The sequence below is a fragment of the Henckelia pumila genome, chromosome 3, assembly GCF_033568475.1.
Source record: "Henckelia pumila isolate YLH828 chromosome 3, ASM3356847v2, whole genome shotgun sequence".
Classification (NCBI taxonomy): Eukaryota; Viridiplantae; Streptophyta; class Magnoliopsida; order Lamiales; family Gesneriaceae; genus Henckelia; species Henckelia pumila.
Window position 1 is genome coordinate 149,977,802 of NC_133122.1, and position 72,089 is coordinate 150,049,890.

At 33.6% G+C, this 72,089-nt stretch overlaps 4 protein-coding genes across 9 annotated transcripts; all 4 read left to right on the plus strand.

Moving 5' to 3' along the window:
• The first annotated feature begins 22,333 nt into the window (after positions 1–22,333).
• On the plus strand, positions 22,334–27,743 carry LOC140890491 (protein ADP-ribosyltransferase PARP3-like). Of its 6 annotated transcripts, none has more exons than XM_073298334.1 (9): positions 22,334–22,675; positions 22,758–22,834; positions 22,908–23,068; positions 25,081–25,138; positions 25,284–25,413; positions 25,532–25,586; positions 27,199–27,293; positions 27,366–27,437; positions 27,580–27,743. In XM_073298334.1, the coding sequence occupies exons 1-8, from the start codon at positions 22,644–22,646 to the stop codon at positions 27,391–27,393; spliced, it is 636 nt and encodes a 211-aa protein (XP_073154435.1). In that variant the 5' UTR covers positions 22,334–22,643; the 3' UTR covers positions 27,394–27,437; positions 27,580–27,743. The 6 variants fall into 6 exon arrangements, with proteins under 6 accessions (XP_073154435.1, XP_073154431.1, XP_073154434.1 ...); XM_073298330.1 differs by lacking the exons at positions 27,366–27,437; positions 27,580–27,743 and adding exons at positions 23,188–23,397; positions 23,543–23,761; positions 23,856–23,999; positions 24,082–24,273 and having other exon boundaries at positions 24,358–25,586; positions 27,199–27,288; XM_073298333.1 differs by lacking the exons at positions 27,199–27,293; positions 27,366–27,437; positions 27,580–27,743 and adding exons at positions 23,188–23,397; positions 23,499–23,601; positions 23,679–23,761; positions 23,856–23,999; positions 24,082–24,273 and having other exon boundaries at positions 24,358–25,674.
• A 4,630-nt stretch (positions 27,744–32,373) lies between these two features.
• Positions 32,374–37,690, plus strand: LOC140889731 (uncharacterized). The gene is made up of 4 exons (XM_073297453.1): positions 32,374–32,420; positions 32,498–32,746; positions 32,976–33,064; positions 37,672–37,690. Exons 1-3 carry the CDS (start codon positions 32,374–32,376, stop codon positions 32,998–33,000), a joined length of 321 nt encoding a protein of 106 aa, XP_073153554.1. The 3' UTR covers positions 33,001–33,064; positions 37,672–37,690.
• LOC140889732 (uncharacterized) lies at positions 34,174–36,342 on the plus strand. The gene is made up of 3 exons (XM_073297454.1): positions 34,174–35,191; positions 35,311–35,502; positions 35,828–36,342. Exons 1-3 carry the CDS (start codon positions 34,174–34,176, stop codon positions 36,340–36,342), a joined length of 1,725 nt encoding a protein of 574 aa, XP_073153555.1.
• Positions 37,691–48,114: 10,424 nt separating the features above from the next.
• Positions 48,115–51,318, plus strand: LOC140892918 (probable mediator of RNA polymerase II transcription subunit 26b). The gene is made up of 9 exons (XM_073301960.1): positions 48,115–48,813; positions 49,080–49,148; positions 49,230–49,312; positions 49,781–49,836; positions 49,912–50,036; positions 50,146–50,173; positions 50,297–50,688; positions 50,779–50,869; positions 51,187–51,318. Exons 1-9 carry the CDS (start codon positions 48,355–48,357, stop codon positions 51,303–51,305), a joined length of 1,422 nt encoding a protein of 473 aa, XP_073158061.1. The 5' UTR covers positions 48,115–48,354; the 3' UTR covers positions 51,306–51,318.
• The last annotated feature ends 20,771 nt before the right edge of the window (positions 51,319–72,089 follow it).

The window sequence follows — 72,089 nt, forward strand, 5'->3', positions numbered from 1 at the left end:
TATATATTAACAATACATTATCAATAACTCATGTTATCAATATGGATATTGATTTTTATGCAATTATTAACTCGTGTTTTCATTATTTGGTTGATTAATATTGAGCAAGTATGACATGTTTGGTACAATGCATTTTTCTTATTTTCTTTCTTATGTATGTATGCTCTGAAACGATATGATTTATTATGTATTTGCTAATAAGTGAGATATGTTAATCCAATTAAATAAAATAGGAAAAATTGCATATATCACCCTTGTGAAATCTCGTGTTAGCTAATAACCCCCTGTGAAATTTTTTTAAGCTAATAACCCCCTATGATTCTAGATTTGTAGCATACACACCCCTTCTGGCTAAAAAATGACGAAAATGCCCTCGACTTTTATGAACTATTTAATTTATCATTTATTTTATGTAGGGGTATTTTCGTCATTTTTTAGCTGAAAATGGTGTGTATGCTACAAATCTAGAATCACAGGGGGTTATTAGCTTAAAAAATTTTCACAGGGGTTATTAGCTAACACGGAATTTCACAAGGGTGATATATGCAATTTTCCCAATAAAATATTTATTTTGTAATGTTCTAATTTATGTGTTAATTAATTATTTTACGAGTATTGATTTATGTAATAATAATAATAATAATAATAATAATAATAATAATAATAATAATAATAATAATAATAATAATAATAATAATAATAAGAACAACAACAACAACAACAACAACAACAACAACAAATAATGCCTTTTAAACCTTAATTTAAATTATTAATAAATATTTTTTCCTATATATGTTGAATTTTTTTTTTATCTCTTTCACGATTTTTTCTCATTTATCATGTATTATTTTTCTATATGAAAAAGTCAATATTATTATCATCTTAATTAATAGCAATTTATATGGTGGGTCTGGCCAAACGCGAAGACCCACAGTGACCTGCTTGTGAACATGTTTGGGCGAGTCTAAACTCGTCTCTCCGGGGTGGGTTTAATACAAGGCTAAGTTTAGACTCGGTCCATTATCATCCCTTTTTGAAGTGTTGTCGTTTTTTAAATAAAATATATTTTATAATAATTGATAATATATATACTATTTGAAAGAAAAACTATCACATGATTAGTTATGGAATCAATATAATCTTTAACATTGCAACTAATAAAAAAATTTGTAATATTTTCGAACAATATAACCCTCGTGTTTTAATATTTTTATCATTTATGGTCATAATTATTTTATATCTACATTAAAAAATTAGAATAAGACATTATCAATAACTCATGTAAACTTATAAATATAAAATTTAATGTAGTTTACCTTGTCACAATATTGATATTAAAACCTATGCAATTATTACAGCTACTGTTTTCTATTGTTTTCTTGATTAATATTGAGCAATTATGGTTTGTTTAGTATCATGAATTCGTCTTATTTTCTAACTCATGTATGTATGCTTTCAAGCAATATTATTTATTTTGTATTTGTTAATAAGTGAGATAAGTTAATTAAATTAAATATTTATTTTGTAATTTTTTATCTTTTGTGTTGATCATTTATTTTGTAAATATTGATTTATGAAAAACAAATATAATATAGATAATGTATTCTAAGTCTTAATTTAAATTATTGCGCAATTATTTTTTCCTTTTATATTTTGAATTTTTCTCTCTCATTTTATTTTCCATTTGCCATCCGTTTTTTATTTCTCTATGAAAAAATAAATTATTAACTCGATTTTTCATCATTTGGTTGGTTAATATTTAACAAGTATGACATGTTTGATACCGTGCATTTGTTTTATTTTCTTTATTATGTATGTATACTCTGAATCGATATAATTTATTATGTATTTGCTAATAAGTGAGATACGTCTTATTTTCTAACTCATGTATGTATGCTTTCAAGCAATATTATTTATTTTGTATTTGTTAATAAGTGAGATAAGTTAATTAAATTAAATATTTATTTTTTAATTTCTTATATTTTGTGTTGATTATTTATTTGGTAAAAGTGAATTATGAAAAACAAATATAATATAGATAATGCATTCTAAGTCTTAATTTAAATTATTGCGCAATTATTTTTTTCTTTTATATTTTGAATTTTTCTCTCTCATTTTATTTTTCATTTGCCATCCGTTTTTCATTTCTCTATGAAAGAATCAATTATTAACTCGATTTTCTATCATTTGGTTGGTTAATATTGAGCAAGTATGACATGTTTGATATCGTGCATTTGTTTTATTTTTTTTTATTATGCATGTATCCTCTGAATCGATATGATTTATTATGTATTTGCTAATAAGTGAGATATGTTAATCAAATTAAATAAAATATTCATTTTGTAATGTTCTAATTTATGTGTTGATTACTTGTTTTACGAATATTGATTTATCTAATAATAATAATAAGGGAAAATTGCATATATCACCCTTGTGAAATTCCGTGTTAGCTAATAACCCCCTGTGAAAATTTTTTAAGCTAATAACCCCCTGTGATTCTAGATTTGTAGCATACACACCATTTTCAGCTAAAAAATGACGAAAATACCCCTACATAAAATAAATGATAAATTAAATAGTTCATAAAAGTCGAGGTCATTTTCGTCATTTTTTAGCCAGAAGGGGTGTGTATGCTACAAATCTAGAATCATAGGGGGTTATTAGCTTAAAAAATTTTCACAGGGGGTTATTAGCTAACATGGGATTTCACAAGGGTGATATATGCAATTTCCCCCTAATAATAATAATAACATATATAATGCATTCTAAACTTTAATTTAAATTATAAATAAATATTTTTTCCTTTATATGTTGATTTTTTTTTGTCTATTTCACGATTTTTTTCCATTTATTATGCTTTATTTTTTCTCTATGAAAAAATCAATATTCTTATCTTCTTTATTAATAGCAATTTTTAGTGGGTCTGGCCAAATACGAAGACCCACCCGGATATGTTTGTGAACACGTATGGGCGTGTCTAAACTCGTCTCTTCGGGGCGGGTTTAATACTAGGCTAAATTTAGATCCGATCCATTATCATCCCTTTATTGAAGTGTTGTCGTTATTTAAATAATGTATATTTTATAATAATTGGTAATATATATACTATTTGAAAGAAAAACTATTACATGTTTAGTTATGGAATCAACATAATTTTTAACATTGCAACTAATAAAAAAATTTGTAATATTTTCGAATAATGTAACCCCCGAGTTTCAATATTTTTATCATTTATGTTTATCATTATTTTATATCAACATTAGCAGTTTAGAATAAGACATTTTTAATAACTCATGTAAGCTTATAAATATAGTATTTAATGTAGTTTTACCTTTTCGCAATATTGATATTGAAACCCATGCAATTATTACAGCTAGTGTTTTCTATTGTTTTCTTGATTAATATTGAACAATTATGGTTTGTTTCGTATCCTGAATTCGTTTTATTTTCTAACTAATGTATGTATGCTTTCAAGCAATATTATTTATTATGTTTTTGTTAATAAGTGAGATAACTTGATTAAATTAAATATTTATTTTGTAATTTCTTATCTTATGTGTTGATTATTTATTTTGTGACTATTAATTTATGGAAAACAAATGTAATATAGATAATGCATTCTAAACCTTAATTTAAATTATTGCGCAATTATTTTTTCTTTTTATATTTTAATTTTTTCTCTCTCACTTATTTCAATTTTTTTGAAACTGAATCCTTATCTAATATGCACATAATTTGTCAATTTTGACATTATCATAATAATCGATTATACATATAATAGAAATATTGATTTACGTTTATGCCTTAACTAAAATGCTGTATTTACTTTTATAACCCTAAATATTTTTATATGATTTTACTTATAGAAGGACAAAGTTGTTATTTCACAATTGTAAAACTTTGACCTTTTATTCACACTATTAAATAAGTATAGATATAGATATAGATTTATTTTGTAATTTATTATCTTATGTGTTGATTATTTATTTTGTGACTATTAATTTATGAAAAACAAATGTAATATAGATAATGCATTCTTAACCTTAATTTAAATTATTGCGCAATTATTTTTTCTTTTTATATTTTTATTTTTTCTCTCTCACTTATTTCTATTTTTTTGAAAACTGAATCCTTATCTAATATGCACACAATTTTTCAATTTTGACATTATCATAATAATCGATTATACATATAATAGAAATATTGATTTAAGTTTATGCCCTAACTAAAATATTGTTTTTACTTTTATAACCCTAAATATTTTTATATGGTTTTACTTATAGAAGGACAAAGTTGTTATTTCACAATTGTAAAACTTTGACATTTTATTCACACTTTTAAATAATATATATATATATATATATATATATATATATATATATAGATTTATTTTGTAATTTCTTATCTTATGTGTTGATTATTTATTTTGTGACTATTAATTTATTGAAAACAAATGTAATATAGATAATGCATTCTAAACCTTAATTTAAATTATTGCACAATTATTTTTTCTTTTTATATTTTGATTTTTTCTCTCTCACTTATTTCAATTTTTTTGAAAACTGAATCCTTATCTAATATGCACACAATTTGTCAATTTTGACATTATCATAATAATCGATTATACATATAATAAAAATATTTATTTACGTTTATTCCCTAACTAAAATGTTGTTTTTACTTTTATAACCCTAAATATTTTTATATGGTTTTACTTATAGAAGGACAAAGTTGTTATTTCACAATTGTAAAACTTTGACCTTTTATTCACACTTTTAAATAAGTATAGATATAGATATAGATATATATGATTGTATTTATATAGTTTTTTATTGTATTGAATAATGAATAATTTAATCCTATAAATGATATGTTAATATTGAAATAATAATTATTAATAGTTATATATATATATATTTTTATTGTATTGAATAATGAATACCTTAACTCTATAAATGATATTTTAAGATTTAAATAATTTTATTCTATTATCATATGTTTAGTATTAAATATAATTATAAATTTCCTTATGTCGTTAGTTGAATATAATTAAAGAGATTTTTTGGAGATCAAACTCTAATGTTTTAGTGATAACAAGTCAAAAAAAAAACCAAGTAATAAAATAATTTAAGGACAAATCAATTCGGACTCATCAAGATCAAAGTTTAAAGCTGCCAGATCAAATGTCTGATTTTTGGATGAATCAAGTATTCGATCCACGTTTATTTGCGAAAAATTTACTTCAACGGATCAAATACAACAGACTTCCACTAGAACAATCCAGATCGATCAAGACAGATCAAGTAGCCATCAACCAGATCAAAGTCTCACTCTGAAGTAACCGTTTCTGAGGTTGTTGAAGTAAAAGACAAAAGCATTTAATGAGATTTTGAATGTTGATTGGCTTCCCTCAAAGTCAAGATTTGTGAGCCAATTTATGAGATTTGTTGGCGGCTCAATCTCAAAATTGTTGGCGGCTCACTGATTACTTTTGAAGACTATAAATACTCAAGGGATTCAAAGATTCTAACAAGAGACCAAGAGTGAAAATCGCAAGCTATCGAAATCTAAGTTCATCCTCAAAGCCAAAAAGCCTTCACTCAATATCCTAACTCAGAAACCCAGATTATCAGATCAAAGTTTTGAGATCCTAATTTAGAAAGTATTACAAAAATCTATTGAGCTCAAAGAAATACATTCAAGAACGATCCAGATCAAAGACATTTACAGCTATCCAGATCAAAACATCAAAGCACACTCTGTAGATTTGTTTTTGTAACTCAAAGCAGATTGATTGCTTTTCTTAGAGAGAGAGTATTGCTAGGAGTTCTTTTCAAAGGATTGATCGGATTGGATTTGTACAAAGAGTTGTATAAATCAAAGTCTTCTAGTGGAATCCTTTTGGAAAGAGAAGAAGAGGTCACGTAGGAGAATTCATCTTCGAACATCAATAAAAAAACTTTGTCCCTTTTACATACCGCATTTACATTACTTTATCTGCCTTAGCTTTCTAATTAGTCAAATCTGCAAGGAAAATTTCTTCTGCTTAATAATTTCATATCTTTCGAGCGGATCAAAGTTTTAAGCAACAAAACTTATGTCTGATTTTCACAAATCAGATCGAAGAATTTCTAAAAGTTTTTAAATAGTGTATTCACCCCCTCTTCACATATTTTCGTTCCTAACAAGTGGTATCAGAGAGGTTCTTGCTTATCACCTGAATCGTCTCTTAACTATGGCATCCTTAGCTATGGCATCTTTTAGTAAAATTCCTATGTTCTCAAAAGAAGATTATGATGACTGAAAAATTCGTATGCAGGCACACCTATCAGCACTGGATGATGACACGTGGTTCGTAGTAACAGATGAACCAATGAAGATTATGAAAATCAACACTTCCATTGCCATAACTGATGGTGCTCCACAAATGATAGAAAAGCCTCGAGCTGAATGGATCTCTGAAGACAAGCGGAAAGCCAATCTAGACAATGTAGCCAGAGACATACTATACAAGACTCAAGAACATGTTTAGCAAGATCAAAAGCTGCACTACTGCCAAAGAAATATGGGAAAAGCTCACTCAACTATGTGAAGGAAATGATCAAACAAAGGAAAATAAACTCATGGTGGCCATTCAAAAGTTTGGCAACATAAAGATAAAACCAGGAGAAACAATGAATGAATTTTATGAAAGATTCAGCAGCATTATGATCGAGCTGAATGCACTTGAAAAAAGTTACAGCAACCGTGAAGTAGCACTCAAAGTCATGAGAGCTCTACCACACAAATGGGATGTGAAGACAGTAGCTATGGGAGAATCCAAAGATCTCAATAAGATCGAATTACATGATCTATTTGCAGATCTCAAAGCCTATGAATTCAAGCTGGGAGTTCGAACTGAGGAAGATACATCAACATCACTAGTTACCAAAGCCCTCACTGCAGCAGATGAAATCCCAAAAACCAAAACCGCAGAACAAATCAGTAGTGATGCAATGTCACTATTTGTTAAGAAGTTTGGAAGATTCATGAGGAAAAATCACATCAATTTCCAAAGAGTAAAAACAAGCTTCAAACCAAAAGAACCAGTTGAAGAAAATCGAGCTTGCTAAAACTATGGAAAAGAAGGATACTTCATAGCTGACTGTACCAAACCAAAGAAGGATGAGAAAAGAACATCATACAAAAATATTTCCAGAGAAGAAAGAAAGAGATTCAGAAGGAAGAAAGAACAAAAGACTCTATTAGCAGATGAAAGCAATAGCAAGTGGGCTGAATCAGACTCCACCTCATCTAACTCAGAAACATCTTCAAGTGAAAGTGAAGATGATGATGTCAAATGTCTTATGGCTAATGACTCTGATATTTCAGATGAAGGAGAGGTACTTGACTTTACTTTTGATGAATTTAGTAAGAAAGATTTTATTAATGCATTAAATGAGATGGTTAATGAATATCGTATACTATGTCACAAGTTTGATAAAGTAAGAACAAACGGAAACAGTTCAATAGATAAGTCAGATCAAAGTAACTCAAATGATTACACTGGATCAGACAGTCTAAAGGCTCATATAAGTTTGTTAATGACTGAGAACAATGATATGAGAAGTAAGCTTCAAGAAACTTTATCTGAAAATTAGAGATTAACAGATCTAGTAAACTCTTGGAATAAAGCATCGATATCCTTAGATAAACTTACTGGAATGCAAAAGCAAGCTGGAGATAAATCTATCTTAGGCTACATCATAAATGAATGAAGTTCATCTATTTCAACCACTCAATCTTGTCTGGAAAATAACAACTCTAAATATATGACGTAGGGACACAACCCGAATCCACTACCTAATCAGATTTTAGAGCATAATTAAGCATGAATTAAATAAATTGATGCGGAAAACTTAAAATACAAGCAGACCGGCGGAATACAACCGATTAAACAAATTCGATTATACAACACAATCGAATAAACTTAAATAAAACCTACAGCTAATCTTGCTGTCTTCAAGGGTCACTGGCCTCTCCAAGCTCCTGGTGCTCAACCATGCACCTACACCTGCCCCGTTGAATGGGGTGTCCAGATACACAGAAAAGATTGGACGTGAGCTCTAAGCTCAATATGCAAATATGGATAAACAAACAAATATGATGCATGCAAATGCTAGGGTATCCATATCTGGGATAACTGTATACAAACTGCTCAGACTGGCGCCTAGGATATGAGCTCGACACAACGGGGAATCAAACCTCTGTGCGCGACCAATCACTCCTAACTGGACGCGGATCTAGTGTCCCCCGATGTAAGTACTAGCCTGGCCCGTCGGTCTGTCATGGCCACTAACATCAAACGTCCAAATAGGGCTGAGAGACCCTACTGGATCATCTCAAAAGATGTACAGGTAAAAGATGATATGCACATGCCACATAACCATAATAACATGCAAACACATAAATGCAACATATAAGCATGTCTATCCGCTGGAAATCTCAGTCAGTACTTACGTACCTTTCTACAGGCAGTTCCTAGCAGTCCAACTTTAGGTTCCAAGCCTATCATCAACTCTACAATACAAATACTCATGCATCATTCAATAGGCTCTAAAAGCCTTAACTAAGCTTTTGCATACTCCTAAATATTTTTAGGAAGCAAAATCTATACCTGCGTCCGTCGTCAGCCCTTTGCTTCCGCTTACCTCAAAACTAGGCCACAGCTCCGCTACGATTCCTGGATCGCTATGACACTTCCGGATTCCCCATAGGACGCCTAGAATTTCCTAGATCTGAGTTAGAAGGCTAAGGAATCAAGAGGAGAAAGGGGCTCAATGTGCTTGCAAATGAAATCTCGGTCCCCTATTTATAGACGAAGTTCGGAGCCTCCGAACATGACTTCGGAGCTTCCGATCCGGTTTGGATCCTCCATTCCTGACTTCGGAGCCTTCGATCCCGACTTCGGATCCTCTGAAGTCCCATCAGTGATGTCACCAATGACGTATTATTCTCGGATAGCTGGCCATGCAGTTCGGAGCCTTCGATCTCAGGTTTGGATCCTCCGATCCAGTTCGGAGCCTCCTAACCTGGTTCGGATCCTCCGAACCCGCCGAACCCTCTGAACCTTCCCGGCTATTTTTAAGTGTCCTGGATCCATTTCTGGACTCCGTTAACCCATTTGGAATTTCTTTAATCATTTTTTGCTTAATCTAACATGATCTCATGATTAATTATTCATTAATCATCAGTTCTGGATACGGGTCAATACATTCTCCCCCCCCCCCCCTTAAAAGATTTCGTCCTCGAAATCTAGGGTAAACCTCGAGAACGTAACATAGACCACTTGTCTAATCCACCAGTAGTTCATGTTCCGGTTCTAATCATCTGGTCGAATAACCTTCGACAACCCCAAACATCGCTCAACCTGCAGGGTTTGTTTAATCATTGAACCACCTCAAAACTTATACTCTTTTTAGAATCCGCGCCGATTCTAAAATCGTACGCCTTAACAATCACTCTATAATCACTTCCTTCTTATCCGCAATACGGCTAGAATTGCGTAACACTACTGACTATCGTCAGTTATCCATTGCTATCTGCAAACAACATGGAACATTTGATCCAATTACCGACTGCTTCAGCAACACTGATTACAAACCTTAGCGATGACACTCCTGCTAAGGTTGTAACTAATCATCAGTAGTATCTAGACACGCACGAACTCCATCGTTGCCCGATGAGAACACAAGATACAACATATTGTATCTCACTGGTCTAATGCTAACATCGCATCCCTCGATGTTATTGCAAAACGCTAAACAATCGATCTAGATTCAACTCTCGGTCAAATTATAGAGATCTCTTTCAAAGAACTCGTCCGAGTTACTCCTTATCACTAAGGATGAAATACTTATTCTCAAAACAGAATCTTATGCGAAGAGAAATGACAACTATCGGCCACTAGCTCGCAAAATAATCGCATCGCTGCACACCACTCTAACCATCTGAAATCCTCAGACTGATTGCGATCAACCTTGATCCGAATCTCGCTATCGTAGATAGCATCTACTCGATCACACTAGTCATCCTTCCAAGGATACAACCAAATCCTGACAATTTCTTAGCATCATAGTACGTACCTTCAGTACTTACTCTACCCGATGCCAACAAATGTTCCCAAAGAACACCAACTAAGTAAAAAAATGACAAACTCTTTGTCTACTAACCCCAATTGTGACAAAATCCTTGTACACAATTTTTTTGTCTTAATGCACTATTCGAGATCGTCGCCTCGAAATACACTACCATCCTGCTGAAGCTCTCATTGAAATCCAAAAGCACTTGTCGAATCGCCTCTCAAGAACAACTCTTGAGAATTCTGCTGGAAGCACCCAAGAAAAATACTCCGACTAACAGTCCCCCAAAAATTGTCCACTGACAATCCTGGAACAATCACTAAATGCCATTTACGCAAATTGGGTCAATCATTGCTAACACAAGCAATGCTCAGACCAAAAATCCGTCACTGGTAACCTCAGCGACACTACCAATGAACTATTATCACAAGAGTCAACCTATGACCACTTTCATGATCCGCAGACCCTATAATCCTGATTCCCGCATTCCTGGAGATCCTTGAAGAATTCCATAAATTCACTTGAATCGTCATATCAAAGCATACCATACTTATAGTACTATCCCCAGTACTTCCTGGTTTGCTACATCCGAACTCAGCACCGGTTGGAATAATCTAATTTATCAAGTCGATCTACTATGGCTCTAGATCTGCATGACAGTATCAACCCTAATCAGACAATCACTGATCAATGAAAAACTCTCATGGCTCGATCAATATCGATGATCCCACCGCCACACGCCCGCTAATCCCAAATACTTGGAATCAAAAGAATCACACCTGATTCAATTATCTATCTTTGACAGAGTCAAAAAACAGCTACGAGTAGTTACTAGTGCCAAGCCTGCACCAGTCTAGACATACTATTCACTGTGTATGTTCATTCAAGATGATCATTAGGACTTGTCAAACCCAAGACGCAATACAAATCCGAAAGATTCCAACTATCGCTGAACATGCTCCTGATACTTATATATCTAGCTAAGATTGCAACAAATCAAGACTGAGGTGACCTGCCATGATGTCCCACCTGGAATCACCACCAAGTGTACACTGACATAAGTCACGCTTCCCTCACGCCTCAAATAGTCCTGTATAATCCTTAGCATCTGATATAATCCACCACTGAGGAAAACTCTCATCGCTGGCAAATACTCTCCTCCGAGTCAATGTCCAGACAGTCTACAACTTCATCTCCTGGATCGTCCTATCACAAGAGGATCCAATCATCTACTAGATCCACCAGTCTAGAAGTATTTCATAGGTCAAAACCCATCCTCTCAAAGTACCCACTTGTCAAGGAAATCCCTCCAAGACTGGTTCTCGCAGCAGAAAACTCAACCTAAAATCTCTGACAAAATAATACGATATCTAAACCTACCGATATCAAGCTTGATATCCAAACCACGGTCATGCCCTGTTGTTACTGCTACCAAATCCCTAGACTGAGTAGCCTGCCCACCGCCGATCCTGAAGCACGAAGGCTCCCAGGCAACCTCTGAAGTACAAAGACTCTCAGAGTAACACTAGCATAGGGTCGCGCCCCATCACGTCTAGTCATGGTCATAATCCACAACTCTCGGCATATACTCGACCTGGTATCCAGATGAAATCCCATCATCACGAAGTCTCAACCTACAATGGTCAGACTACTGTTCTAAGGAACCCACCTAGAACAAATCCCAATGTTCTAAACCGAACAATATTCCCATGCCTCTAGATGAATCACCTCATCACTGGCACTAACTTAGTCTACTGCCTAATTAGGTCAATCCTAGGAAAATTCCTAGACTAACCACAAGTCAAACAGTTACAGTTGGCTTACTTAAAACCCATGAATTACCAAAGTTGAACACTAATCAACTAACATCATTCCAAAACTAAGCAAAATCATGCAATCATCCGAAAATTGCTGAAATAATTAATACATGTATCATTGCTTTAAGTTATGTACAGTTTCTTTATTACAATCCCATGTAATACATACAATATTCGAAATACAATGAAAATGTACAACAATAACTTGAATGATACAACCTGAGTCTGATGATTCATTACAACTGAAATACTGTTTACAATTACAAAATACAGTATTTAAAATCATCGTACTAGTCTTCGTTCCTTGAGCATGAAGATTCTAATAGACACACGCATCAATGCTAGCGTACTCCCGACCAAATCTCTCTACCCGTCCTCCTGAAAAGACATCCGGAGAAATGATTCGTGCTCGCTAACCATCTATGATGTGCATCAGTGCCTATCAGTTGACCTCTTGTGCTCACGATCTACCGTCAGCTTTCTTCTTGTATTCATATCATTCTTTTGAATATGAAGTTTCCCGTTTGTCTACCGAAAGCATCGATACATGCATATCGGCAAAACCATGTTCTGCATGAGTTTAAAGACCTTACGCTCGAAACCTTTCATGCCTTAGGCACTCGAGCCATTCCCTTGTGAAGGTCTATATGAAAATCTCTCCAACTACGATTTAAGAATCTTCAGAATAGTGTCATCATGGTAAGGATGGTACAGATGAAAGCATCTAGTATGTCCCAACCAATCCTCTGCCACTGCCTCTGGCATCCGGTACTCGATTCAAAGCTAGGATCCACATGAGTATAAGTCTTGAAATCTCAGACACGATCCATCGCTCCTGTCCGTACTTGCTGGAATCCCATAAACCAATTCTTCAGAATTCCTGCCGATGATGATAGTCTTCGGGCAACCTGATTGCCACGTCATCATCTCTTCCATGGTATCATCAATCCTACAAGGATAACCCAAAAGTCTTATTAATATATCCCAAGTCTCTTGCATGCAGTTCTGATACCATAAATGTAGCGACCCGACCCGGATCCACTACCTAATCAGAGTTTAGAGAATAATTAAGCATGCATTAAATAAATTTCTGCGGAAGACTTAAAATACAAGCAGACCGGTGGAATACAACCGGTTAAACAAATTAGATTATACAACCCAATCGAATAAACTTAAATAAAACCTACAGCTAATCTTGCTATCTTCAAGGGTCACTGGCCTCTCCAAGCTCCTGGTGCTCAACCCTGCACCTACACCTGCCCGTCGAATGGGGTGTCCAGATACACAGAAAAGACTGGACGTGAGCTCTAAGCTCAATACGCAAATACGGACAAACATACAAATATGATGCATGCAAATTCTAGGGTATCCATATCTGGGATAACTGTATACAAACTGCTCAGACTAACGCTTAGGATATGAGCTCATCACAACGGGGAATCAAACCTCTCTGCGCGACCACTCACTCCTAACTGAACGCAGATCTAGTGTCCCCGGATGTAAGTGCCAGCCTGACCCGTCGGTCTGTCATGGCTACTAACATCAAACGTCCAAACAGGGCTGAGCGACCCTACTGGCTCATCTCAAAAGATGTACAAGTACAAGATGATATGCACATGCCACATAACCATAATAACATGCAAACACATAAATGCAACATATAAGCATGTATATCTGTTGGAAATATCAGTCAGTACTTACGTACCTTTCTACAGGCAGTTCCTAGCAGTCCAACTCTAGGTTCTAAGCCTATCATCAACTCTACAATGCAAATACTCATGCATCATTAAATATGCTCTAAATGGCTTAACTAAGCTATTGCATGCTTCCAAATATTTTTAGGAAGCAAAAGCTATACATGCGTCTTTCGTCAGCCCTTTGCTGCCGCTTGCCTCAAAACTAGGCCACAACTCCGCTACGATGCCTGGATCGCTATGACACTCTCGGATTCCCCATATGACGCCTAGAATTTATTAGATCTGAGTTATAAGGCTAAGGAATCGAGAGGAGAAAGGGACTCGGTGTGCTTGAAAATGAAATCTCGGTCCCCTATTTATAGACGAAGTTCGGAGCCTCTGAACTCGACTTCGGAGCCTCCGATCCAGTTCGGATCCTCTGTTCCTGACTTCGAAGCCTCCGATCCTGACTTCGGATCCTCCAAAGTCCCATCAGTGACGTCACCAATGACATATTATTATCGGAAAGCTGGCCATGCAGTTCGGAGCCTCCGATCTCAGGTTCGGATCCTTCGATCCAGTTCGGAGCCTTCTAACATGGTTCGGATCCTCCGAACCCGCCAAACCCTCGGAACCTTCCCGACCATTTTTGAGTGTCCTGGATTTATTTTTGGACTCCCTTAACCCATTTGGAATTTCTTTAACCATGTTTTGATTAATCTAACATGATCTCATGATTAATTATTCATTAATCATCAGTTCTGGATACGGGTCACTACATATGAAGTTTGTGAGATCCAGCACGATATATGAACCAAAGATCCCTATGACATATTCAATACCTCAACAGAGTAAACTCTTACACAGAGGGCTGGGATATGTTGAGCCAGATAGATATAAGTCACGATGGACTAAACCTAGATCAAATTGGTCTGGACATGGTCTTGAAATACAAAGAACTTCATCAACTCAACATAAACCACATTCTAATGACTCTTATAGAAAGTATTGGAAGTCAAATAGGAATAATCGATCTGATCACTACAATTGAAACACACAGCACAATGCACAAAGGACATCAGATAGACCTACTATCCCCAAAGGACAACATCATGGAAAGTCTGTAAGGATAATCCATGTATGGATTCCAAAGGGATTAATCCAGCGTGGACCCACGTAGAAATGGAGACCAAAGTTATTTTACTTTATTTTTGCAGGTAAACAAAAGTGAACTTATTAAACAAGCAGTCTGGTACTTGGACAGTGGATTCTCAAGGCATATGACAGGAGACAGAAGAATGTTATCTGAATACATTCCAGGACCAGGACCTAAAATTACTTTCGAAGATAACTCTAAAGGTACAACCATGGGTAAGGGTAAGCTTATCCATGGAAATATTCACGTTAAAGATGTTTTACTTGTAGAAAATTTGATATATAATCTGATTAGTATTAGTCAATTGTGTGACCATGAATATTGTGTAGAATTTCAAAAGCACACCTGCACAGTAAAATATCAATCTGGACTAATCATTATGACAGGAGAAAGAAGTGGAAATACTTACAAAGTAAACTGGTCGGATCAACCACTCAACTCAATCTGTCTGGTAGCATCAAAGATGAACCAAAATTGGTTATGGCACAAGAGATTCAATCACTTGAACTTCAAATATTTAGCAAATCTGAGTAAACATGAATTGGTTACAGGTCTACCTAAAATCGAGTTTTCAAAAGATAAAGTTTGTACGGCCTGCCAACTAGGTAGTCATATCAAATTTTAAAAATAAAGGTTGTAACTCTTCTTCCAAAAGCTTAGAACTATTGCACATGGATCTCTTTGGTCCTATACCAGTAATGAGCTTAGGGGGAATGAAGTACACCTTGGTTATTGTTGATGTTTCTCAAGATTTACTTGGGTGATATTTTTAAAATCCAAAAATCAAACTGCCACCCAATTGATTAAAATTATTTTAAGACTTCAAAATGAGAAATCTCAAACGATTGATAAAATTAGAAGTGACAGAGGAACCTAGTTTACAAATCAAACTCTGTCTACTTATCTGGAAAATCATGGAATCAAGCATGAGTATTCTGCAGCTAGAACGCCATAACAAAAATGGTGTTGCAGAAAGGAGGAATAGAACTCTAAAATAAGCTGCTAGAACAATGATTGCTGATTAAGGTATTTCACAAAAGTTTTGGGCAGAAGCTGTAAAAACAACTTGTTATACTCAGAACATATCAATGATTAATAAGAAAGTCGGAAAAATACCTTATGAGATCTGGTATGGTAAAGTTCCAGTGATATAATAATTTAAGGTATTTGGTTGTAGATGCTTCATCCACAACAATGGTAAGACTCATCTGACTGCACTTGATTTCAGATCAGATTCTGGTTTGTTTCTTGGATACTCATATGTTAGTAAAGCTTATAGAGTATTCATTACTAAATCTCTAACAGTTGAAGAATTAGTTCACATTGTTTTTAATGAAACATCTGTCACTAATGAATCTCCAAGTTTAAATGATCTTAGTAACAGAATAAAAGACTCGAAGCTTGATATAGATGATGAAGAAGAGATCCAGATCAGACGGAATAGAGAAATTCAATGTGAACCAGATCAAGTTGAAGAACAGAGACCAGAATAACCACCAATTGATAATGATGTTCCAACAAACACAGATCATATTGAACATAACGATGATCAAGATCAACAAAGAAACACAGATCAACTTGGTCCAAATTACAGATGGTCCAAGACTCATCCACCGAACTTTGTACTAGATGGATGTTAAAAGTGCATTTCTCAATGGTCTTCTTCAAGAAGAAGTGTTTGTTGAACAACCCCCAGGATTCGAAAGTCAAACTTATCCAGATCATGTATTCAAGATGGATAAAGCTCTTTATGGGTTGAAACAAGCTCCACGAGCTTGGCATGATATACTTTCACTTTTTCTTAATGATCATGGTTTTACTATTGGTTCTGTAGATAAAACTCTTTTTAAATTTGTCAAAGGTGATAATACTTTATTAGTTCAAATATATGTTGATGATATCATATTTGGGCCATGTAACCCCAAATTATGCAAGAAGTTTTTTAAGATGATGCATGATAAATTCGTAATGAGTATGCTGGGAGAATTTTCATTCTTCCTGGGATTACTAGTCAGACATATAAAAAGGAATATTCATAAATCAGATCAAATACACAAAAGAACTTCTGAAGAAATTTGGAATGGAGAATTGTTTTGCTGCTAGTACTCCAATGAGTGCTTCAATAAAACTGGACAAATATGAAGCTGGACCTTCGGTAGATCAAAATCTATTCAGGGGACTTATAGGATCCTTACTTTATCTGACAGCAAGAAGACCAGATATTATGTTCTCAATCGGTCTCTTTGCAAGATTTCAATCTGATCCGAAACAATCTCACTTCATTGCTGCCAAAAGGATTCTAAAGTATCTAAAGGGAACTTAGAATGTCGGATTGTGGTATCCAAAGGACTCAAGTTTTAATCTGATTGGTTACTCAGATGAATATTATGCAGGTTGCAGAATTGATCGTAAAAGCACAAGTGGGACTTGTCAATTTCTTGGAGATAGGCTTATTTCTTGGTTCAGTAAGAAACAAACATCTATTGCTACATCTACAGCTGAATCAGAATACTAAGACACCAGGAAGTTGTTGTGCACAATTGCTCTGGATTCAACAACAACTCGGAGATTATGGTGTTGATTCATCTGAATCACCAATTTTCTATGACAATACAAGTGCAATTGCCATCACATACAATCCAGTTCTACATTCCAGAACAAAGCATATTGACATACGTCACCATTTCACCCGAGATCATGTTCAAAAGAAAGACGTTCGTCTGGAACTTATCTCAACTGATCTGCAAGTTGCTGATATTTTCACCAAGCCATTACCCGACGCTATGTTTTCTTATTTTTGAAATGTTCTTCGTTTAATTGATATTGATTAATTATGCACATGTTTAAGGGGAATATTTACTCAATACTATAATGATTATATGTTTGAACAAGAACGGATAAGAAGCAGAAATCCATTGCATTTCATTTATTGATCTGCATTATAAGCTACACGGGCAAGATCTATTCTACTACGCATTTCAATACTCCAATTGATCATCCAAACACTTAGGGAGCCCGGACCATTGCAGACGTCATCTTCAAAGCATATGTTATGCATCTCATCTCGCTCTGTGAGAAGAATGAGAAGTCGAACTCCTGAAGACTTCAGGACGCCTCATGTATTTTGAGTACCAAGAATGAGCTTGCACTTCCATATCCTTGCATAATTACGATGACACATCTCATGAGACAACGGAGGACGGTTGGAACGATGAGGACGGCGGAGAGAATCCAAGAAATGCCAAATTCTCATCCCTCGTTCAAACACTCTCCTCCTATACTGATCCTTTCGGATCTCATACTCTTGCTCGACAGATGAAATATTGTGATTGCCATTCATGTTTGCCATAATTTTTTTGTTACTAACCTTTTTCACTTAGCCTTATTTTATAGGTGCATTTCAAAGAGATGAAAGGCCATGCGATGCCTCAGCCTCACAAACGTCCAATCAATGTTTACTTATTTATTGAAGCTATATTAAATTCGATCTGCATATCTCTTGGATTGCATCAAATCCTGCTTGAGATCCTCAAAACTTTTCAGCCTTTATTTTGACTTAATTTCCTATTCTATGCAAGAAGTGGAATAGTAACGTAATTATTTTACAGACAGCATGTCCAATCACCAATATTTTCCTTTATTTTCTGCGTATATGCATTATATATCAAATCTTGCTATGAATATATCAAAATCTCATCATTATTTTCTGACTACGCATTAAATTTAAATTTATGATTGTTCAACCTCTAGGATAATATTTCATCTGATTCGTTGAAACTTTCATCTGATTTAAATCTTATCTGATTTATGTGACCTTATTTGATCTTAGCATAAAATTTAAATTTATGATTGTTCAACCTCTAGGATAATCTTTCATCTGATTCGTTGAAACTTTCATCTGATTTAAATTTTATCTGATTTGTGTAACCTTATTTGATCTTAATTTTTAGATAAGTCTTATTTCTTTTGCATAAAAATTACGTGTTCACATTAATTAGTTTCATCTGCACACTACATATGAACACAGAAACAAAGGATAAGGAAAATATTTCGTTTCATAAACTTGGATTGCATACATGCTTCTACTACACTTTTTGCATACATACTTAATCAATCTTATACAGTTCATCCGCAGACCTTTTCTTTGGAGCCCACACCCTCTTTCTCACATCCGCTTCGATACACCACCTGTTCAACCACTCCAGCAATGACAGATCAAAATGTCTGCCCTTGTACTCACCTGCATTGATCAGATGAGTGAGGACTCGCTCCTCCTTCCTATACATGAGAAAGGACAAACACTTGTAAGAGAAAATGTCCTCAACCTTTCTCGAACCCAATAACTCCAGATACTTATTCTTTCTATCTTCCAGTTCCCAAACATCTTCTTGTTTGCGTGGAAGGAACGGAGTCTGGTGATACATCCTGATTTCTTCGACTTTGAACCAAAGCCTCATTACCCATTTTAGGATGAACTCCTAAAGCTCCTCCTTAAATTCTTCAACGGATAGATCAGAACTCGTGGCAAACTTATCTGGAACTCTATTTTGCAAATGAAAAGTTACTTGGACTTTTCATACGAGTGTCCTATTTGTAGAGGATATCTTTGTCGTTTTATGTTCCAGAAATCGCATTTAAATATTATTATTTTTGCAGCGTGTTTAGACTTAATAATTATCAGCCGCATCTTTTTTAATTTGAAAGGCTGTTTACGTCAGATAGCCACGTATTTGGGCAAAACCTTTTAAAACTTATATGAAACATTGTTTCTTTGACACTTAACATTTCTGAGCCCTAAACATCTCTTCCAAAAGAACAAATTACTCGCAACCTTCCTTCTATTTTGCAGGAACAGATGATGCCAATCACCCAAAATGTTCTTCTCATTGATTTCCACACCGTGTTCGATCTTACAGATCAAGGAATGGTGAACATGTTCAAAACGATTAAAGCTTATGGGCTACGGAGATTTCTCAAAGGAGGGAAATCGCTTTACAAGCAGGCACTACCCAAATTCTTTCAGACCACAAAGTTTGAAGATGGTGTTATCTCTGCAACTCTGGGTGGAGAATCAGTACGAATTACATCTGCCATATTCACTTCTTCATTTGATCTGCCAAGACAGGGAATCACTGATTTCTCGAAGATATCTGCTGCAACGAAGAAACAAATGAAGAGCATGTACTCTTTGATAGACAAACCAATCAGAATACCTTGCAAAAAGAAAAAAATTAAAGATGAAATTCAGAATCTTGCACGACATTGTGGCCAAATCACTTCTGGCCAAAGCAGGTTCCTTCGATGCAATTACATCTAAAAAATTTGATGTTATGGTTGCCATTTCTGCTGGTATTACTGTCAATTGGTCTACTATTCTGTTCGATATTCTATCTGCTATGATATTTGCTCTAACAGTTCAATCCCAAGGATTTGCCATTCAGATCGGAGAGATTTTGAATGACTTGAACGTCCATCTGGGATCTTCTTCTAATCTTCATCCGCACAATACTCTGAACGAAAGGGCCATCGAGGTGTACAAGGGAAAGCAAATGATAGTATTCAAACATGGTACGCCTAATCCAGATGAAATCGAAGACTTGACACTACCAGGAATCCAAGCCTCTGGCAATTGAAGCTGCTAAATCTACAAAGCCAGCAGCACCAAGAAGAAAGACTTCAGCAAAAAGGAAAACTTGGATATATTCATCTGAATCAGAAACCTCCGAGTCAGATCAAGTGACCTTGGCGGAAATCATTGAGCCTCATCCATAGAAGAGAAGGAAAACGATTAGACCTCCTCCTAGGATCCCACAGGCTATTCAATCTGCACCAGTTCCAGCTATCCCCATATCAATGGTGGAAAGTGTTGTTCCTCCGCTGACTCATATGAACATCACCACTCTTCAGTCTGGATTCTTCAAAAAGCCTGGTGATGTATCGGATCCATCCTCCAATGCTTAAAGGATAATTGATCTGACTGCTGATTACATCATCAAAAATGCAGAAGAAAAGATAAAGATTTTTGACAGGTGGGTATTTCATCAAACCGAGGATCACTTTTCAAAGATCAAGACTTTAGCCAAGTTGGAAAGCATTGCAACTCTTGAGAATAGAATCCTTGAGTGGGCTGAGACTCAAGTTATCTCTCGAGCACTGGAAAGAAGAGAGTTTGTAAATCTCAGGCTAAAGGAAAGAATTTTTCGAGCTCATCCGAGGTTACAGAGGACAAGGCTCAATCCCGCAAGTTTGGATATTTTTGATCAAACTGTCGCACTTAATCAACTAGAGAATGACGCTCATATTATGACTATTACTGCTCAAATGATTATACAAGATTTTCCTCTGGAAACTTAGACCAAAGTACAGTCTTCTTCAACTGCTACTTGCTTTGCTGCAAGTGATCTAAACTTCTCGGATGAACTCAGTTTGTCTGCTGATCCAATCACACCAACTGTCTCACCGGTTAGAGCTGCTTCTCCTCCAAAGGAAGCTCCGATTATTGATGTTGCACTTTCCAACCAGCCTGATGTAGAATTCCTATCTGAGGAACCACTGATCACATCCCAATGAAGATCAATCAAGTGATCAAATCTTAGATGCACAATAGACTGAACTCTCTGCATCTCAAGAACCCTTGGTGGCTGAAGTTGAAATTGAAGAACCACTAGTTGCACAAGATGTTCTTGATGATCAACTGGTTGAGCATCTTATTTCATCTGAAAATCAAGCCATGGATGAACTACCGTTCAACATTCATGCTCTTGATGACTCTTTTGTTGAAGAAGTTTGAATTGAGTCACTAGAACAAATGCTGGCCTCCAACATTGATCTGAACACAACAATTGTTCCATTCGTTCCAGTGGCAAAACAAAGTCAAGTATTATCTGCAGGATCAGTGGAAACAGTTTTGTCTGAACATTTGGTAATAGATCTGCCTCCTATTTTTAAAATAGTTAGGACTGATATAGTTCACAGTATATTCAGGCCCATTACTGTCATGTTCACGGATAAGTTGACTCTTCCATCTGCGACTTTATCGGAAATATATGTTTCAGATCAAATTGATTCATTTGAAATTATGGAAGATGCTGTTTTTAAACCTACTGCCGTCACAGCTCAACTACTTCAACCTTGTGATTCTTCTCATTCTGACGATGCTGCTCCTTCTACTTCCAATCCGATCGAGGTCAGACCAGATAAATTCTTATCTAAATCTCTCAATCAACTGTTCTCACTACAACAAAAATGCACAAACACAACACTTAAAAGACAACGCTTTTAGTGAAAAGGGTTGTCTTTTTTTAAAAGACAACGCTTTTAGTGAAAAGCATTGTCGTTATATATATTTTATTCATCAAAGACAATGCTTTTTTAAAAACGCGTTGTCTATTAGCGTTTTTTTTAGGTCAAAGACAACGCTTTTAAAAGTGTTGTCTATGAGCGCTTTTTTTCCTATCTACAACAACACTTTTTAAAAAAATGTTGTAAAAAAAATATTATTTTTATTTAAAATAAAACTTAAAATAAATATTATTACACCTCCTTAACACCAAAATCCCCAAACCCCTTCTCGATCACCTTCTCCGATCCCTTTTGCCTTTTTCTCTCTTTCAAATCAAAATCTGCTTTCCCATGTCGATTTTTGCTGGTCTTGCTCGATTCATCAACGATTTTTCAAGTGAGCTCTGAGAAGCCCATCTTAAGATAAGAAAATCATTCACGAGTCTCTCGTGCTCTCACGATTCCACCAAGACCCAACCCTAGCCACCCATTTCTTGTCGTCGATTCGCTGCCATGGGCATCGGAAATTTGTTATTGGAGCTAGAATTCGGTTAGAGCTCATCCTAAGCCTGTGCCCAAGGTGGCGCATATCATGAAAATTCTGTGTGGCCAGGAGATTTATACGTGGGTAGTCCATGGATTAATTAAATTTACTTGTATTTTTTTCTAGGTTGTGGGTAGGCAAAATACTATGTTTTGTTTGTAGGTATGCTTTGATGGAGACAGGGCTAGATGTTCCGGATATACCGTTCGGTATGTTGACGGATCACCATTTGAAAAGATGTAAGTTATTTGCCCAGTCTTGATCTTTATTAAGTGTTTCAACTACACTCTCTCATGAATGGGAATAATGCAGGTGAAGATGCCCTATTGGAATTTGTGAAGAAGCTCAAGCGGCAGAAAGAAACAGGGATGAAGGGCGAAGCGATGTGGTCTGATTTTAGCCAAAGAATGTTTACTCTTATGCTTTCGACAAGACCGTTTATTTTCCGAGATTCTAATGATCTTGCTGATCACGTGAGTGTTCCAAAAACTCTGAAATACTGGAAATTAAACACTGTATCCAAATACTTTGAAATTATGTTGTGAGCGTTGCTATGGATTCATTGAATGCTAATTTTGAAAGAGACGTGCAGGTTGTGTCTGCATTTGAGACTTTAAGAGATATAAACTCGGCTTCACGGATCATAGGAGATATTTCCGGTTCAACTCTTGATGACCCTGTGTTTGAAGTATATAAGAAATTGAGATGTTCCATATCTCCACTAGAGAAAGAAGCCCATGATTACAAGATGATAGCAAAATATCTGGAGAAAACTTATGAACCGGTCAAAGTCGGCGAAATTGTAAGACTGATTAGTCTCGTCCTTTGTCGTCTGTTTATCTTATAACATCGAGTCCAAATTGTTTGCATATTTGACACTGTTTCTTCTGACATTTCCCCTAGAGTTATGGAGTATCAATTGAGAATGTTTATTCTGTGGAATTTAGTGCTTGCCCCTCGCTCGAGGAAATCAAGAAGCTACCGAACAAAGTCCTCCTGTGGTGTGGTATGACCGGAACAGGACACCTTCCTTGCGTATCCTTTTTCGAACTCCTCCCGGGTTTTTAATCATTCATATATCAGGTACTCGAAGTTCTAATATGCTGCGTCACCTTCAGAAAGGATTCTTGCTAGCTCCATGCTCTCTACCCATCCCCGGTTACATGGCAAGATCGATTAATCATCTATCATGCTTGCACCTTTTGTTACATGCTTTTTTATTGTTTCGTCGAACATATGGTATGTTTTTCTTATGTACAGTTTGGCAAGGCTATAGTTTGTTCAGATGCTGCATCAGAAGCAGCCCGGTATGGATTCACCACTGTGGACAGGCCAGAAGGATTCCTGATCTTGGCCATCGCATCGTTGGGTGAAAAGGTTACAGAATTGACATCAACTCCAGAGGTATTGATTCGCAGCTCGTTCTTTTTGCCTTCGTCGTCATACTTTACTTTGCAAGTTGCAACTTCTCATGCGTTCATGTTAGGATTCGTCATCTCTTGAGAAGAAGAAACATGGAGTAGTAGGCCGTGGCCGGAAGAAAACCGATGAGTCGGAGCATTTCATGTGGAAAGATGACGTAAAAGTGCCATGCGGCCGACTGATCCCGTCTTAGTCGTCTGAGCACAAGAATAGTCCTCTCGAGTACAATGAATATGCAATCTATTATCCCCAAAAGGTGCGAACAAACATATGCCATCATACTCTTTTTTCTCCATTGGATTGGAACGTCTCAAATCTCAATTTTTTGCCCATTTGACAGGTCACAATAAGGTTTCTGGTGGCTGTGAAGTTCGAAGAGAAAGATGTGGTGTACGATGTAGAACAAGAGTGATTAATATATTATGAAAGAATAATAATATGATATATATTTTGGGTCCTTTTAAAGTAGAAGTTTGTTGGTGAAAAGGATGGGATTTTGGTGAACATACATGATTGGCTCATGTTTTTGCTACTGAAGTGGTCGATCTCAGACAGGAAAAAATATATATATTTTGCATGTAATATGTCAGAAGATTTATCATCTTTTTTGCCTCTATTCCGTGGACATCGATCTTATCTTTGTTATAGTGTAAATGTTTATATATAGTGTAACTAAACTGGTCACCCACATCCCCTTACAAATTACAAATCTCACATTTTCCTACCTAATAATTTGCATTCTATATTGTTTTAATTTTACAATTTACAATTCTTGATTGTATTGTAATATGCACTAGTGGTTCGTTAGTGGATTGAATCGCTTTCTATAAAATGTGCCCGTGCGCGTGTTCAACTTTAATTTAATTTAAATGTATGGTTTTTTTTTAAATTTGGTTAATGACAAATTGAGCATTTTGTTCAATCGATAGGCACAAATATGTTATTCCATTTCATTTGCATTTTTTTACTGTGTTATATTTAATATCATTAAATATTTCTCTTAAAAAGTCATCTTACTCTTGATGCTTGTTGTTTACTCACATCTCACATGAGTTAATTCCAGCTTCGAGCTCGGGGTCATGGGCTGGGCAGAAAGCGTGGCGCAGATGTCAGCACAAGAGGTATATAATCCTTGACTCTAATATTTAGCCAATTCCAGTGTGTTTATTCTGATTTTCCATTCTGAGATGAAATACTTTCCCGGGATTTCATTAAATTCCATATTTCCTGCATTTTAACTAATGATCTCCTTTGTGAAGCTGCTAGGGTGTTTATTATTCGTTTTACCAGTTTTCAAAAATAAAGCCAAGGCTATAGTAGCTGAAAATAAAAGAAAAGGACACGGGGATGGCACTCTAGGAATGCTTTCGTGGCTTATTGTTGCGGTCCTTGATGGGTACTTGAATTGTTTTTCAGAAATTATTTGGTTTATTTATCTGTGTTCACGTCCTATATAATCTCATTCAGGATTACTCTTATTTTTCACCTAACATGATTGCCATTTTATGCCACAGGTCACTAAATGTTTTGATAACGAACCCAATATGGGTTCTTGTGACTCGTATGCAGGTAGCATATTTAGTTATTTATGGCAATTATGTTCCTTCTGAGAATAATACTGTGCACCAGTTTCCATTTTCTGTTCCTAAACTTAAGTAGTTTGAGTGGTCAAGTATGTGAGGACTGAAGTGCATTATATCGTATTACTTAATTGATGCAAATAGTTTGAAAACATCTATTTTGTGATTCATATTCCAGCTCCTTGTCCTGTCAGTTTTATAAATTCGAGTTAAATATTTTTGCACTCTAATTTAATGTTATAGTTTGAGTGTTTAAGTGTGCTCTTAAGTAAAGTACAAGCAATAAAATGCTACACACAAGACACCAAAAAACACAGAACAATTACACAGCCTTTCACCAAATATAAAAACATCAATTCATTATAAACGACAGCATTTCTACAAATCAACAAAAGTAAAGTACAAGCAATAAAATGCTACTAAGACTTCATTGCATCAGTAGAATTATTGGCTTTCATTAAATTCTCCTTCTCGGCAGATTGGTCAAACTGAGCCTCAATGGGCTTAATCTCTGTTTTCTTCTTCTCCTTCAACACTTGCCTTGACATAACTTCTATTAAGAAGTTTCCTCCATTCCATACAGTTGCAATAACCTTGAGTAATTGGAAAGTAACCTTGAGTCGGCAAAAATAAGTTAGCATGAATGTGTACACACACACATTGGTCTTTTAAATTTTGTAGTGTTTTTGAACATGAGAGTGAAAAGGACAGGGATGGAGACCCGCAGCTAGCGCCTTCTTGTGTTCATTTTAAGTTTTTAACTCTTGATATATATATGGAATTAATGGATCCCAGTTACTGTCATTTTATTTATTTGGACATAAACTCTCTTAAAAAAAACTAATTTTTTATTGGACATAAACGAAAGAAAGAATTAGGACCTCTAAATTTATGATCTTAAATAAATTTGAGGTTGTTTTTTTTATTAGTACTAGAAGTACACCTCTAAATTTTTTTTATTGAAATAAAGTTCTTCGTTTACTTATTAGGATGCACCTTCATTAGGTGTCTTGTGATATTCCTAAAGTTGTTTATGAAGGAAGAATTAGGATGAATGGAAAAGTGAGAAATCCCATTTAATAAGGTGCACATTCGTGTGTTTTGTGCAAACAGTTGCACATCTTCACGCATAAATTTCTTGATAGCGAGGAACATGACAATTTTCTTATGCTTTTCCACTTATATTGCTTTCACCAGTAGCAACATAAGTTAGACGTTATCCATATAATGGATAGTGGCTCAGCCTAACACAAATGCCACCCTGGAAACATTCTGCCTTGAACAGAAAAATAATCATCAATTTAAATGACAAACATTGTTGCTTGCTTAGCGGGCTTGAATTGGATACCTGTTCTTGTTTGATTAGAGCGCATTTATACATGTATGAAAACAGCACAATTTCTCTTACTTTACAGATATCAAATACATGGTATTTTTCATATTTCGGAACAATAATCATCTAATGGTAGTGCACATAAGTTCCTCAAGTTTGACTTAAATCTATTGGTTGTCCCTTTTTGGCATGTGTTTTTTGAGTTCATAATCTGCATACTAATATATGTTTAAAGTTTAGGTGCTTTACATGTTTATTCTACTTTCAGGACGCAAGCCTGGCCATTCCTTTGCTTTCACTTGTTCTTGTTCCAATGGCTCAAAGCATTGGGCCACTTTTGTCACAAATAGCATCATCACCATGGTGTGTCAAATATTTTTTAGCTTGATTTTACATGAAGAATTGACTAACAATTCAATTGTTGTTGTTGGTCAGGCTAGAAGTTTGCCAACAGATAAACTGAGAGTTTTCTATATTTCGAGTAATTGCGCAATTTACTTTATACAGGTGACTTCCACATACTTTTTTGGGACATACATTGTGAATCACTACTAGCTCTTGGGTTTTAGTCGTGTGTGCATTTGTTTTGATTTATGGTGATTGTTACCATCTTCTCATCCAGTATTCTATCATGTGTGTATTTCTATAGAATGCCCATAAGATAATATGGGGCTTATGATGAATCCTACCTTTATATTAAAGCAAGCAAATTACGAAGTTGTTCAGCACATTTCCAGTCCTCCAAATGGATTTAGCATTCTGAGAGTTGGTATGATCGCCGACTCCGGTTTGAGGCAGAAAGCATAGCGCAAATAGCCGAGAACGATTATTTGTTATATTTGAATGATTTTTATTATATTTGAATGATTTATAATATTGAAATATTGTATATTAGATTTAATTTTCAAAAAATTTGAATATTGAGTGATAATATTGAAAATTTGTGAATTATATTTTTTTTTGTTTTTTATTTGAGAAAAGACAACGCTTTTTAAACGTTGTTGTAGGTGGAAAAAGCGTTGTCGTTACGAAAAAAGACAACGCTTAAAAAGCTTTTGAACTACAACAACGCTTTTTTGTGACAAAGACAACGCGGAAAAAGCGTTGTCGTTTTTATATATGACAACGCTTTAAAAAGCGTTGTCTTTTCCAAAAACGACAACGCTTTTTCCGCGTTGTCTTTGAGCGTGGTCTTTTACAACACTGACTACGACAACGCTTTTTTGGGGACATTAACAACGCAGAAAAAGCGTTGTCTTTGGCCGTTTTTCTTGTAGTGTCTCTATGGTATCTGAACTGCATATCAATCAAGTTCAAACTTCTATAGAGCTTCGCGATTTCAATTCACACATGCTGACAATGGTCAATAACATCAGTGAATCTGTATTAAATGTTCGAAAGCATCATACAATAGAATATATGAACATTATTCGAAAGCTGGAAAGTCTAGAAGCCTCTACTGAAGCTCACAACAAGCAAATTCATGATACTTGCACCCAACTCAAAGTTATTCTGGATCTTTTATCAGAGAATGGTGATGCCAAAAATAGGGAAAAGGTTACCTCATCTAAGGCCAAAGGCAAAGGAAAGAAGTGAATATTATCATATCAGAGAAGAGCAGAGTAGATCAGATCAATGCAACAATATTCTTGGAAAATTAATTTTTGACATTTATTTTGTCTAAAATTATTACTCGATCTATGAAAGTACACATTTGGAAAGCATTTTGATCTACCACCTTTATCATAATTTGATCCGGATATTGACTTTGTTTTGACATCACCAAAAATGGAGAAATTGTTGGAGATAAAACTCTAAAGTTTTGGTGATAACAAGTCAAAACAAAACCAAATAATAAAATAATTTAAGGACAAATAAATTCGGACTCATCAAGATCAAATTTTAAAGCTTCCAGATCAAATGTCCGATTTCCGGATGAACCAAGTATTCGATCCACGTTTCTTCACGAACAATTTACTTCAACGGATCAAATACAACAGACTTCCACCAGAACAATCCAGATCGATCAAGACAGATCAAGTAGCCATCAACCAGATAAAAGTCTCACTCTGAAGTAACCGTTGTTGAGGTTGTTGAAGTAAAAGAAAAAAACATTTAATGGGATTTTGAACGTTGATTGGCTTCCCTCAAAGTCAAGATTTGTGAGCCAATTTATGAGATATGTTGGCGGCTCAATCTCAAAAATTTTTGGCGGCTCACTGGTTACTTTTGAAGACTATAAATACTCAAGGGATTCAAAGATTCTAACAAGAGACCAAGAGTGAAAATCACAAGCTATCGAAATCTAAGTTTATCCTCAAAGCCAAAAAGCCTTCACTCAATATCCTAACTCAGAAACCCAGATTATCAGATCAAAGTTTTGAGATCCTGAGTTAGAAAGTATTACAAAGATCGATTGAACTCAAAGAAATACATTCAAGAGCGATCCAGATCAAAGCCATTCACAACTATCCAGATCAAAACATCGAAGCACACTCTGTAGCTTCGTTTTTGTAACTCAAAGCAAATTGATTGCTCTGCTTCGAGAGAGAGTATTGCTAGGAGTTCCTTTCAAAGGATTTATCGGATTGGATTTGTATAAAGCGTTGTATAAATCAAAGTCTTCTAGTGGAATCCTTCTGAAAATAGAAGAAGGGGTGACGTAGGAGAATTAATCTCCGAACATCCATAAAAAACTCTGTCCCTTTTACATACCGCATTTACATTACTTTATCTGCCTTAGCTTTCTAATTATTCAAATCTGCAAGGAAGATTTCTTCCGCCTGATAATTTCAGATCTTTCGAGCAGATCAAAGTTTTAAGCAACAAAACTTATGTTTGATTTTCACAAATCAGATCGAAAATTTTCTAAAAGTTTTAAATAGTGTATTCAACCCCCTCCCTTCTACAAATATTGTCGATCCTAACAAGATTTTAACTTAAGATAATATTTTTTTTACTCCTAAATATTATTTATATAAATTTGGAAGTAACCCGATCAATTTATTTAAATTTTAATTTTTATTTCATATTGAATAAATTTAAAAATTATATAATTTTTAGCGAGTCTAACCTAGATTAGACACGTTAGATTACGGATACTACAAAGCGGGTCTCGTAGTTTAGACAAACCTGTTTCGTTACCTTAAATAGTTTGAAGCCGAACTCCAATCCGACATAATTCTATACTCGATAATAAATTTTTGTATTTTAAGTTTACATTTTAGTTAATTTAAAAACTATAAATTCATTTTAAAATATTATTTAAATATATATTTTTAAAAAATCAGATAATAACCGACATGAACTTAAACTTATGGTTCTTACTTCTTACAAATAACAAAGGACCCGAAAATGAAAAACCCGAAATAGAGTAGTAAAAAATGGATTAGATTGATCATGACAACCTATCTTGATCATGAAAAATTGATGGGTTGAATTATGATTTTAGTGGCTTGTTTGGAGGCGGGGCTCTTAACACTACAACAAATATGCTAATTAACAACACTAAAAAGACAACGGTTTTATACACAAACTGTTGTCTTTTGGCCTTTAACAATGGTTTTTACAAAAACCGTTGTCGTTGACCGTATTTTTAATAAAAATGACAACGGTTTTTAAAAATTCGTTGTCTTATATTGTTCAAAGACAACGGTTTTTAAAAACCGTTGTCAATGAGCGGGTTTTTTATGATCTACGACAACGGTTTTAATTAACCGTTGTCTATGAGAGTTTTTTTGAAGGTCTAAGACAACAGATTTTGTAATCTGTTGTCGTTGTTATTTATTTATTTATTTATTTATTTTTAATATTTTAAAAAATATAATACAATTTTAAAAAATATAATACATATAATAACCCATAGTACTACACGTCTGCCTTAAGAAGAAATGAGAGAAACCCAATCCCTAGCCAAACCCTTCGCCCCCTTCAACCCAGCTCACCTCCGGCGCCGATCGATCGCCGAAAAATGGTTGTCCGACCTCTTTGCATCTAGCCCAAGCCTTGGCAACGCTAATCGTGACTTCAATCGTGAGTTTAAAGCTTGGATCGGAGCTTCAGTGTCGCGACTTTCACTGTGTAAGTTTCGTTGCTTTCTTCTCTTGCTTCGGGCTCATGCTTCGTGGTATTTTTAGTAGATGTTAAGGGTCTAGATTTATTTTTGTTTAGGTTTTCGGTGAATGTCGAGAAAAGGGTGAAAAACGAGACTGTGTTTTGTGTTTTTTTTTTCGGGTTCTTTCATTAGCTCATTTGTTTGGGCTTTTTTTTTTTTTGGTTCCTTCTTGTTTGGGCACCTCCGAATGTCGAAATGTTCATAGCATAGACGAAGCACATAATATTTGTTCTTTACTCTCATTGAAAATAAGCCAAAAAGAAATTTTACCTTCTGGAGTTGCAATTTGATTCTTAGAAATATGTCGTTGGGTGTTTATAGGCTATAAGAATCTTTCTTCTTGTTGTAACTCTATTTAATCTTTTGCAAATAGGCATACTCATAACTTATAGTGACTTAAAGCAATGGTATTTCTATTTATACCTTTTTCAAGGGAGTTTCTTCTCTTCGTGGATGAGTTTGTAGAGAATTCTGTCACGCAGGTGATGCACACCGTCTTCCACAATTGGTTCCTGATCAAGTCATAAAGCTGAAGCAGCTGACTGTGCTTACTTTGGCTGAGTTAAACAAGGTAGGATCCATGAAATCTTTTTGGGTGTGCTTGAGTGACCATAAACAATGCTGGAGATTTCGTTGTCATTTGATATGTCCCTTGTTTTGTCATGGTGGAGACTTTACTCTTTAAGTTGATAAGACTGTACGAAATAAAGGTGGCTTATTGGTTTTTATTTTGGTATATTAAATTAAAAAATTTTTGCTGTCAAATTTAAACAATATTTTCTTTTATATATTAAATTTAGAATTTTTTGCTGTCAAATTTAAACAATATACTCTTTTATATCTAGATTTTGGCAAGTCTTGTTTGAATTCGTTTAATTTGATTTTTTTTTCCTTTTTGTTAAATATCTATGCTAGTGAGGATATATGTATGTGCATGGGCCTCTGTATGCCTTTCCTTGGTTAGAAAATCCTGTTTTCTTGATGAATCCATGGCCAAAGGCTTGTAATTTTCCGATGACTTGAATCCTTTGTCTTTTTCCCCATTCTTATTTATATGATATTTTTTTAATTCTGTTGTGTGACATTGGATGTGTTTTGATTCCTGCCAAAGTCTAGAAAGAATCCAGACTGCTTAATGGAGAACCTGTTTGGAAAAATTCCCTTTTCTTCTTTTGGTAGTACCCTGGAATTTATACGTGTTTAGGTTATGGTCATGGACATAGACATTTTCTGCTGTTTTTATTGATGTGAACACTCCAGTGATGTTTATTTTAAAAATGATTTTATTGTGTGAACACTCCAGTGATGTTTATTTTCCATTTTTTGTAAATGTTAGAGCTTAGAGGAAAACCCACTGAAGCTATACGAGGTGGAAGGTATTTATCAGTGCCTAGATTTTAATACTGTTGTGACTTCTTTGGCCTGAGCCTGATATCATTGCACATGGTTCAAGTGTCAAACAGGTTAGCTTTTACGATGATGATGTTCGCTATTGGCAACATTGGCGTAATCGTTCTGCTGCTGCTGAAGCTCCATCAGCTGTCAATAATCTAACTTCAGCTTTCAATTCCCCTGCACCATCCACAAAAAGACGTCATTTTCTTGTCATATGCTGTGAGAACAAAGCTATTTTTCTAGATTTGGTGACAATGCGTGGCCGTGATGTGCCAAAGCAAGATTTAGATAACAGATCTCTTCTATGGTATGTGTTGAATCTTTATGTTTCTAAGATATGTTCTGATTTTTACATTTGATGGTTTGCTAGCTGTCATTAACAAATCATTTATATTTCGAATGCAACAGTACTCAAGGTATCCATGAAAGAAAAAGGTGGAAATATTTGCATAAAATAGCGATTATTTCCAGCTGTGTTAGATAACTTCTCTGTGTGTTTTCTTGGCCATAATGGTGCGTGTTCTAAATTGATACAGGATTATTTCCAGCTGTGTTAGATAACTTCAGTGCCAATGTCTCTGTGGATGGGAACTGATCTGTGAATCTTGCCTGTGGTATACTGCTGGTAAGACAATCCTCTTCTTTATTTCTTATTTTTGATTTTTGAAATATGATGATGTTAGATAAAAAAATTGTATCTGAAAACTAAGAAGACGAGAGAATTGAGCTATAACGTGGCGTTAGAACCTTGATGGCTGTGGTCTTATTTTGTGGGACAAGTTTGGAAACATGATTTGAATGAAAATGAAAGAGGCGTAGGGACATGAATTGCAATGGTGTTTCAAGAATCTTTAATGCCTTTCGTCGCTGCAACACATGCAAGATATATAAAACCCAAAAAGTGACAGCGAAGATCATTTGTCCAGAGCTTTTTTGCAACTGATAATTTATTCACCCCGGCCCGATAATTGTCCTCCCAATTATATATTCCAGATCAGAGTTGTATGAATCTCATAAATCTTGAAAGCAATTTTCCTATGGTTTCACAGTGAGACTGGGTTAATTACATAGTATGGGATATTTTTTATTTTTTTGAATCACATATTAAAAAATTAAATTAAATTAAATTGAAACTTAATTGTTAAATTAAATTTATGTATTTTTAATTAATTAAAATACGCCTAAACTGAAAAAAAAAACAAAATTATTATTATATTAGCATCATCAAATAAAATATAACTAAAATAAAGTGATTTTTAATGTCCAGAAATGATATTTTCATAGAAATATTTAAGCTGAATGTTCCTATTTTGTTCATTAAATTGACAAATAGCATTCCTCATCTCAAAATAACAATCTTCTCAACCAAATGAGAAGTAATGATAAATTTTTATGAGAATTAATGTTTTGTTATTGTTTTCTTTGCCATTGAATTCTTTTCACAATTTTTCATTATGTTTCTGGTTGAATATCAAATCATAAAATTTATTTTTCTGAGAAATTCGCTCCTTTTCACTCAAATATTGCAGCTTAGTAGAATCAGTTCTTTCCTTAATTTTCCAGAGTCCGTTGATTGGTGGATTAGATCAATATTTAAGGATTTTATTATAAAGACATCGAAAATTAGTGTTAACTGGTATATTTCTTCAACAAACTAGAATGATAAAACATTGATTAATTTTTTTTAAGTTTTGAAGGATTAGACTCAGTGCTGGTTGCTTATTTCTATGAGTAATGGACAAAGCTTGGATGTCAAAGAACAGATTATCACATGAATATGAGGCTGGGGTAGAATCTTTTCTGCAATTTGCAATGCAAAATGCCAACGATCCAAATGAAATACCTTGCCCCTGCACAAGATGTGGTAATCTACAGATGAAAGATGTTCGCACTATAAGGGCACATTTGTGTTGTAATGGCATGGATTTAACATATCATACATGGATTTGGCACGGGGAAAGATCTACGGTCAAGAATCCAATGAATGATAGTGATCAAGTAGGACCAGATGAACACAAATATTTTGCCGAGGAAACTATAGATATGGTACATGATGCATATGATAGCTATGCTGAGAATCCAAGCCAATTTCATAAGATACTTGAAGATGCCGAGAAACCTTTATACTCTGGATGCACAAAATTTACAAAGTTAACAGCACTTGTGAAATTATTTAATTTGAAAGCAAAATATAGTTGGAGCGATAAAAGTTTCACTGACTTGCTTAGTTTGTTAGGAGAAATGATTCCTGATCACAATGAATTGCCTTTATCCTACTATGATGCAAAGAAAAGCTTCAGTGCATTAGGAATGAATTATGTGAAAATACATGCTTGCCCTAATGATTGTATCTTGTACCGGAAAGAGTTTGAGGACTTGTCCAATTGTCCTATTTGCGGTATGTCTATGTGGAAGTTGGGTAATAATTCTGTGGTGAATGAAGGTATTCCTGCAAAGGTTCTTTGGTACTTCCCACCTATTCCAAGATTTCAAAGATTATTTCAGAACAAAGAGGTGTCTAAAGAGTTAACTTGGCATGCTGATAAAAGAATTTGTGATGGATACTTGCGTCATCCAGCTGATTCGCCGGCTTGGAAAGTAGTGGATCACAAATGGCCGGATTTTGCATCGGAGTCAAGAAATCTTAGATTGGCCATATCAGCAGATGAGATCAATCCCCATAGTTTGATGAGTTCTGCATATAGCTGTTGGCCAGTTCTGATTATCACTTACAACCTTCCTCCATGGTTGTGTATGAAGAGAAAATTTATGATGCTGACTTTATTGATTTCTGGACCCAAACAACCTGGAAATGATATTGACGTTTATTTAGCACCTCTAGTTGATGACTTAAATGCTTATGGGATATAGGTGTTGATGCGTATGATGCATATCGAAAAGAATATTTCTCGCTCAGAGCTGTCTTACTATGGACAATCAATGATTTTCCTGCTTATGGGAACATGTCAGGTTGTGTTGTGAAAGGATATCAAGCATGCCCTATCTGTGGGGAAGAAACATATTCGACCAGGTTGAAGCATAGTAGAAAAATGTCATATACAGGTCATCGAAGGTTTCTTCCTAGAAATCATCCTTATCAAAGGCAAAAAAAAAGTTTTTAATGGGAAACAAGAGTTTAACCCCGCACCAAAACCATTAACCGGGCTTGAAGTGTTGGAAAGAATTGATAAGATTAACTATCGTTCGGGAAAAATGAGTGGGAAGCTTAAGCGCAAGGAGTTGGAAACAAAATCATGTTGAAAAAGAAAATCTATATTCTTTGAACTAGAGTATTGGAAACATCTACATGTTCGACATGTGCTTGATGTGATGCACATTGAAAAAAATGTTTGTGAAAGTCTTATTGGTACGCTACTTAATGTTCCAGAAAAAACAAAGGATGGGGTAGCCGCTAGACTAGACCTTGTGGAGATGAATGTGAGGACTGATTTGGCACCAAAGATGGAGGAGAATAGAAATTTTTTGCCAGCAGCTTGTTATACACTAAGTAGGGCTGAGAAAAGAAAACTTTGCAATTCTTTGTTTGGAATGAAAGTCCCGACAGGTTACTCCTCTAATGTTAAAAATCTGGTGTCAATGAAGGACTTGAAACTTGTTGGCCTCAAGTCACATGACTACCACACTTTGATGCAACAATTGTTTCCAATCGCCATCCGCGATGTCTTGCCTAAACATGTTAGAGATACTATCATCCGGTTGTGTGGGTTCTTCAATGTTTTATGCAATAAAGTGATAGATGTCTCAAAGTTGGATGGTCTGCAAAGAGAGATTATTACCCTATTGTGTATGCTTGAAAAATATTTTCCACCATCGTTTTTCGATATAATGGTTCATTTAACTGTCCATCTTGTGCGGGAGGTAAAATTGTGTGGACCTGTTTAGTATAGGCAGATGTACCCATTTGAAAGATTCATGAAGATCTTGAAAGGCTATGTGCGAAATCGCAATCGGCCTGAAGGGTGTATAGCCGAATGTTACGTTGCTGAAGAGGCTGTGCAATTTTGCTCCGAGTACATGTCTAATGTTCATACAATTGGGATCCCAACAAGGCATCGCCAATTACAACTTACTAGGCCTTTATCTGGTGCCGTAGTGCACTCCACTACCCTTGATGAGTTGCATCAAGCGCATCGCTATGTGTTGGAAAATGATGTTGACGTTGATCCATATATCGAGTAATTTCTTTAACTTATTAGTAATTTCTTTCAACTTTTTTGATCTATTGGTTAACATAAACACATTTATTTTTTTTATTAGGGAACACATGACATTTTTGAATGAAAAATTTCCCAATAAAGCTAAGTCCAAAAAGTGGTTACAAGATGAGCACAACCGCGCGTTTGCTAACTGGTTACGTGACCGTGTAAGTGTCATAAGCATTGAAATATAAGTTTTGAAGTTCGTGATAAAATTTATCACATTGTGAAATGTAGGTTGGAAGTGTTGTTGGTCATTCCACCTGTCAAATATCAGAAAGATTGAAGTGGATAGCCCGTGGACCTAGCAATCAAGTGTTAAAGTACTCTAGCTATCTGATTGATGGGTTAACTTATCATACAAAAGAGTGTGATGATACACGAGTTGTTCAAAACTCTGGAGTAAGCTTAATTGCAAAAACAATGCAAGTTTCCAGTGCAAAGGACAAACATCCAGTTGTGTCAGACATGATTTTTTTTGGATTCATTCAAGAGATATGGGTACTCGATTACCACAAATATCAAGTTCCAATGTTTAAATGTAATTGGGTTGAGAATAATAACGGCATTAAAGTTGATGATCTTGGTTTTACGTTGGTGAACTTGAAAAGAGTTGGATTCAAATCTGACTCTTTTATCTTAGCCAGTCAAGAAAAGCAGGTGTTTTATATTGAAGATCCTCAAGATCCTACATGGCATGTTGTACTTACTACTCCTACCAAGGAGTACATTGAATTCATATCTGATGATGTGTTGGAAAACTCTGTAATTCATTATCAATCTTTTACTAGAGGATTTCTACCAATGGAACCATTGGATGTTGATGAAAAAGATGAAAATGAACCACCATGCATTCGTGAAGATTGTGATGGAACTTGGGTTGACAATGCATAATGTAACCCACTGAAATCCTTTTTTTACTGTTTAGTATATAAATCTCGTTAATCTATTTTCTTTGTATTTTATCTTGAAATTTATAGTTCGTTTTCATTATCACTCTTTTTTTCGTTTGCAGGAACTGTCATTGGGGAAACTTGAGGTCTGATTTGGCATTGAATAATCTTCTAATTTCTGGAACTATGGAAGCTCGTGAACAGTTTCGTAAGGGTTATCACAATGGTAAAGCTGCTGAAAACAATGAGGCAGAACCGGTGGAATCTACTGAGACCGAGATGACAAGAAGTTCTAGAGGACGTACACGTTTGGATAAGGTCGTTAGGCAAAGGGTGCAGGGAGTTAGAAAGGATGTAATGTTCAATAAAATTGGACAGCCAATAGGAGAGTTTGCGGCTGAAATGTAGAGTTATATAGGAGTTCTCGCTCGAGAAAAGATTAAGATCAGTTACAAGACTTGGAAGCAAGTTCCAAGTGATGTTAAAGAATTAATATGGGAATCAGTTAATGTAAGTAAGAATTATTTCACAGTTTAAATAAATTAAATGTTATGTATGGGTTGATATATATTTTTCTTTACAGCTGACATACAATATTAGCCCAAGCTGGAGGAAGGGCTGTTTGCATTTAGCGAATAGTAAGTGGCGGCAATACAAGGCGCATCTAACTGAGAAGTTCATTTTCTCGAAGCTTGATAAACCAGAGGATTTGAAAGAACCGCCAAGTGGCTACGGTATTCCACGGGATGATTGGAGTTCCTTTGTAATCACTCGCATGTCCGTTGACTTCATTGTAAGATCGATTATTAATTAGTTCTTAAATACAATTTAACATGTCATTATTATATATACCGATACATTAACACATGTGGAGAATTATCTAGAACTTAAGTGCTGAGCAAAAGAAGAGAAGAATGCAGAACATATACCCACATCGGCTATCCCGTAAAGGTTATGCATAATTTGCTGATGAAATAGTAAGTATTTTTTTCATAACCTATCTTCTATAACAATGGCAATCATTTGATATTTTTTATCTTGTTTGAAGGCAAGTGAATTATGTGATGATGATGATGTCAATCGGGCTCTTATTTGGAAGAAAGGACGGGTGAATAAGGAGGGTGAAGTTGAAGGAGATGATCTGAAAATGAAAATAGAAAAGATTGTATGTAATAAGTACATGATTCCAATAGTATTTATTCAACTAAACTGGTTTTTGGTAAAAAAAAATTTCTTGTGCTTGACAGGATGAATATGTGCAAAAAAAACGGGATGGTAAGTTGCACTTTGAAGGGTCAAAAAAGGATATCCTTTCAAATGTACTTGATTCAGAAGAGCATGGTGGACGTGTCAGGGGTGTTGGAGGTCATATAACTCCAACTGTCTACTTTAATGTTGGTACATTATGGAAGAGTCCTACTGGTGATGGCCACTTATTGATGCAGCATAAAAAGGAGTTGTCAGAGGCAAAACTATTGATTTCAAAACAATCTACTCGCCTTGCAGATCAAGACGAACGCATAAAAAAGTTGGAAGAAATGTTCAAAAATGGTGCATGCGCCTCTGAGATTGAAGAGAAAGGTAGTTGCTCCGTAAAGTTACATCTCAGGAATGAAGACAAAATCAAAACAGAAAAGAGTGCCCCATATTATGAAACTTTCATTGATGATGACATGCAAATTCTGAGCAAAGGCGATTTCTTGCAGGTATTGCCTACGCTACTATTATTATGTAATTGAATGAATGTCACCCGGGAGTTGAATCAATTTATAACATGATGAAACTTTGTTTTATAGGGCTGGAATCTAATATTATAGTTGCATACGGTACAATTGTTCATGTCAATGGAGGTGGTAACTTACTTCATGGAGTTCCATTGCCCGTAAATTGTATGTGCATCGCCATTGATGAGGCTGTGGAGAAATCAGCACAGCTGCCATTCCTCCAAATGAATGTGATACTATTGGTGATGCTGTAGGTTCTCACGTGGCTTGGCCTGTGCACTTGGTATTGATGCGGGATGAGGTAAATATGATATTATAGTTGGACTTAACTTGTCCAAAAAAATTTAGTGCACTGTACCTAACATATACATCTACATTTGCAATTTTTAGAAGCATGGAAAGAAGAAAAATGTGAAGAAAACAAGTAGTTCTGTTTTGGCATCGCATGTACCGAAGTCCTTGAATATGTTGCATTTTTCTGCAAGCATGCTCTTGATGAGGAAAAGAATATATCAATCAATTTAGATCATGATTTGTTTGACGAAGAATACGAACTACTTGTGCACCTTGAAGACATCATTCCCTTTTATGAGTTGGAGCCAGTATCTGCCAATTGTATGGTTGTTTACATTTGGTAGGTGTTCAATTAACATGAACTTTTATACCTTAATTTTTTTAGCATATACGTTGTACATACTTTATTTAATTCAGCATAATAACATTTTTCTGTTGATAATGGCAGGCATCTTTACAGAAAGATGAAAAGTGATAACAAGGTTGAGAAATATAGGTTCATGAATCCACACACCATCCAATTCATTCCATTTGTGACCAACCTTGACAGAAATGGTAAAATTGAACACTTCAATGAAAGAGCGACTATTTTGGCAGATAGGTTGAGTGGTTCATCGAGAAATCAACTAGTTTTGGTGCCAGTTAATGTTGGGTAAGCAAATGTTATAATATCATATGAAATTGATTTTTGGAAAGTGTTTAGGGAAATGTATGCACTAATAATATATTGTTACGCATAGGTTTCATTGGATTCTCACTGTTATTGATCCTTACATAGAGATGGTTTATTTTTTGGATCCACTGAGTCATCGTAATCGTTATGAAGACTGGAAATATGTAGTGAATATGTGAGTACATATTTTTGTCTTTATCGAGGAGTTAATTATGTGATTCAACATTGATGTGTTAATATTATGTATGAAGGAGCTTGAAATTGTTTAATTCAAACAAAGAAAGGAAAGGCAGAAAACAGGAAATATGGGAAACAGTAAAGGTATGTATGCATGTCTACTTGTGATTCATCTAAAAATATTATTTGTAGATGAGACATTCTGCTTTCTTCTACATAGGGTCCTCGATAACCAGATGCAAAACAATGTGGTTATTATGTGATGAGATTTATGAAAGATATTATTGAAGGAAATGTTAACAGTGAAAAGCATTCACTGTCCGCTATAGTAAATCTTCTCAAATAATTGTCTTGTTATTTTTTTCCAAAGTCATTTACATTTATTTGGGTAATAATATAATTTATTTGTGGTTTGAAGTTCGTGAAAACAGAGTACTCAATGGAAGAAATTAATGAAGTTCGTTCCGAATGGGCGGAATGCGTACAAGATTATATTCATTACTAGGTACGTATATTTATGGACGAACAACGGAAATTTTACAGATAAGGTACTCTACCTATGACTGTCAGTGTGAATTAAGTATTCTTTTATGCTTATCAGATTTAAATCTCCAGCTGCATGTTTATACCAAGACCTACAGGACCTGATGATTTTGTCGTTTGCATGTAGAATATTGGTGAGTCCACTTAGTTGCTATTTCTACTGGCCACTTAGTTGCTATTAGTCGTTTGTGCTCACATAATAAATATTGGTGAGTCCACTTAGTTGCTATTTCTACTGGCCAAGTCAAGGCTCCTTGTAGAATATTTTCCATTTGCATGCTGGACATTATAGGTTTGTTGAATTATGAAGTGGTATAACAAGACGGTTGGCAGAGTATTCTTGTTTGTATGTCCAAGATTTCTTGGTTTAATATTTAAGTGTTTTGTTTAATTTGGTTATATGCAAGATTAATTTGGTTCAAATCTTGCATTTTTAAACAAAGTTTTGTTCAAAACTGGCCCTCTCAATGGAGGCCAGAGCTGTGGCTCTCTAACTGACAGTCCCCCTGTCTCCCCCTCTGAAATTGTATATGCTAATTAATGTATATGCTACTTTAAAAGATTAGCTAATTAATGTATATGCTACTTTAAAAGATTTTGTAACATTAAGTGAGTGCAGTTATAGTAGAAAATCTTGGTATCATGGAACTATAATCTGGTTACATGTACGCATATAATGGGTCATTTGACTGGCCACGAAAACATTATTTTCTGCATAAATCCTCCTTACAACTGAGGAGAAGCAAGGCATATTTTGTAAGCAACTTTCAATTAATTGGCAAGCCATTAACATGGTAGGGCTTTCAGCTCTGTATCTAGTCCTTCAAGTTAGCAAGGAGAAGCAGAAGAGAGACATGGTGAAAGATGTAATCCAGATATACCAGTTCCTATGGCTTGCCAAGTTCATTAGTGATTTACTGGTGAAATATGTGTGAATTGATGAATAAAAAATCGATACAATCGGAAATTATCATGTTACACAACTTAATTTTTTACTGTCTATTTGATTATCATGATAAGAAAAATAAAGCGTGTATGTTCTTCTTAAATGGTTCTCCAAATGATGATGTCTGAATGAGGATATCATTGTATTTGGTTTGTGATATATAATTCCTTGTGCTTGATCGTAACCGAAAATTTTTTGTTAGATAATAGTTGAGATAGGTTAAACTCTGCTATGAACGGCTTAAGAGCACAATCAAACCAGCTGATTGAGAAAGGTTGCAGGGGATGGTAATGGTGGTTTCTTTTCTTCACTCGGGCCTGTGAGCTAAGCTAGTTTGTTGTTTTTTTTTCATTTACTGATTGGAAAGAAAATCTTGAGGTGGGCTATGGAATTTTGGCCTGTTTCTTTGAGCTGTTTACTGTTCAGAAAGATTCAGTCTTTTTTAAGCTGTTTTTGGGAATTGTAATGGGGAGTTGCTTGAGTAGCCAAGTTAAATCTGAGAGCCTTTTTCATTCTGACACAGGTAATTTGTTCTTCTAACCCTTCTTTGTTTGGGGATCTTATGTAATTTTTGTTTTCGACATTATTGATAATTTAAGAAATTGAGAAATTAGAAGCTTTACCCATAGGGAGTCGCCTCAAATTGATGTTTTACCCGAGTCTGGATCTTTTGGAGCCAGAACGGGGTTGTGTTGCCAAGATGCTCAAATTCTGTAGGGAACTCTAAGATATTTTATGCAGTGTTGACGTCTGAAAATGTATGCAAATGAATTGAATATGACAATACGTAAAGTATTAAAATGTGCCTGTTATAGGACACTAATGGGCCCTAATTTCGTAATTGGCTTGTAACATTATTTGGTATTTGCTGTTACTTGTAGTTTTGGTTGTCGGGTGACTGGAAGTCATGTCAGGCATGGGCATGAAGCCGTGGAATGAACTAGCTATTTTGGGAATGTGGAATGAACTAGCTGTTTTGGGAAATTGAGGAGAAGCGCTTTGTTTCAAGATCGAACTCTTAACAATTGAGGAGAAGCTGTTTTTGAAAATCGTGATCGAAAATACTTGTAAATTCGGTCAGATAAGTAGATCTATATTTTTTGTACAACTTCCATGACATGTTGGGTTCGAAATTACTAGCGCTACAATTTCTTCAAAAGTATTTAGATGTATGTCACAGCTTTTGAGACTTGAAGATATATATTATTTCACATATTTTATGTATGTAGTAAATATTTTATTTTGCATGGGTATATACCACTAATTAAAATAGACAATGGTTTTTGAATTCATTGTGAATAATAACTGTTGTGAAAAGGCAATTTAAGACAATGGTTATAAATTGTTGTTAAAAATAACATACGACAACGGTTTTAAAACGTGGTTGAATAATAAGAAACGACAACGGATATAAGAAGTTGCATATGTGTTGTCGTACACGTAGATAAGACATCATTTTTAAAACGTGGTTATTTCTAAACATACGACAACGGATATAAAGGGTTGCAAATCTGTTGTCGTATGCCAACATAGACAACGGTTTATAACTGTCGTAAAAGACAACGTACGACAACGGATATTTAATGTTGCATATCCGTTGTCATATGTTGGAATCCACAACGGATATAAACCATTGTCGTATGTTATACTTACGACAACACATAAAAGTACAACGGTTTTTCGACCCCTACGACAACGGATAATATCCGTTGTCGTTTCCGGTTTTTCTTGTAGTGTAAATAGAATGTAGGTTATGGTTGTACGGCACACGGATTCCCGTCCCGCCAAATCTAAAAAAAAAATAAATTATAATTATAATTTTTTTTAAAATTGTTGTGTCAATACACTTATTTTTAATGTATTTTTTTTAAAAAAATAAAACTAATATGTTATGTGATTAAATATTTGAGTATGTGATTTTTTTTAAATACAAAATATAGTAGCTGATACTAAAATTTTTATACGATTGTTTGATTGATTGTAATATTTATTATGATGTGATTTAAAAAAAAAATTATCATGTAAAATTGTTTCTTTTTTTTTTTTTTGAAGTATCAGTGTTGTTCACATTTATTTATTTTATTTTATTTTTGATAGATTGACATGCCTAACCTGTCACCTACAATTGGATGGGACGAGGTTTTTTTGGGGACCGCCGAATTGTCCCATTTGATGATGGATGGACGGACCCATTTGATACTCTTATTAGAAATATTTTGCCTTAACAGAGAATTTTGGGCTCGGAAGGAATTTGTATTTTTGCCCAAGATCAAATCCTTAAATTCCTAATTATAGAAATTTTTGAATGATTGAGACTTTAAAATTTGGATTTTCTAGTCGGCTAAATATTATTCCTTAGTCAAATCTACTTATTATATGTTGTCACAATTGGATATAGCAAATTATATTTAGTTTGGACACGCTGCAACTAGATATGGTTAACACATTAAATCAATCTAGATCCGATCTAAATTCGATTCAATTAATCCAAAAACATTATAATCGTGTCGATCTAAAAATAGATTCAAAACCATTTAAAATAGATCCACCAGAATACGATAACTAGGTTAAAATCGTTTTCACACCGCTATATTATATAGCATGCACGCTACATATATAAATAAAGAATTCATAAATAAATTAAAAAATTACTAAAGACTTATATATGATTTCTTTAGACACATTTTAATAAAATATTTTCAAATTGGTGAAAATTGATTTTATTCAAGGGTAATCCAATTTTCGATTATGTATCATGTTACAGTTATAATCTGGTAAATCTGAAACCGATAAAATAAGATATGATATGATATCGGATTTGTTCAATATTTCAAATTTAAAAATGGAAAATATTTTAAAATATATTATTATTGTAATGACGATTTCTCCATTTCTATTTTAATTTTGTATACTGAAACTTTTTAAAAAGTAGTGGGTCCCGCGTAAATTCTTGCAAACACCCTTTGCTCTAATTGTCACAGGTGAGTGAATTTAGCACGGCCCAAATAAAATCGAGTCGCCGAATATCTATCCGATGCAACAGTCTCGTTGCCTGCCTAATTGTTCCAAATTACTCAACGCCACTTTTATGCATCAAATCTAATTAATGATTTAATTATTAAAACAATCTTTTTAAGCCTTTATCGTATTATTATTTATACAATCAAACCCAAATAGACAAATGTCAAATTTAAATCTATAAATTTAAAAAAATGCAATCATTCGATTACAAACACGATTACAAAGTAACTTTTAAAATTACAAAATTATCTGACATGTACTAATAAAAATAGGATCATGTAGCAGGCACAAATTAGATCACACATTAGGTTATTAAATGCATATGAAATTACAAAAATACATTTTTGAAAGAGTTTTTTTTAAAAAAAAATAAAATGTAGGGATGAATTTATGATTTCAAATATAATTTGTAACCGAATTTGTAATTTTCATTGTATATTTCACGAAAAGATTTCTTCATCGAGATAATTTTATGATATGGATAAATTGTAAATAATAATATTTATGAATTTTGTAAGCAGCATCACAAATATTTGTCGCAGCATACGTACGCAAAGAACTGAAACCGCCCCGTTATCTTTGTGCACATCACCTGCCCAATTTCTTCATATTTTTCAAACTTTTATGCCCACAGAAAATATTCCTTCTTCTATCCAAGCGATACATTCGCTCTCCATATAAGGTTCTCTCTCATTCGGGAAATAGACTTTCTTTAGACTGTGTTCTTTTCTTTTTCTTGGGATTTGTCGGAGTTTTTTAATCTTGAAGTGAAATATATACATGAAAATCCCTGAAAAATTTAAGATGCTCGAAGCACAAAGTTCAAAACCCAGAGAATTTTATTCCGTGAGATTGCAAAGATCATTATATGGGTTGAAACAATCAAACCGAATGTGGTATAATTGGCTTAGTGAGCACTTGATGAAAAAAGTATATGTAAATGTCCAATATGCCCTTGTGTTTTCATAAAAAAACAACATCCGGATGTGTAATTATTGTTGTATATGTTGATGATTTAAACATCATTGGAACGAATAAGGAAATTCAAGAAGTTATGATGTACATGAACGAAGAATTCGAAATGAAGGATCTTGGAAAAACCAAGTATTGTATGAGTTTGCAAATAGAACAAAAAGAATGTGGAATTTTTGTTCACCAGACAAATTATACAGAAAAAGGTTCTTAAACGTTTTAATATGAATAAATCAAATCCATTAAGTACTCCAATGTTTATTAGATCATTAAATATAGAAAAGGATCCATTCCATCCATGTGAAGATGATGAAGTTATTCTTGGTCCAGAAGTACCATATCTAAGTGTCATTGGTGCACTTATGTATCTTGCAAATTGCACTAGACCTGATATATCTTTTGCTGTAAATTTATTGGCAATATTCAGTTCATATCCAACAAAGAGGCACTGGAATGAAATTAAACATATATTTCGTTATTTACGAGGAATGACAGATTTGAGACTTTTGTACTCAAGAGATACCAATCAAAGTATCATTGGTTATGCTGATGCTGGATACTTATCAGTGTTGTTCACATTTATTCATTTTATTTTATTTTTGACAGATTGACATACCTAACCTGTCACCTACAATTGGATGGGATGAGGTTTTTTTTTGGGCCCGCCGAATTGTCCCATTTGATGATGGATGGACGGAGGACCCATTTGATACTCTTATTAGAAATATTTTGCCTTAACATAGAATTTTGGGCTCGGGAGGAATTCACATATTTTTGCCCAATATCAAATCCTTCAATTCCTAATAATAGAAATTTTTGAACGATTGAGACTTTAAAATTTGGATTTTCTAGTCGGCTAAATATTATTCCTTAGCCAGATCCACTTATTATATGTTGTCACAGTTGGATATAGCAAATTATATTTAGTTTGGACACCGGAAAATTCGCTGCAACTAGATATGGTTAACACATTAAACCAATCTAGATCCGATCTAAATTCGATTCAATTAATCCAAAAACATTATAATCGTGTCGATCTAAAAATAGATTCGAAACCATTTAAAGCAGATCCATCAAAATACGATAACTAGGTTAAAACCGTTTCCACACCGCTATATTATATAGCATGCACGCTACATATATAAATAAATAATTCATAAATAAATTAAAAAATTACTAAAGACTTATATATGATTTCTTTAGACACATTTTAATAAAATATTTTCAAAATGGTGAAAACTGATTTTATTCGAGCGTAATCCAATTTTCGATTTTGTATCAAGTTATAGTTATAATCTGGTAAATCTAAAACCGATACAATAAGATATGACATCGGATTGGTTCAATATTTCGAATTTAAAAATGGAAAATATTTCAAAATTTATTATTATTGTAATGACGTTTTCTCCATTTTCTATTTTAATTTTGTATCCTAAAATTTTTTAAAAGCTAGTGGGTTCCGCGTAAATTCTTGCGGACACCCTTTGCTCTAATTGTCACAGGTGCGTGAATTTAGCACGGCCCAAATAAAATCGAGTCGCCAAGTATCTATCCGATGCAACAGTCTCGGTGCCTGCCTAATCGTTCTAAATTACTCAACGCCACTTTTATGCATCAAATCTAATTAATGATTTAATTATTAAAACAATCTTTTAAGCCTTTATCGTATTATTATTTATACAATCAAACCCAAAAAGACAAATGTCAAATTTAAATCTATAAATTTAAAAAAATGCAATCATTCGATTACAAACACGATTACAAAGTAACTTTTAAAATTACAAAATTATCTGACATGTACTAATAAAAATAGGATCATGTAGCAGGCACAAATTAGATCACACATTAGGTTATTAAATGCATATGAAATTACAAAAATACATTTTTGAAAGAGTTTTTTTTTAAAACAATAAAATGTAGGGATGAATTTATGATTTCAAATATAATTTGTAACCGAATTTGTAATTTTCATTGTATATTTCACGAAAAGATTTCTTCATCGAGATAATTTTATGATATGGATAAATTGTAAATAATAATATTTATGAATTTTGTAAGCAGCATCACAAATATTTGTCGCAGCATACGTACGCAAAGAACTGAAACCGCCCCGTTATATTTGTGCACATCACCTGCCAATTTCTTCATATTTTTCAAACTTTTAAGCCCACAGAAAATATTCCTTCTTCTATCCAAGCGATACATTCGCTCTCCATATAAGGTTCTCTCTCATTCGGGAAATAGACTTTCTTTAGACTGTGTTCTTTTCTTTTTCTTGGGATTTGTCGGAGTTTTTTAATCTTGAAGTGAAGAATTTAAATTTACATGCAGAACCCAACTTCTTGAAAGAGATTGAATTCGGACGCCTTATCTTTGATCAAGAAATCCATTTTCTTTATCTGGGTAGTCGAAGAAACGCTAGCTTGGAACTGAATCTAATCGTCGAATTCTGACCATGGGCGATGCATCAGTGAGTCTCGATACATGGAGGGATTTTTTCAGAAGTTCAAATTCTGATATCTTTAATGTGATCGAGCATGCAATAATGGTTGCCGCCTGCGATTACCCTTACGACTTCAAATTGAAGAGGGATCGAATCGCTGAGATGTTATTCGTGAGTCAAATGACCAAGTGTTCTGGCTGTGATAGGACTGAACCTTCTGTTATAAATTGTGGTGGTGTGGAGAACAATAATAAAAGTAGGACTGGTACGGAGGAAAGCAAGGCGAACAATAATGGATGTGGTGATGAATTTGATGAAAGTCGAAGAAGGGCGGTGAAGGCGAGTTGGAATTGTGACAACAATTGGAGTTTCGGAGATGCTGAAGCATTGACTGATGAAATTGATGAAGAATTTAAGGTTTTTGATGAGGTTTTGAGGATCAAAGAAATTTTGGGTAATAAGGATGAAGAGGTTGGTTTGTTTCTGTGTTCATTATGGTTCAATCTATGTTGTATTAAATATTGCTAAAAACTTGGTATTTTTATCTACCAGATTGAGGTCTACTTTTGTTGATGTTTTCTCGGTTGAACTGACGAATGGGATTCTTTTACTTGTTTTTGTTTTTTTTTATTTGGTTTATGTAGATGTTCTTTGTATAATTGTTGCTTACTACTTTAGCTATTGCCTGTGTTTGTTTTAGTTATGGTTTTGATTGTTGCCTTGTTTTTCTTGACCAGCCGGTGGAGTTATTGTTTGATTCATTGAGGCGGCTTCAACTTATGCATATCTCCTTAGAGACACTAAAGGTTCGACCGGAATCCTTGTTTAGGATTATATTCTTCTGCGACATTTTGTTCTTAATCTTGTTTCAAATGATCTCATCTCAGGTTACTCACATTGGAAAGTCTGTTAAGGTTCTGCAAAAGCATGCTTCCAAGGATATTCAGAATCTTGTTGCGGCATTAATGGAGTATGAACTGTCTTCTATCGCCTAATTATGATACTATCGGTTTTGTTTCTCCTTGGAGTATAGTTTGTTTTGGAGTACTAAAGAGAAAGAACCTAATCATACTGATACGTGTCAAAATACATTGCATTACTATATATCTCTTACCTTGTATGTTAGATGGCGGCAGAGCCAAAAGACTGAAAGAGAAGTGGAGAGGAGTGAAACTAGAAGTTGAAATATTTTGAGAAAGTGAAACTATACTTCGTTGTATATAGAATGCGAGAGGAGCCGTCCTCTGCCAACTCAACTTTGGTTCCCCCACTTTTGTTTGTTCCTTTTATGCCATACCACAATACCCCATTTTGAGTCTATAGTTATTACTGACATTTCGAATAGTGGCTACGTTGGTGAACTAACAATCTAGAATGTTTTTCTGGCGCATTTAAAGCTGTTAATGAACGTTTGTTCCTTTTCTGTTTGAAAATTCAGGGAATGGAGAATTATGATTGATGCATGGATGAAAGCTACAACAGCCATTACAAGAAGTTAGTCATAAAGATTTTCTGATTATGAACTAAAATTTGTGTTTCTTAATTGTGAATAATGGATTATTTTCTTAGGTGGAGAAGCCGAAACGGAATCAGTTAAAATGACCGCTGAAGAAGAAGAAGAGGGAGGGCTTCCGTCTCCTCCGCTAGATGAAGGAGCTTTCTTTACTACTACTGCTTCAATGGAGCTGTCAAAGGTGTCATATCTCCTCATTTTGCTGTTAAAGTTCTGCAATTTGTGACTTTTCTGATTTCATGACATGGTTAACTTATTTGTTTTTTTCTATCTTTTCATGATTGGTGAAGTTCTTTGATGGCATGGATGATGATGGAAGTGAGTTTCTTTCTCCCTTTTAACGCTTCATCTGTTATGTTATATTTTGGCTATTCGGTTCTTTTAATAAGAATTGCCCTTTTGAAAACGAATAAAGATTCATGCTCTTGGTTACGGTTTCAGACCTTGGAAACAGTGGGGCCTTCAACAAGAACCAAGAAAATAGCAGAGAGCTGTCCCTTGAGAAGACGGACATTCCGAAGTTGAAGCTCAAGGATCCCGGTAATTCAAGCATTCCTCCGACTAGCAGGAAGGTTGAAAAGAAAGAAAATCAGGAAGCTACATTGAAGAAACAAATGCTTGAACCAAATAGGCCTCAAAATGGTGAATGTCCACTAGCCAAACCAAAACCACACTGTACTGAATCTCGACTAGATGGGCGAAAGCCTCCGAGCAATCAATCTAGGCCCATGAAACCAAAACCAGCGCTGCAGCCGAGGGTTGAGAGTAACATCAAGATTCAGCAGAAATCAGACACAGGCACAATTCAGAAAAAACCAATGCCTCCCAAACAGGTGAGTTGTGCAAGTACAAGAGATATCAATGTGAACCTGTACGTTGGCTCAATTACTATCTCATGTCTCCAAGTTTTCTTGTATCTGCAGAAGTTGGATTTTAACAACGAGGCTTTGGTTCAGATGAAATTAGAGGTGGCAAAAAGAAAGCTACAAGAGTGTTATCAAGCAGTCGAAAATGGTTAGTTTGCCTACTTCCTATTGTTTAGCACTTGTTGTATATATTATTACATCGTGTCACGCCTCGGAGCATAAGCCATACAGGAACAAGGCCGTAAACAAGACTCTATGCAGTGAATCCTGATAACGAATGCTTTGCATTTTTCGTTGTCTTGGAAAATTATTGACCCAACTTACAATATAGGTCTATTATACTTTAAGACCTTCTTTCACAAAGCAGGATAAGGTTCTATATATATAGTGAGAAACTTGTATATATGTCATATGATATATCATTAAACTCTTTCATCTAATATTAATCATCACACATCTCAACAGCCAAGAAGCGGAGAACAATACAAGTAGTGGAGCTTCACGATCTTCCCAAAAAGAGTTTTGCGCCGAGGAATAATCAGCACATGAAGGCCGGCTTATCCAACAAGAACAGGTGCCGGTAGCTACTGTCAGGGGCGGATCCAAGATTGTAAATTTGGGGGGCCATATATTAGGTAACGACGGGTGCAACGATGACGGAGCTACCAATTTCAAATGAGGATTTTCATTTTAGCTCTTAGGATTTTCATTTTCGCTCTTTCATAATTGTAATCCGTTAATTAGTTACAAAAAACATTGTATTTGAGTTTGATAAATATAAAGAGGAAAAAATTTGAGAACTAAAAACACGAACCTTGTGCAAATGTAAAAAGAAATGATGATCTCATAATCGATAAATATATATTGGAGTATGAATAAATACAGAAATAAGACACACATGTGTATAATTGTTTTTTGTATAGCAATAAAGTTTTTTTAAATTTCAAGGACCAAGGAGATCCACCACAACTAGCGAAATCAAATTTTAAATAAATAAAATTGTTTTTTTTTTGTAAATTTACACTTTATTTTAAAATTTAATTTAAAATCCAAAAAATATTGTTATTTTTACTAATTTTTTAGATCTTTTTCAATACAAAAATAATGATTAAATATAAAATTTTAGAAATCTAGGTTTCGATTTATGGGGAATGTTACGCTTAAATTAAGTACAATAAGCATATTAATTAATTAAGTACAAATGTACAATAGGCCTATTAAACCATTTAAAATTAATAATAAAATTAAAAATGAAGGATTTAAGCATTTTAAAATATAATAAATAAAATTGAAAATGAAGTACAATAGAACTACTAAACCATTTAAAAATAATAAATAAAAGTTTATTTAAAAATAATAATAATAATAATAATAATAATAAATAAATAAATAAATAAATAAATAAAATATGTAAAATAAAGGAGCATCTCATAATCGATAAATATATATTGAAGTGTGAATAAATACATAAATAACACACACATATGTGTATATATGTTTTTTGTATAGCAATAAAATTTTTTTAAATTTCAAGGACCAAAGAGTCCATCACTACTAGCGAAATCATATTTTAAATTAATAAAATTCTATTCTTTTAGTAAATTTACACTTTATTTTAAAATTTAATTTAAATTCCAGAAAATATTGTTATTTTTACTAATTTCTAGATCTTTTTCAATACAAAAATAATGATTAAAAATAAAATTTTAGAAATTTAGTTTTCAATTTATGGAGAATGTTTACGCTTAAATTAAGTACAATAGGCCTATTAAACCATTTAAAATTAATAATAAAATTAAAAATTAAGGATTTAAGCATTTTAAATAATAATAAATAAAATTGAAAATGAAGTACAATAGACCTATTAAACCATTTTAAAATAATAAATAAAATTTTATTTAAAAAATAATAATAATAAATAAAATATGTAAAAGAAAGGAGCATCTCATAATCGATAAATATATATTGAAGTCTGAATAAATACATAAATAACACACACATATGTGTATATATGTTTTTTGTATAGCAATAATTTTTTTTTTTAAAATTTCAAGGACCAAAGATCCACCACTACTAGCGAAATCATATTTTAAATTAATAAATTTCTATTTTTTTTAGTAAATTTATACTTTATTTTAAAATTTAATTTAAAGTCCAGAAAATATTGTTATTTTTACTAATTTCTATATTATTTCAATACAAAAATAATGATTAAAAATAAAATTTTAGAAATTAAGATTTCGATTTATGGGGAATTTTTACGCTTAAATTAAGTACAATAGGCCTATTAAACCATTTAAAATTAATAAATAAAATTAAAAATGAAGGATTTAATCATTTTAAAAACAATTAATAAAATTAAAAATGAAGTACAAATGTACAATAGACCTACTAAACCATTTAAAAATAATAAATAAAAGTTCATTTAAATAATAATATAATAATAAATAAAAGGGAGAATGAAGGTAGAAAGATTGGAACATCGCTCCTATTAGAAATCACCATTACCTTACAAACTAAGCTTGTCATCTTACATGCAAATCATGTTAACTGTTTATATATATAAATACTATAAACAAAAATTCATCTACTTTTTTCCCATAAATCTACTTTTTTCTAATCAATTATTGTTGAATACTTTAAGTGGATGTATAATTCTTATATTTAGTTATTATGAGAATTATTGGGGATAATTTTTTTCGAAAAATGTAGAGACATGAGATAAATTAAGATGTATAAAAATATCTTTTGATTATGATAATATAATATTAAGATACTAATATAGAAAAAAAATAATTTAAACAGAAAAAGATAATTAAATTATCATATAAAACATATAATGAGTTGCATGTAAATTGTAATAATTCAATAATTTTTTGTTTCAAAAATTAATGTAGCGACATGAGATAAATTAAGATGCATAAAAAAATCTTGTGATTATGATAATATAATATTAAGATATTAATAAAAAAATAAAATAAAACAGTTATTTTAGTTTGAAATTATCATATTAAAATACATAATGAGCTATATAAATTGTAATAGTGTACCGAAAGAAGAAATACACATACTTTTTACTCTATCATTATAAAAATAACTAAATGTGTAGCGATCCAACCCGGATCACCTACTACTAAGCTAGATTAAGCATGCAATTTACTTAACAAACGATAAACAGAAATTAACAGCGGAATAAATATCTCAGCAATACAAAACAAGTCGGCAGAATACAATCGACACAAAAAACCCAATTAGAATACTTTGTTACACAACCAAATCAAAACTGTAACAAATCCCTAGAACTATAAGGGAACTCTAGAAACCACTGCTCCAGATCTCAATCCTGCCTCGATCCCTCTGCGTCTTCTAGTCTGAGAACCGCCCCGTCGAATAATGTAGTACCAAAAATCTAATATACTAAATCGCATGTATTAAATTTAATAAATATTACGATTATTATTTTTTAAGTTTAATTGATCTAAATTCTTTATTTAATTATGTGTTAATAAAATATTAATTGTTTAAAATATATTCATTTAAAATATTTTATTATGCTACTTAATTGTTTTAAAGATTATAAAAGGTTTAATATTTATTTATTTAAATAATTTTAATTTTTTAAGATTTATTTATTTAAATTATTTTAAATGTTTAATATTTGTCTATTTAAATGATTTGAATTGTCCAGTTTATTTATTTAAAATAATTTAAGTTTATCGATTAGTTATTTTAAATTATTTTAAATGTCTAGCTTATTTATTTTAAATGCTTTTAACTGTTCAAGTCATTTTAAATGTTTTTATTCCGTTTGTGTATTTATTTAAATTAGTTTTAAACGTTCGTCTAGTTTGTTTAAATTATTTTAATCGCTCTGTTTATTATTTAAATATCTTATTTATCGCTGAGACATCAAAATATTTAAAGTGTTGATTTACACTTTATTTTAAAATTTAATTTAAAATCCAAAAAATATTGTTATTTTTACTAATTTTTTAGATCTTTTTCAATACAAAAATAATGATTAAAAATAAAATTTTAGAAATCTAGGTTTCGATTTATGGGGAATGTTACGCTTAAATTAAGTACAATAAGCATATTAAATTAATTAAGTACAAATGTACAATAGGCCTATTAAACCATTTAAAATTAATAATAAAATTAAAAATGAAGGATTTAAGAATTTTAAAATATAATAAATAAAATTGAAAATGAAGTACAATAGACCTACTAAACCATTTAAAAATAATAAATAAAAGTTTATTTAAAAATAATAATAATAATAATAATAATAAATAAATAAAATATGTAAAATAAAGGAGCATCTCATAATCGATAAATATATATTGAAGTGTGAATAAATACATAAATAACACACACATATGTGTATATATGTTTTTTGTATAGCAATAAAGTTTTTTTAAAATTTAAAGGACCAAAGAGTCCATCACTACTAGCGAAATCATATTTTAAATTAATAAAATTCTATTTTTTTAGTAAATTTACACTTTATTTTAAAATTTAATTTGAAGTCCAGAAAATATTGTTATTTTTACTAATTTCTAGATCTTTTTCAATACAAAAATAATGATTAAAAATAAAATTTTAGAAATTTAGATTTCGATTTATGGAGAATGTTTACGCTTAAATTAAGTACAATAGGCCTATTAAACCATTTAAAATAAATAAATAAAATTAAAAATGTCGGATTTAATCATTTTAAAAATAATTAATAAAATTGAAAATGAAGTACAATAAACCTACTAAACCATTTAAAAATAATAAATAAAAGTTTATTTAAATAATAATAATAATAAATAAAAAGGAGAATAAAGGTAGAAAGATTGGAACATCGCTCCTATTAGAAATCACCATTACCTTACAAACTAAGCTTGTCATCTTACATGCAAATCATGTTAACTGTTTATATATATAAATACTATAAACAAAAAGTTCATCTACTTTTTCCCCATAAATTTACTTTTTTTCAATCAATTATTGTTGAATACTTTAAGTGAATGTATAATTCTTATATTTAGTTATTATGAGAATTATTGGCGATAATTTTTTTTCGAAAAATGTAGAGACATGAGATAAATTAAGATGTATAAAAATCTCTTTTGATTATGATAATATAATATTAAGATACTAATAAAGAAAAAAATAATTTAAATAAAAAAAGATAATTATTTTTGTTTGAAATTATCATATAAAACACATAATGAGCTGCATGTAAATTGTAATAATTCAATAATTTTTTGTTTCGAAAATTAAAGTAGAGGCATGAGATAAATTAAGATGCATAAAAAAATCTTGTGATTATGATAATATAATATTAAGATATTAATAAATAAAATAAAATAAAACAGTTATTTTAGTTTGAAATTATCTTATTAAAATACATAATGAACTATATAAATTGTAATAGTGTACCGAAAGAAGAAATACACATACTTTTTACTCTATCGTTACAAAAATAACTAAATATGTAGCGATCCAACCCGGATCACGTACTACTAAGCAAGATTAAGCATGCAATTTACTTAACAAACGATAAACAAAAATTAACAAGGAATAAATATCTCAACAATACAAAACAAGTTGGCAGAATACAATCGATACAAAAAACCCAAGTAGAATACTTTGTTACACAATCAAATCGAAACTGTAACAAATCCCTAGAACTAAGGGAACTCACAGAAACCACTGCTTCAGATCTCAACCCTGCCTCGATCCCTATGCGTCGTCTAGTCTAAGACCCGCTTCGTCGAATAGGGTGTCCAACAATAAAATAAAGGACGTGAGCGACTACGCTCAACACAATAAGCACAATTATACAAACTCAAATGATGCATGCAAGTGACTGGGTACTGATTATATCTGAGTAACTGCTCAGTCTAGCTAGGCGTCATCGAGTATGCAGTACCATCTGGGGTCAACTCCGCTGGGTACATCCACACACTCGTACTAATCACCGTAGTGTCAGTCTCCGTCGTCACGGCGTCTCCCGTTGATAGATAATATAATCAATAAATATAGGACTGAGCAACTTTACTATAAATGTTTATCTCAAAGGAGAAACATATTGAACATGATATGCACATGCAACATAATATCTTAAAGAAGTAAAACATATATCATGACACATAAATGCAATACATAAGCATGTATACTTGTTGGATATCTCAGTTAGTACTTACGTAACTCTCTAAGACAGTCCTAGAAGCACCATTCTAGGGTTCAAGCCTACAAGCCAATATTTACCATATCACTATTACTGATCTAAAAGAATTAGATAAGCTAATACATACTCCTAATTACTACTAAGTATATCAAAGTATACAGGCATTCGTCGTTAGCCCTTTGAAGAAGAAGACCCCAACTCTTAGGCACAGCTCCTCTACGACCCTAGCAGCGCCTCGCTATCTCGGCTATCTGACTAGAAATGTCCCAAACCACCAAGAAAAGAGAGGGAAAACTTGTGAATTGGCAAAGAAAATGGGCTCTCGAATTTCCTATTTATAGACGGAGATCGAACGATCCGATCCCCACTTCGGAGGATCCGATATCGCATGCAGACCACGGTGCATTCATGCACAGTTCGGACGTTCCGATCCCACCTTTGAACGATACGAATTCCTATGTGTCCAAACAGAGATGACACCTCAACAAATGCATGACCTAACTACGATAGGACGATCCAATCTTGCGTTCGGAGCTTCCAAACTCTCCGCTTCATCCGATCTACATCACTGCACCCGATCTGTTCGGACCCTCCGATCTAGGCTGGGCTTGAAATCGGACCATCCGAACTCCCTGAGTCAACTTTGGTTTATCAACCATTTCTGGATATTCTGGATCCGATTTCTTGGTCCGTTTGATCATATTTAAATCTCTTAATCATATTTTAACTTATCTAAACATGATTAGACCATTTAAACACATAATTTAAGATACAGTTTACTACAAAATGTTTTAGAAATTTTTATCCATTTTAAAACTTCAATAAAATATGTGCTTAGATAATTTATCGATAGAGAATCACCATAATGTTATTATTAGTGATTTTAATGTTTTAAAATAATAGAACAAAAATTAAAATATCTCATCACAAATCAAACTCAATTATATCTGTCATAAAAAGAAAAATAATATTAACAACGGATTTTGCTGAGATTTATTGCATTATTATATATATTTTTACTATTAATATTTTATTTAAATTTTTACTAATACTCCTACTCCTACAGCTATCACTAATTATTAATTAATAATTGGACGTACAATTTATGATTATAGTTTTATAACTAAAACATAATTTTAAAAAATGGAGAGGTATGCGTAATAATGAAATATTTATAACTAAAAAGTTATTGTAAGTCATCTTAATTACGTACTTTTGATGTTAATTTTTAATTGGTAAAAATAAAGACAACTAAACATCAATTTAATATGATAAATTTAGAATGAGAATTAAGTTAATAATTAAAACTATTAATTAACAAGAAATAATACTTAGTGAAACTATCATTTATATATAATAATGATTAAGAAAACATTTATTTAAGATGACTAAATCATCGATGATGATAATATAAACTATTAATTAATATAAAATAATATATTTTAAAATATATATAAACTAATTACTAAGGATAATATTTCTTTGATATTTCCTCTTAATTAATCTATTTGCATATACTACATACAAGTGATATAAAAACAAGAAAATGGAGGGCAAAGTTCCTTTCATTGCGAATTTATCGCTTCACCCTCAAATTGTGCATCGATAAAAAAACATGCATAGACAATTATGAAAAATTAAGGTAAAAATAAGGATGAAAAAAAGATTAAAAATTTTAGTCAAATCTATTTGATAGGATCGAAAACGGTGTGTAGAGGGGGGGGGGGGGGTGAATAAACACTTTTAAAATATTTTGAGCTACAATAGCTCGTTCTTGAAATGTTCGAATACGAACTGAGCACCGATAAATTATATCGAGTTTGGTTACAAAACCAAGCAAAAAATACTCGAAATAATCCATCTAAAAACTGGTTAAGCATTTGAGAAATCGTTTGAAAAGATTACAAGTTGAGATAGTAAAAACATTTTGGTTGAAGCATTTTATCAAACACTTTGTATGCAATATTTTGGTACTTTAAAGAACATATAAAATGCTTCAACAAATCAACCAAAAATAACAACAATAAGTAAATGCGATAAATTAAAGCGACAAGAATTTGTTTATGGATGTTCGGAGCTCAATCTCTTACGTCACCCCTTCTTCCTCACGGAAGGATCCAATGGAAGACTTTGAGCATTACAATGTCTTGTAATCACCCCACTCCAACTTTAGGACTTACCCACTGCCTAAATCAGAACTTCTAGATTCACACTCGATTGTAGGCTGCAACCTCAGAATCCACATAATGTTTAACGTATTTATGCCAAGACTACAAACACAATCTTTAATGTCTTTGTGTAAAGACTCTCATTCAACGAATCATCAAAGTACATCTCTCGAATATGTGAGTGAGTTGGGTGGGGTGTGAAGAACTTGACTGGAGAAGCTCAAGAAATCTGTTGATTTGTTCTTCACACCTTGAGCTTGCTCTCAACTAGCTGATAGATCTGTTTTGATGCCCTCTCTTGATGTGGAAAAAATCTAACAAGCTGAATGTTCTTTTGGGTCCACTCTCTCTTTTCTTCAATCTCCAGATCTTGTAATTATAGGCTCCAAGAATGATATAGACGTTAGACACAATAATATGACTGTTGGAAAAGGTTGTATACTGTTTCTGATATCACAACGTTCATATTTCTCTTTCTGGACTGTACCTTTGACCGTTTGACTAGATCTGGATATGGAGCATTAGACAGGCGAGATCAGGTGACAAGCTTGGATTGGTTGATATCTTCGAGTCGGTTGACATGTTTAGATCGGTTGATATCTTCAAGTTGGTTGGTTGATATAAAGTAGGTGACATTTCTCGACTGCTTGAGTTGATAATGTCTGTTCAAATGCTTGTAACTCTTTATGTGTTGACTTCTGGGCAAAGTAGTAAACATAAAATTTGTAGCCCTTGATCTTGTCTTTCCAATTCCATTAGAATCACTCAATTAAAAGTTCATATGCAAACATTATGCCCGAAATACCAGAGCTGCTCAAATCAGTCGTGGACCAAGTCGGTCGAGGAGATGTTGATCGGTCGAGGGCTTTTAGATCTTGATGCGTTGATTTCTGGGCAAAGTGGTGACATAAAAGTTGTAGCCCTTTGTCTTGGCTTTCCAACGCATCAAGAATCACTCCATTTGGATGTCATTTTAGAGAGATATGCTCAAATTACCATACTGTGTACATCCTAGAGTTCTGTTATCAACCTGTGCAGAACCAGAAATTTTAACGTGATTTATCATATTCTTAGACTCCGATTCAGACTTTAACTCGTGATGATGATTTGTAGATCATCTTCTTATATTTCCAACTCATACTGAATCATTACATTTGGATCATGGAGCGGAGAGATATGACCAGTAAACCAGAACTGGTCTGTCAATACATCTGATGTCATCTTGTTCATCTAGTTCACTCTTGAAATAGCGGTTTGACCTGGATATCATCCGAATTCGTCCAAATGTCTTAAGACATGACTTGTATACTTTTTCATTGGCTATGCAACGGTTTAGGCGGCTGGTAATTTGGATCATTGAGCTATGAGATATGCTCAAAACAAGAAGCTGCGCCAAAACCTAAGTTGAGCTAAGATTGTATTCCAACAACTTAGCACTTCCAATTTGTCTTCTATCAGCTGCACACTTAATAAATATCTAAGAAACACAATGACAAGTTTTGTTATCATCAAAATCAATATTGCTTGCATTTTCGGACCCAACACTATTGCATTATGAGTAATGTAGATGAATTTAATTTTTTTCCTTTATATCCATTATTACCTCAAAATTAATTATTAATAAACTATGTATGCTATATAATTTAAAAATTCACACACAAAATGTCAACGTATTTTGATGATTGAAAACATTAGAACAAGAAATTAATAATAATAATTTAATATATTAATTAACATAATTAGAGTTAGCATCTTAAAAATTACTCATAATTTCTAATGAAATCTTTATTTTTTAAACCAAAATTTATTTAATTAATTACATATATTTGTAAAAAAAAAGTATGAAAAAATTGTTATAAATATTATATTCATATCATTCAGACAATTTTATTTCATATAAACTCTTCAATAAACACTAATAAATTAAACCAAAGTGGAATATTTAGGAGTAAAACAATTATATATTATATTTAACCCTATTCACTTCTGAATATCATTGAATCTACATCATCGCTTTTATTATATATTGCATATGTTCTGATTAAATAGTCCTACTTTTTTAACACAGATTAAAAAAATCATTGAAAAATAAAATTAGATACAAACTTCATAGTTTATCCTCATCAAATTCATTCAAAAAATTATTGTATATTTTTTACACGTAGTTAATATTGATATATTATTAAAAGAGTAGAAAAAAGATTGCTAAATATAATACAACCTTATATAATTGGGGCAAACAAAAAAAAAAGCGTAACATATGATTGAGACAGATGTAGTAAATAAATAATATAATATATGCGTGAATATATCATAAAACCAAAAGACCAATGTTCTCTAAAAATCAATTATCCAACTTAAATCCTAATAATAATTTCAATAAATTGAGATATGTATTTTATACAAAACATGGTAAATAAATATATATGGAAAATCATTTTGATCAACGATGATAAAAATTAGAATAATAAAATAATAAAAATTTATAATGTTAATTAAGATAATTAGAGTTAACATCTTAAAAGCTACTCATTGTTTCTAATTAAATCATTATAAACCAAATTTTATTAAATTAATGCAATATATTTTTAAATAGATACGAATAAAATATTATATTTCATATTGTATTCTAACAATCTCTTTTCATATAAGTCATTTAATGAACACTAAAAAATAGATAATAAATAAACATTGGAGAAAATTTAGAAGTAGAACAATGACATATTATATTTTACTATGTTAACTTTTCAGTTTTCAAAGTCATTTTAATATACATAATTGTTTTTTACTATATATTGTTAGGGATTACAAAATTTTAATATTGGCAAAATTGAGCAATAATTCCAGGTCAACTGATCGTGACAAGATAAACTGGGCAAAGTGCTCTTAAGCTAAAATTGACTACATCAACTGAGTTGACTTTGACCAAGAGCTGAACTGAAACCTTCAAGTGGTCATCTAGGAGTATCGAGTAGTCGACCTCACATAGGAAAACTGCATTCAGTTTACGGAGCTAAACTGAATCAGTTCCTCTAGGGCAAACAAGCGTACGCAACCAAAACTGGATCAGTCTCTCGAAAGATAAACTAATGCAAAATCCAACTGAACAAAAGACCGAGCAAGCTAAACTGAATCAACGAAGGACTTTTGGATTGACTTGTCCGTACTCGACAACACGCCGCATTTTACAGAGCTCATCGGTGTACGAGCATGTCATGGAATGTCTACGGATGGGACAAGCTAATGGTATTAATTCAAATCCAAAAGAGTTGTTGCCCACCAAGTATAAATACTCATCGAGAATATCAGAATTAGCATCCGACTCTTGAAAGAATTATTGAACACAGACTCAAGATATCAGAGGTAAACTGAACTCCTTCAGTTTACCTACTGTAGCCCGCATCCAGAATTAATGATTAAGTGATAATTAATCAAGTGATCATGTTTAGATTAAGTAAAACATGATTAAGAGATTTTCAAATGGGTCTAAGGGGTTGAAAAATGGATCCAAAACACTCGAAAATGGCCGAGAGAGTCCAAGCCCTCGGAGGGATCGGAAGGTCCGAACTATAGGATCGGACCGTCTGAAGGGGTGGAGTTCGGAGGCCCTGGACCAGTTCGAAAATGCATGGTTCGGAGGATCCGAAGAAGGATCGGACGCTCCGATCTTCATTGGATAAGATAAGATAAGAAATGAAATTTGATTGGCTAGCTGGAGGAGTTCGGACGCTCCGAAATGAAAGTTTGGACGATCCAAACAGTAGCCAAGCCAGGTGTCCGAGTGGGTGACATCACAGATAACGTAATATTGAGATCATTCGATCCAAAGTCCAGTTCGAACGATCCAAAGTCCAGTTCGAACGATCCAAAGTTTAGTTCGAACGTTCCAAAGTGCTGTCAGGGACACGTGTAGGACATGCAGAGTTCGGACCATCCAAAATCCGGCTATAAATATAAGGTTCGAGAGCCTCATTTGTGCACCTCTTCCAACTTCTTTCCCTATACTTTAGTAGTACATTTTAGGTGTTCTAGTCACCTAGGTTGGTCCGGTAGTTGGCAGGTCGGTCTACGAGGCATAGTGAAGTTGTGCCAAGTTGTGGGGCAGTCGCCATCAGTGGGCTGACGACGGACGCAGGTATAACTTTGGACTCCTAAAAATATTAAGGAGTATGTAATAGTTTAATTAAGGCTTTTAGAGCATGATTATTAATGCATGGGTATTTTGCATTGTAGACTGGTAGACTTGGAACATAGATGGATGCTTGTAGAACTGCCTTAGTAAGGTACGTAAATACTGACTGAGATTGAAGCGGGTATGCATGATTATATGTTGCATTTATTTCCCATGATTGCATGTTTCTGTTATGCTACACGTGCATACATCTTGATTTAGCCGGTATTGTTGGCTTACCCAGTATAGGGGATTTGATCAGCCCCATTGCATGTGTGGATGAGAACCATAGTTTTGGGACCAGGATATATCCACGGTGTATGGTATGGGAGCCACCTCTTGATGCGACGACCCAGCGCGCTACATACCATGGCGCCTAGACTGAGCAGAATTTGATTCCCAGTATGATAGCCAGATATTCATTTGGATGCATCATGTTTGTATGTTTTCCTGTTCTAGTGTATTGAGCTTTAGCGCTCACGTCCAGTATTTTGTTATTGTCTGGATACCCCATTTGACAAGACAGTTGCAGATGCAGGTAGTTCATCCAGAGACTCGGTATAGTAATTAATCAGGGAAGAGACCGCAGGGTTAGGTGTTAGGATTATTTTGTTTATCGAAGTTTATTCGATTGAGTTGTAAATTATGGATTTGTTTAGCCGGTTGTATTCTTTCGGCCATCTGTTATTTAAGCTTCCGCAGTTATTTCTAAATTACTGTTATTTCATGCTTTATTAAGTTTTAATCTTTGATTAGTAGTGGATCCGAGTTGGATCACTACATTTATTGGTATCAGAGCAAGCAATAAGAGCTTGGGACATAGTACTGAGATTTTGGGTTATCCTTGTAGAGTAATGACTGTGATTGACGAAAGAGCAGCAATTGACTTTGGATTGACGAGATACTTAAAGGTTCTCGAGATCGTCATCGCTGAGGTTAATGACAGAGATTCGCCCTATGAGGATTCCAAAAAATTCGGGCTGGGAGAGAAGAATGAGTTTTTCAACCCAGGTACTTCTGAAGATTTGTTGGAGCACATGGTGTGTGGCTATCCATTCGGCTCTAACAAGAGGAAGATTCTTCACTAGCAGTTGGAGAAATTGTCATAAAGATCTCGCCGGATAGTAGTACATTTATAATATAATAGATGCAGGTAGATCTTGGGTAGAGGAGGTCTGCTGACATGCATTGATGCAAAGCATTGCAGGAAGATTAGTAAGTGAGCACAAATCATTCCATGGAAGGAATTTACCGGAGGTCTTTGCGGGAGATCGTGCGGAAGAGATTTGGCCAGTATGCTTGTATTGATGCTTGGACAGATGAGAAACTTAATGCTCAAGATCAAGATGTGTACAATGATTTAAATGTGTTTGAATACTGTGTTAAGATTTGTTGTAAACAGTATTTCAGTTGTAAGCAATTTAATCATTGTATTATTGATTCCAAGCTGTTGGAATTTCTTAGTTGTTGTAACTAAGGATTTGTAATAAGAATCGTATTAAACCTGGTTCAGTGTGTTATGCCTTAAATGCATACAAATCTCGTGTAATGAGATTAATATTTTTAATGCATTAACAAGTCTCAAAATATTATGTTTTGATGATTACAAAACTCGGTTAATTATTACTAACAGTTTAAAGTGAGAAATTTGCAGATAATAATATTTTTGTGTATGGACAATGTTGGAAGCAAGAACCGATAATAAAAAATTGGAGATAAAATTTGAAATGTTTGAATTTTCCCAGGTTCGGAAAGTCCGAAGAAGGTTCGGACCATCCAAAGATTATTCAAGTATTTAAATATGTTCGGATGACATGCTCGGAGGCCACGAAGACTTGTTCGGACAATCCGAAGCCAATTCGGACGGTCCGAAGTTTTTCTTGAAATTAAATATTGCTCGAAGGCACCCTCGGAGGGCACGAAAGGCACACCTCGGACGCTCCGAAGTCAGGATCGGAGGATCTAAACTCCTTTACGGCGACTGGAGATTTTGTCAGAAGAAATTTGCTGGAATAAATTTAATGCAGTCGTTCGGATGACCCGAAGACCTGCTCGGACCATCCGAACAGTACAACAGCCGCAGAAATTTGAAAATCAATCAGTAAAGTTCGAAGGACCCGAAGACTCGTTCGGAGGATCCGAACCTGCTCGAATTTGCAACTATAAATAGAGGTCATTCCAAGACATTTGAAGACATCCAATTCACTCTCATCTCTTGCAAGAATCTCCTCTCATTCAAAGTGTTCTATCAAGAGTTATTCAATATAATTCGCTCAAAAATCAAGAGTTGTTTGTAAAAATCATTTGTGAGTTGGTTGTGCGATCATTGTAAACACTTGAGTGTGAAGCCAAGTGTGTTGTGTGATTGTTGAGGCTATCATTGGAGCCATTAAGGCCAAGTGTATCGAGTTGTATTGGCGCGGTGATCGTGTTGAGTTGTACGGCTATCCTTGGAGCCATCAAGGCCAAGATGTTCGAAGTGCTAGTGGATCCTTGGTTAATCGATCTTAACCAAGAAGAAAATACGTAGACAATTTATCGTCGAAGTTTCATAAACATATCTTATCCCTTTTACTGCTTTATTCACTTTACGCATTTATTTACCGCATTTATATTTGATTACTTTAAGTCTTCCGCTTGCGTATTTGCATAATCGCTTTAAATTGCTAAAGTTGCCAATAAACCCTAAATCCCCCCCCCCCCCCCCCCCCCCCATTAGGTTCTAACACAGTGGTTTAAAGATTTTTTAGTATTGGGATATACAGATAATTCCATTGATTGTTTTAGTTTATCAGTGTTCAATTATTGTGACTCATAGGATTTTGAGTAATCAGATTTTGAGTACTTACCACGTGATTAGTTCTAGGTGTTTCCTAGGATGACCTAGATAGTCGAGTGAATATGTTTAGTGACAGGGATGAGGTAATTCATCAGGGATATGGGAGTTGTTCTAGGCTATTTTCTTTTAGAACAGTTGGTTGTTTTGACCTCTTTAGGTTTTTGCCATGTGATGATGGGTTTTCATCAGGGTACCAGGTCAAGTGATATTGTTAGTTGTGGACTGTGAAAGGGACTAGACGTGAGGAGGTGCGACCCTATGCCAATATTACTCTAAGAGTCTTTCGTGCTTCAAAGGCTGCCTGGAAGCATTCGTGCTTCAGGAGCGGTTGTACAGGGGAGGATACTTAGTCTAGGGATTTGACAACAATCACAGCGGGGTATAACCTTGGATTGGTACCAGGTTTGGAAGTTCTTTTGTCAGAAATTCAAGTCGTGGATTCTGCTATCAGAAATTGTCTTGGAAGGGATTTTCCTTGACAAGTGATTGTTCTAAGTAGAAAGGCTTTTGACCTTCGATAATTGGGATATCACTAGATGGATAGATCTAGTAGGTAGACAGATTTTTACCAGGTTGTTGGTGAACGACAGTTTTTGAGGACTGTTAGCAGAATACTTGCTTAGGTGTTTCCAGCGATAGTTTTAGAGTGTGCCACTGAGTTGAGATCCGACGAGTGTTGTGGATTTTGATGAGAATTAACAGACTAACATCAGTTGTTTGGTCATGGGATAAGACAACAGCTGAGACCTGGTTTTCAGGGTCTGGAGGGATTTTTGTCACTGATCTCCCAGTATAGTTCTGATGTGTTCTGCCATTAAGATGTTAGAATCGATTGGGGTCGATCTGGAAGTTAGCTGGATTGCCAAAAGCATTGAGGATTTCATGTAGAATCGAGGTGAACACGTTGTGTTCATCCCAATAGTGAGTCAAGTTGACAAGAGTGGTTGATATCCATGGTAGGATAACCGGTGTTGTGAGTTTAAAATGATATCTCGAAGGACGAGACATATGCGATAATCTGATTTAGGTTATCGGTGCCAAAGATGGTGTTATCCATCTAAGTGTGTGGCAAAATGGTAGTGTATTTTCAAGGTGTCGACCTGAGAACTTCGTAAGATAAAAGATTGTGGACAACGACATTGTCAAAATAGTGTTCGTCAGTTAGGAGTTTGCCATTTGTTCTCATGGTAGTATTCTCTTGGAAATTATTAGTCAACATCAAGCGGGATAAGAACGAAAGATACGTATTCTGATGCTACGGAGTTTCAGAACTTGCGGTATCTGTGATAAGATGACCAATGGGAATCGCTTGGAATATTATCTCCGGTAGAGAGATTCAGATCAAGACATATAGTGATCAGTAGGATTAATTCACGAGTGGTGATTATATCACTAGAGGTTTTATCTGAGTTTGTCGGATACAAAGGATGGAGTGCACCGCTGTCGTCGTGTTACGAGTAAGTGGCAGGGTTTTGATCATTTCTTTTCTCAAAGGCTATTCGATTTATTAGTTAGGACTTCGTCCTCAGCAAAGGTAGATTAGCTCAGATGTGTACTTTGAGAGAGTGTCTTTAGTAATTGACACTAAGATTAAAATTGTAAGACAATTGGTTAACACTTGAAATAACATCGGGAGTGCGATGTCAGTGTTAAACCAGTTAGGATACAATGCGTTTGTATCTTTTCTTCTCACCTGATGCGGATTTATGATTAGCGATAGGGATAGTTGATGTCGATTTGAGGTCTTGACAGAAGTTATCATCGCTAAGATTCGCGGTCAGTGTTACTGTTCCAGTTAGAGTTGGTAACCAATGAGTAGTCATAAGACTACAAGTAATCTCGTGATACGACTCAGAAAACGATTGAGGTCGTATAAGTTAGTTTAATGGTGAGTTCTCGGTAAACTCCGGTGTGATCTGATAAGGTTTTAGATGATCATGCGAAGTCGGTAAGACAGGTCAGGAGTTCAAAATGTTGTGTAGCCAGCGACTTTTCTAACTTGTGGCTTGAACGTATCAAAATCCAGTATCAGTCGGGAGGCGTGATTAGTTCATGTTAGAGGAAGACTGATTTTGCGACTAGAAAGGAGGATTCTTTTATCCGTTCATCGTGCATGGAAATTTTGAGGAGATTGTCCGAAGATGTTATTGTTCCATTTGCAATGGACAATGAATTTCTGACGATAATCAGTGATGTTCACCGTCCCAGCAGGATTGCGGATGATAAGGCAATTTTCTGAAGAAAGGATTCAGATGGAGCATGGATTATCGACAATGCGTGTGAAGTTAGAACCGGAACAGAGTTCTAAGCCGACTTTATAAGTCGTGATATAACTCAGTGAAGGTTAGACCATGCAGATTTTAGCAAGGTCTAAATTGTCGAGAGTTATTCAAATTGATGTTTGAATAAGATCTACCAGTACAGTTGATGAGTTGGATTTCGTTACGTTCTCGGATTACCCTAGATTTACAGGACTAAATATTTTAAGGGGGGGAGAATGTAGAAGCCCGTATCCAAAATTAATGATTAAGTGATAATTAATCAAGTGATCATGTTTAGATTAAGTAAAACATGTTTAAGAGATTTCCAAATGAGTTTAAGGAGTTGAAAAATTGATCCAGAACACTTGAAAATGGCCAAGATAGTCGAAGCCTTCGGAGGGATCGGAAGGTCCGAACTATAGGATCGGACCGTTCGAAGAGGTAGAGTTTGGAGGCCCTGGACCAGTACAGAAGGGTAGGGTTCGGACGATCTGAAGAAGGATCGGACGCTTCAATTTCCATTGGATAAAATAAAATAAGAAATGAAATCTGATTGGCTAGCTGGAGGAGTTCGGATGCTCCGAAGTGAAGATGATTCCAAATTTGAGGCTGATTTTGTATTTCATAATTGGTTCAAAGCCATGGTCATACACATCAATTCTACATGAAATTTCCCATCATGGGCTTCTTTTATATTACTTGACTAGTCACCAATATTATAATTATTCCGGATTTCTAAGGGGGTGTATTCAATCTGGAAAATTAATGACTTTTATGGATTTTAGAAGTATAGTGGTATTCAATCATGACTTTTATATACTCTATAAAAGTCTAGTGGTATTCAAAATAGACTTTTTTAGAGTTTTAAAAGTCAAGTGGTATTCAACCTTGACTTTTAAAAACTCTACAAAAGTCTAGTGTTATTCAAAATGTCAATGAACTTCTTAATAACTCCATGAAAATCATGGACATACAAACATTAATGCTTAAGGTACAACTATATTTTGTAAAAAAAGTCTTTGGTCTAACTCAAAGTTTTGGATGGATTTCTAAACTTATAATTTCCATCTTTTTCTCACATTTTCTCACTCCTCACTATCTCACTTTCTCTCATATTTAAAATTAATTAATACATACATATATATATTCGTTCTTTTCCTAAAAATAAAAATAAAAAATATTATTTAAAAATTTGAAATTTTCAAAATATTTTGTGATTTTTAATTTATGATTTATACCAATAATTTTAATATTTAATGATAATAATATATGATTCAAAAAAATTATAATATGATTTATTTCAAATATTTGAATAGCGGATAACATACATGATAAAAAATAAAAATTAACAAATTAATTTTTAAGATATAATTGATAAAATAATTTATAAGTTATCATATGTTTTTTTTAAAAAAATAACTTTACCCAATCGCAAAATATTTCATATATATATATATATATATATACATTTAAAATAAATGAAATCCATTTCATCAATAAATTAAAAAAATATTTCAAATAAATTTATTATTTATGTCAAATAATTATTATTTCAAATTAAAAAAATTAAAATAATAAGATATATTAAAGATACAAATTCATGTAATTGTATGAAAAAGTTTACAAATCTCTGTAAAATTCTGCAAAAGTCTACAAAGAATCCACGGAAATCTATTTTGTAAATCCGCGAGATTCTATAAATATCAATAAAAATTCATCAACTCCACAAAATTTTAACATTTTAAAATGTCAATGAAAGTCATTAAAACTCTGGATTGAATACACCCCTAAATGTCCTATTTGATGGACCCCTTTCGCATTTCTTTCTCAAATTAATTAATAATGGGCCATCATAGCTCATCAATTCTTTTGCTTTCACTAATTTTTCATATGTACTAGTGATTAACACACATGATTTCATTCATGGATTGACAATATACGTATGTAATAGAAGTTAAAAATGGTATCGGATTGGTTTAATATTTTGAATTTAAAAATGGAAAATATTTTAAAATTTATTATTATTTTAATGACGTTTTCTCCATTTTCAATTTTAATTTTGGATCCTGAAACTTTTTAAAAACTAGTGGGTCTCGCGTAAATTCTTGCGGACACTCTTTGCTCTAATTGTCACAGATGCGTGAATCTAGCACAACCCAAATAAAATCGAGTCGCCGAGTATCTAATTAATGATTTAATTATTAAAACAAATCTTTTTAAGCCTTTATCGTAGTATTATTATTATTAGTATTATTATTATTATTATTATTATTATTATTATTATTATTATTATTATTTATTCAATCAAACCCAAAAAAACAAATGTCAAATTTAAATCTATAAATTTAAAAAAAGCAAGCATTCGATTACAAACATGATTACAACGTAACTTTTAAAATTACAAAATTATATGACATGCACTAATAAAAATAGGATCTCGTTGCAGACACAAATTATATCATATATTAGGTTACTAAATACATTTGAAATTACAAAATTATCCTAAATACATTTTTGAAAGAGTTTTTTTTTATTTTTTTTAAATGTAGGGATGAATTTATGATTTCAAATATAATTTGTAACCGAATTTGTAATTTTTATTGTATATTCCAAATTTTCCACGAAAAGATTTCCTCATCGAGATAATTTTATGATATCGATAAATTGTAACGGAATATGTATAATAATTTTTATGAAACTCAAATACAAAGTTTTTGGAAACTAATTAACGGATTACAATTATGAAAGAGCCTAAGAGCTAAAATGAAAATCCTCATTTGAAATTGGTAGCTCCGTCATCGTTGCACCCCGTTGTAACCTAATATACGGCCCCCCAAATTTTCAATCTTGGATCCGCCCCTGACAGTAGCTACCGGCGCCTGTTCTTGTTGGATAAGCCGGCCTTCACGTGCTCTAATTTGAATGACATTTTCTCCATTTTCTATTTTAATTTTGTATCCTAAAAATTTTTAAAAACTAGTGGGTTCCGCGTAAATTCTTGCGGACACCCTTTGCTCTAATTGTCACAGGTGCGTGAATTTAGCACGACCCAAATAAAATCGAGTCGCCAAGTATCTATCCGATGCAACAGTCTCGGTGCCTGCCTAATCGTTCCAAATTACTCAACGCCACTTTTATGCATCAAATCTAATTAATGATTTAATTATTAAAACAATATTTTTAAGCCTTTATCGTATTATTATTTATTCAATCAAACCCAAAAAGACAAAAGTCAAATTTAAATCTATAAATTAAAAAAAAGCAAGCATTCGATTACAAAAACGATTACAACGTAATTTTTAAAATTACAAAATTATCTGACATGTACTAATAAAAATAGGATAATGTTGCAGGCACAAATAAGATCACACATTAGGTTATTAAATGCATTTGAAATTACAAAAATACATTTTTGAAAGAGTTTTTTTTTTTTTTTTTTTTAATGTAGGGATGAATTTATGATTTCAAATATAATTTGTAACCGAATTTGTAATTTTCATTGTATATTCAAAATTTTCCACGAAAAAATATTTCTTCATCGAGATAATTTTATGATATGGATAAATTGTAACGGAATATGTATAATAATATTTATGAATTTTGTAAGCAGCATCACAAATATTAGTCGCAGCATATGTACGCAAAGAACTGAAACCGCCCCGTTATATTTGTGCACATCACCTGCCAATTTCTTCATATTTTTCAAACTTTTAAGCCCACAGAAAATATTCCTTCTTCTATCCAAGCG

Bases quoted from the DNA above. Each gene is read 5' to 3' on its own strand.
- LOC140890491 (XM_073298330.1), top strand. From the start codon at position 22,644: ATGAAAATTCTGTGTGGCCAGGAGATTTATAC. The intron at 22,676-22,757 runs GTGGGTAGTCCA...TTTTGTTTGTAG, and splicing joins TGTGGCCAGGAGATTTATAC to GTATGCTTTGATGGAGACAG. The intron at 22,835-22,907 runs GTAAGTTATTTG...GGAATAATGCAG, and splicing joins GGATCACCATTTGAAAAGAT to GTGAAGATGCCCTATTGGAA.
- LOC140889731 (XM_073297453.1), top strand. From the start codon at position 32,374: ATGTTAGAGCTTAGAGGAAAACCCACTGAAGCTATACGAGGTGGAAG. The intron at 32,421-32,497 runs GTATTTATCAGT...ACATGGTTCAAG, and splicing joins GAAGCTATACGAGGTGGAAG to TGTCAAACAGGTTAGCTTTT. The intron at 32,747-32,975 runs GTATGTGTTGAA...AAATTGATACAG, and splicing joins GATAACAGATCTCTTCTATG to GATTATTTCCAGCTGTGTTA.
- LOC140889732 (XM_073297454.1), top strand. From the start codon at position 34,174: ATGGACAAAGCTTGGATGTCAAAGAACAGATTATCACATGAATATGAG. The intron at 35,192-35,310 runs GTATGAAGAGAA...TATGGGATATAG, and splicing joins CAACCTTCCTCCATGGTTGT to GTGTTGATGCGTATGATGCA. The intron at 35,503-35,827 runs GTCATCGAAGGT...TTAATGTTCCAG, and splicing joins TAGAAAAATGTCATATACAG to AAAAAACAAAGGATGGGGTA.
- LOC140892918 (XM_073301960.1), top strand. From the start codon at position 48,355: ATGGGCGATGCATCAGTGAGTCTCGATACATGGAGGGATTTTTTCAGA. The intron at 50,174-50,296 runs GTGAGTTTCTTT...TTACGGTTTCAG, and splicing joins TGGCATGGATGATGATGGAA to ACCTTGGAAACAGTGGGGCC. The intron at 50,689-50,778 runs GTGAGTTGTGCA...TTGTATCTGCAG, and splicing joins AACCAATGCCTCCCAAACAG to AAGTTGGATTTTAACAACGA.